Consider the following 52133-nt stretch of genomic DNA (forward strand, 5'->3'; position numbering starts at 1 on the left):
TTTTATGCCTACATTTTGCTGTTCACTTGAAAGTAAGTTGTAGCCATTGTGACAGATGACAGGTCACCCTGAGTCCAGCATGAGTCTTCTAAGATTAAGGACAATTTCTCATATAACTTCAGTACTATTATCAGACCTAACAGGACTAATCAGAGTTCCATTTTAGCATCTGCTATATTTTGGATCTGGAATGTCCTCAAAGGTCCGTCTGTATGTTAAAGGCTTGGACCCCAGCTGGACACTACTTGGAGGTGTCAAAACCTTCAAGAGGTGGGGACAATGGAAGATCTTTAGGTCACTGGGGGTAACCCCTTGAAGAGGATTATGGGACCCCAGTTCCTTTTTCTCTTTCTTTTGTTTCCTGGCTCTAACGCTAGCAGCTTTGTTCTACTATCCACCCCTGGCTCTGATGTTCTGCCTCACCCCAAGCCCAAAAGCAATAGCAACAACCAACCAACCATGAACTGAAACCTCCAAAATATGAGGCTAAATTAAAATGTTCCCTTTGTAAGTTGTTACAGGTATTTGTTACAGTAAGAGAGTTGATTAACATAGCATCTGTATACAATCCATATTAAGAATTTGTAAATGATTCAAAAAATGTCTTTTATAGCTTTGACTGTCTTGCTATTGTTTATTTTGTGGGTTTTGGTCCTTTCATTCTAGCAATACTTCCCACCCCTTATCTTCCTCTTCATGATCTTGATTTTTTTAAGGAAAGATAGTAATCTTGTGGAATGTTCCACAGTTTGGATTTGTCTAGATTTGTCTATGTGGTCTCTTGATATCATTTAACTTTTTTCTTTCTTTCCTCTGTACTTCCAGGAACCTGGAAGTTAAGTTTACAGCCTTGATTAAACTCAAGTTAAATATATTGTACAGGAAATAATTCGTGGATGACATGGTGTGTTTTTTTCTCTCACATGAAGATACACATACCATCAGGTTGTCTCACTATTTGAGTGGTTAATTTTGATCACTTGATTAAAGTGGTGACCACCAGATTTCTCTATTACAAAAGTAAATTTTCTCTTTGAAATTCATTATTAATAGGCAGATTATTCTTTGGCACCATAAAAGTATTGTGTCACTACAGCCTTTCACCTAATGGTTTTAGCATCCGTTAGTGATCCTTGACTTGAGTACATTATTGTAATTGAGTGATTATATATAACTGGTGATTTTAAGAAAATGACTTTAATATCAGAAAACAGGTAAGTTGAGATCTGAGAATTAGATTGAATAAAGAAAATTTGGCATATATATATATGTATATGTGTATACACACACACACACACACACACACACACACACACACACAATGGGATATCACTCAGTCATAAGAGGAAGGAAATTCTGTCATTTGCAACAAAATGGGTGGAAATGAAGGACATGATGTTAAGTGAAATAAGCCAGACACAGAAAGTCAAGTATCAGTGCAAAAAAAGGGAGGTTAAATGTAATCAGTGAATGCTTCATGCCTGTCTAGAAATATCACACTGAACCTCATTAATTTATACAACTAATATGTGTTGATTTAAGAATATTGCTAGTGATGGTTTAAAATGCAGATAATGCATGGTGCTTATATTTGACTATTCTATAATTGATATTCTCCTATAAAATTCAGATTATTTATCCACCATATCAGCACAGCCTTAGGTAAGCAGAAGAGCAAGCACAAGCACAGTTGTAAAATTTTTAGGAAATGATGCAGTATATTTGTATTAAAATGGGATAGATTCATATTTGGCTGTGTAGCTCAGTGGTAGAGTGCTTACCTAGCATGCACTAGGACCCTGGATTCAATCCCCAGTACCAGGGAGAAGAAGAAACATAAAAAACAAAAACAACAAAAATAATGAGTCTATGTTCTTTCATTTAGAGTAAAATTTTTATGAAAGTCTTCATGAGAATTTAATAATTAATAAAAATAGTCAACAAATCACTTGTCACCTTTCTTTCACCGCAATGAAAAATCTGTAATTCATAACATGCTTAATTTTATTGAAACTTATAGAGGAGATGAGACAGAACACAGTAAGTAAACTGATAAATCAAATTATAGCTTAATCTAAGCAACCAATTTATTTGGGGTGCTTTTGGGACCACCTGATTACTCTGAACTCACCCTTTTTCAAGAAAAATGAAAAGGTGTTTTATATATATATATATATATATATATATATCACATTTTCTTTAATTAGACTTTTCCAAGTCTAATTAAATTGTTTTAATATTTACCCAAACATTCACACTCAATAATTGATGTGAAAAACACTGGGATTCAGAAAAAGTACTATCAGAAAATAAAAATTAAGTAATTATAAAAATTAGCAAAAACTAAAAATTACATCTTTTGCATAAAAAGATACCAGAAGCTGGTGCAGTGGTGCACACCTATAATCCCGGCTACTCATAAGGCTGAGGCAGGAGGATCACAAATTTTAGGCCAACCTGGGCAACTTAGGGAGACCCTGTGTCAAAATCAATTTTTTTAAAAAGAGGCTGAGAATATAGCTCAGTGATAAAACACTTGCCCAGCATGCACAAAGCCCTGGGTTTGTGCTTCAGGGAGAAAAGAAGTTAATTAAAATTGTATACTCAATGTTTTATCATTTTAGAATCCCATAAAAATGAGCAACTCATGAACAATTAATAGGATGAAGTCATTTTTGTTACAAAATAGCAAGAGGGTTTATTTGTGGGAAGGAGATAACAACTCCACCAAGAAATTGTTATCTAAATGGAATTTAAGTTACACTTCAGCAATAATAACCTTAAGGTCATTTTATGATGTTTTTGGACTAAGGATTAAACTCAGAGCCTTGTGCAAGATATACACGTGCTTACCTCCAGTAATCTTTAAGCTATTTTAATAGAAAAAGAAGAAATGACTCTTTTGGAATCAGAAATATGTTTATTAATGAATAAAAACACCCAAACCTCTGGTGGGTGTAAGAGAAGGTATCAATGAAGTAGCTTAATTCCTATAATCAACCATCACTCTTTCATATATATATATATATATATATATATATATACACACACATATATATATTTAAGATGTCAATAGACCTTCATTTTATTCATTTTTATTTATATATGGTGCTGAGAAATGAACCTCACACATGCTAGGCAAGTGCTCTACCACTGAGCCCCAGTTGTAGCCCTCAACCATCACTCTTAACAACCTACTGGACTAATCTATTAGCTAATCCATATATTTGTAGAAGAAATAATATTTATATAAGCTAGAAATGAGCAAATCAGATTTCCCACCATGCTTTCATTCAAAGGAGAAGTGAGGACTGGGACTTTGATTTAGTGGAGGAGCGCTACCCTAGCATGCACAAGGCCTTGGTTTCCATCCTCAGCATCCCCTCCAAAAGAAGAAGGAGGAGGAGGGAGAGGGGGAAGAAGAAGAAGAAGAAGAAGAAGAAGAATGAAAGTCTATGAAAGGTGAGATGGGGATCAGATGGGAGGACTTTGACTTCTGAAGAATATCATATTCACAGCCGGGCACCACACACAAGCCTGTAATCACAGCAACTCAGGAGGCTGAGGTAGGAGGATCTCAAGTTTGAGACCAGCATCAGTAGTTAGCAAGTTCCCTAAGTAACTTAGGGAAAACCTGTCTCAAAAATAAATTTTTAAAAGGCAGGTAATGTAGCTCAGTTGTAGAGCACCCCAGGTTCAACCCCTGATATTAAAAAAAAAAAAAAAAAAAGAATTTCACATTCTTCCCTGAAAAGCAGAGGGTCAATGAATGCTTTGCAGCAAGGCAGCAATGTGAAGGCATTGCTGAACCTGATAGTCAGCAGCAACTCTCTTAGAGTTTGTCTTTCTCCTTCCTGCAGTACTAGAGATGGAACCAGAGCCTTGTGCTTGCTAGGCAAACGCTGTTCCACTAAACTGCAACCCCCCGCCCTCTCTTAGTTTTTTGTTTTTGTTGGTTTTGGTGGTGGTGGGTGGGTGGGTGGTTTGGGGTTTTTTTGTTGTTGCTTTGCTTTGCTTTGTTTTGGGTGGTGTTCAGGGGTTCTAACTTAGGGCCCAACACATGCTCATCAAGCAGTGTACCAGAGCTATACCCACAGCCCAGGAACAACTCTTTGAGAAACCGGAACTACTGAATTGTGAATATCCAATATGTGCCAGACACTGTGCAGGCCTAATGCTTGCTCTCTCTCATCCTCAGAGTCATTCTGCAAAGTGAAGATTGCTCCTGTTTTATGAATAAGGAATAGACTCAGAAAGCATGTCTTTCACCAAAAACCACACTATCAGTGAATCATGGGATTAAGATCCAAAGCAGGTGTGTTCCGCTTTGCACCTGGCCTTCTTTCATCCACCCAGGGCAGTGGCCAAGAAGAAAGCACCTGTTTCAAGCCTGGAAATGTAGTACCCCTATAGTGCCGCAAAGAAAAGTAGGGTTTGAGCCCGTGTGGTCTGGTGGTGGTACTAGGGTTTTATACTGTCTTTCCAGGGGCAGTGGCACAATTCAGGAATCCTCTGGGTCTATGTGTTCCTCTCTCCCACCTCCATTTTACTAGCTGTCCCTTTACCTTTACTCTAAATCTTGAAAGGCTAGGCAGAGGAATGAAGAAGTAGGGCATAGGGTACACATAGCCTGCGTAAGATGGGGATTCCAAAGGTGAGGTACTTGGCTCTCACCCTCAATGTGTCATTAAACATTTTTCTACTCTCACTTCCTTCTTACTTATTCAACTATCACTGCTACTGGAAAATCTACCTGTCCAACCATGACATTGCTGGTAAAAGCAGGAATGGGGGAGATACACTCAAGGGAGTTTGGACAGGGAGGAGATTTGTAGGTGCTAAAAATGTTGATAGCTGGGTTCAGAATATGCAAAGAATATCACTTTAAAAATTTTCTAAGGAATGGAACTGGGATTAGTGACCATTTTGGGGTAAAATCGCCAAATCACATCCCCAGTATTTCTCAAAATTTAACATATGTATGAATCACCTGAGGATCTTACTATAATAGAGAGTCAGATTTGTTAAGTCTGGGGGGGCCTGAGACTCTGCATTTTTTGTTTTGTTTTCCTCGGGTTTTGTTGGTTTGGTCTGGTGATGCTGGGGATGAACCCAGAGCCTCACACATGCAAAGGATGTGCTTTGCCACTGAGTCACATCCCCATCCCCAAGACTCTGCGTTTATTCCATTGTTGTTGTTGTTTTCTTTTTTCTTCATATTTTTGGAGGACCCCACTGGGGATTGAACCCAGGACAGCTTTACCACTGAGCTACATTCCCGGCCCTCTTTTATTTTGAAACAGGGTCTCACTTAGTTGCCCAGGCTAGGCTTCAACTTGCAATCTTCCTGCCTCAGCCTCCAGTGCTGCTAAGACTGCATTTCTAGCAAGCTCCCTTTTGATGCCAGCGCTGCTGGTCCAAGTCCTCCCTTTGCGTAGCAAGGAGTCAGATTTCCGAAAAGGACAAATCTCTGTAAAACAATTTCAGAAGGTCTTAATGTAGAGCGAATTCGAAGAACTAAATAAAAGACATTCATACAAACGATGTCCTTCAACATTAGTTGTTTAATTCAACAAATATTTATTGAGAACTTACCAAATGCCTGACATATGTGACAGAGGGAAAAGAGACCTGTCCCTGCAAATTTATGCCAATTTTCAGAGGGTAGAACTACAGAATCATAATGTTCTGAAACTAAGCAACCAAGTAAACTTGGCATGGGGAAGGGATGAGCCAGGGCTGACTCCTCAGCCGGAATCTCTGGAATTCTTCACATTTATGACCTCAGGCATAGAGTAGCCATTGCCTCTTCTCTGGGTTCCAGGTGAGTCTCAGCCAAGGTGGACGTAACAGAACAGATATTTTGCCATAAAGGCACTCCCTTCTTTCCCCAAGGGATCCAGGCTTCCCCTGGCACCCAGACAACATTGCGGTACCCATGGCCTAGGAGGGTCACCAGCCAACATCCTTCCTCCTGGAGATCCCCTCTCTGCACCTCCCAGGGTTCAACTTTCATTCTCCTAACCACAAAAAGCCCATCCATTGTCCAACCCTGGGAAGTCATAAGGTTCTCTAAACCCTTCCCTCTGGTATTGTCTGGCCACCGGGACAGAGCAAGGGGGAAGAAGGATCTGCAGGGCTTGAGCCTGAAAGGAGGCAGCAGTTTGGGGCAAGCAGGGTGTCTGGCCTAGGGTGGATTTGGGCTTGAGTCCTGATCTGCCAATTAGTGGAAGAAGTGAATTTTGAGTGAATGTTGTCATTACCAAGAGGGATTGATAATACCTCCCTCAGGGTATTTTGTGAGAATGAAAATGAGATCATTTATGTAGACCGTCTAGAAGAGTGACTGGAGCACAATGGCATCCACATTTATTCCTCTCCCTCCTTCCACCAGACCCTGCTTCCAGAGGATAAAGATGAAAGTCCTCAGAAAGGCTCAAAGGACCTCTCTGAGCTGGCCACTGCCTCCTTCTCTAGCCAGATCTGGCTCATCACTTAAACCCAGTACTTAGTCATGCTAGCTACCCAAACACCCACGTGATGCCATTCTGCAAGGTCTTTGCTCTGACACGTGCCTCCCTGTCCAATAATGCTGACCCTTCCTTCCCCCAGACCACCTGGGAAATTCATACTTCTCCAGTTCATCTCAATGCCTCTTCCATAAAACCCTTTCATCCTCAGTAAATGTGACCCTCCTCAGTAAATGTGACCCATCTCAAACATCATTACCCTATTACATGTATGATTACAGGAATGACGTGAATCTACATCATGTACAACCATAGAAATGAAAAATTGTACCCTGTTTGTGTACAATGAATAAAAATGCAGTCTGGAAAAATAAAAATAAATTTTAAAAAATGTGACCCATCCCTCCTCTGGGTCTTACCATACCCAGTGCTTACTTCTGTTCGGCATACCTAGATTCTAGTATAGGGATTGGCAAACTAGAGCCATGGACCAAGTTCAACTCATCACCCGATTGTGCAAAAACTTAATTGGAATGCAACTAAACTCATTTTTTTACATGTTGGCTAAGATTGCTTTCATGGTAATGGTATATTAGCTTTTTGTTGCTCTGACAAAACACCTGAGATAAACAACTTATAAAGAGAAAAAGGTTATTTTTTTCTTATGATTTCAGAGGTTTCAGTCCATGGTCACTTGGCCACATTGCTTTTGGGCCTGTGGTAGCATAGTACATCATGGTGGGAATGTGCAACAGAAGAGGCTGTTCAATCATAGCGATCAGGAAATAAATGAAGAGAGAGAGAGAGAGAGAGAAAGAGAGAGAGAGAGAGACGCCACTAGACGATGAGAGGCCAGGAGTGAGAGAGTGAGAGGAGAGGGACGAGAGGAGAGGGAGAGAGAGAGGAGAGAGAGAGGAGGAGAGAGGAGAGAGAGGAGAGAGAGAGAGGAGAAGAGAGAGAGAGAGGAGAGATGGGAGAGAGGAAGATAGAGAGAGAGAGGAGAGAGAGAGAGAGAGAGAGAGAGAGAGAGAGAGAGAGAGAGAGAGAGAGAGAGAGAAAGGGACCAGAGTCCCAACATCTCCTTCAGGAGCATGCTCCCAGTAACCTCACCTCACTTCCTCTTCTGGGGTCTACTTCCCAATAGTGCCTCATGCTAGTAACCAAGCCTGTAGTATATGGACCTTTTGGGGGACATTTCAGATCCACGCCCTAACAGATGGCAGAAGTATGTAGGTATGACAGACACTGTACAACCTGTAAAACCTGAACTATTTACCATCTGGCCCTTAACCAGAAAATCTGCCAACCACCTTCTCTAGTACATACTAATTTCCCCTCAAAAGATAGTTGGGTACTTGAGGGCAAGGAGTGAGGTGACTGGCCTCTGCTGCACACTGCCTGGCATGTAGCAAGAATCTAATGAACAAGGAGTTAAAGAATGCATAAGTAATTAAGAGCATACGTATTTTTTTCCCTAGCTGGAGTGAGGGCTCATGGGTGGCTTGAATTTAGAGATATAGGATCTATTTGAGATAAGGGTTTCTGGATCCCAGTAAGTATAACAGAATGAAATAGTGAAATAAAGCAGTTATCTGGGTATGAAAAGCCCAACTGCATACAAGAGATTCATCTTCCTGCAAAGCACTCCCAAGAGTGGTACCTAGGATAATCCAGAACTACAGAACCTGACAAAGTTGTGTGAACCTACTGCTGTCTGGAGAAGAGTCATATGGTCAGGTGTTGTAAAGAACAGATTTTGACAAATGACCAAATAAGTTTGTCATGGAATGATCATGACATCAAATTGGCTGAGGATTTTTTTATACTTATTTTTGTGGAGGGTCAATAACTGAAAGTTTCTTCAGACAGTGAAGATCTTTGACCCTGTAGTCGTAATGAACTTTGTCTGGTTTGATTTCCTTGAAGCAGTAATATTTGTTTCACACTGTTCTAGAGAGAGACTTAAAATCTAGTCCTAGTTCCAACACTGACTGGTTGAACTAGGGGTCCAGAGAAGTGAAAAGGTACATTAGTGAGCTGGACCAGGTGAAAGCTGAGGCATCTCCTAGCTCTACAATTTTGCAAATCTGAATTATTTTACTTTTGGCTCGGTAGTATGATGTTTCCTTCCTGCTCATGGGAATGATGTACAAGGATCACAGAGCAGAGAGAAACTGGTATGTTTTCCTGAGACAGCATTCTGTGCTCATTATTTATCTTCCTGGTATCCATCTTGCTTGAATTTTAAATATTCCCCAAAGGCCCATGTGCTAAAAATTTGGTCCCTGGTGGAAGGTGGTCAAACCTTTAATATGTGAGACCTACTGGGAGTTCTCTTAGGTTATTTGGGGCATGCCCTCAAAGGGAATTGGTGTTTCCTGCTCCCTTATGCTTTCTTCTTTGTTCCCCAGTTTGCGATATAAGCAGTTTTGTACACCATGCTTTCCTGCTCAGCCACAGGTCTAAAGGAATGGGTCCAACTAGCTGGAAGCACTAAAACTAAACCTTTTCTGTCTATAAGTTGATTCTCTCAGGTATTTTGTTATACTATTGGAAAACTGAGTAATATACCTCTCTTGTGTCGTCTGAGAATGGCTCCTGATCCTGAAATCATAGCAGTAGACACATGACCCAGGATGGGCTGATCCTCAGGATCTTTCAAGGAGCATGGGCTATAAAATTGGAGCCTGGAGCTATAACGTCTGTGTCCCCATGGCAGAACACCAGACTGAGAGAGCAGCTGTCATGCCATGAGAAGTGGAGTGATGAGGGAAGAAAAACCCAGGGTCTGCTACTCATTAGAACAGTTCACTGGTTTCTCATTCAGTCTACTCAAGGTAGCTCATGTTGCCTTCCATCCCAGGCTTTTCACAGCCCTTCAGGCAGCTGCCCAGCTACATCCGAGAGTACTGCCCTTTCCATCACCCTCTCAGTTCTCTCTGGGAGAGACTCAACTGCAAGCTCGGATCTGTACCAGGTAGTGTTGCATCAAGGTAACACAGGTTGTCTCTGGGGCCAGGCTAGATTAAAGCCTGGTTCCGTTTAGTAGTTGTATAACATTGGGTGAGTGATTTCCCTTCTCAGTACCTGTTTTCCCATCTGCAAAATGGGGATAATCAGAGCACCTATCTTATAGGAGTGAAGATATTTGAAGTGCCTGTGGGTAGAAAGTTCCTCATCAGAGGTGGCTATTAGTACTCTCCAAGATAGCCAGTCCTCCTTTTAATAAAACTATAAAAACCATGTTTTCATTCAGATTCAGGTCAAGGGAGCCAGCAGTGGCAAAATGTTTGAAACTCTGACAGCAGGAGTAGTAATGTCACTTTGTTAGTTGCAGCAAGAAGCAAGACCCCAGAGGCAGCCTTCCTACCCCATATCATCTTGTGGGAGTACAGCGGAGCCACGCAGGATCATAGAACTGTGTGTTTGCCAGGGGCAGCCACTCCCAGGAACACAGCCTCACCCAGGGACCCGACACTTCTGGGAAATAAAGGTGCAGTTTCTGGGTCCTCGAAATGTCCTCTCTTATGGGGCGTGCCAGTGCGTGCTGATAGGGGGAGTCACTGTCCTTTGACGTCTCCTTTTGTAATTGAGGAAGTTCGAACCATTGATTGAAACATGTTCTCCTTTCAGCATGGGAATGCAGCAACTTGAGCACATTAATAAACAATCGTGTCTGACTTTTTTGGCCAACTTCTAGCCGGATAGGACAACTTCAGATGTACCTTTGTTAATTGCTTTACCTTGAATCATTTATAGGAATTCAGTACTCAAGCCACCATTTCCTGTTTGGAGAGGCAGGAGTGCTTCAGGGAAATGGTGCAGAGTAGGCTTTTCAGGCCTTTGCTCCCTAGAAAGTCACCCCCTAGTACAGCTGGATGGCCTCAGAGTAACCCAAACAAATCCCATTAAGCTGGGTTGCCAGTGGAGTGTTCAGAGGTAGCTGAACTTCCTTCCCCAACTTTTCTGCTCCCTACCCTCATTTCTGGTCTGTTCTCTCAATAGAGAATGCTAATTATTGTTATTTTATTTGTTTATGTATTTTACAGTGCTAGGGATCGAACCCAGGGTCTTGTGCATGCTAGGCAAGGGCCACACGCCCAACTAGGGAATGATAATTTAATGTGTGCTTACATACCAGTGTTCCACGAATTATTATTTGATTCTTCAAAACCCCTCTGAAAGTAGATTGCATCTGGATTGCATTCTCATTTCACAGATGAAGCTCTGAGAAGTTAGGTGGCTTGCTCAGTGGCCCTCAGCAAATGACCTCGGGAATGGTTTGACTCCTGGATCACGTCTCTGTTAATACAGGAAGTCAGAGCCTTTGGGAAGCTGTGTTCCAGGTGTGGGCCTACTCAGCTCACCGGCCTCCTCCTGCCTGTCTCAACTGCACAGCAGCTTCCCCGCCTGGCCCTGCAGTAGCAGGCAGAACAGTTCTCCCAGTGGAGCACAGCTTCCTCCTTCTCTGACATCCTGACAGCCAAATGCCAGCCAGCAGGCCTCTCTATCACCACTGCAGGCATTTACAGGGACAATTTTCAAGACTAACCACAGATGGCTTTCGGCATTCTGGAGATAAAAAGAGTGATCTGTCCCAGGCCCAACAGGGTGAAGGCAGATGTGAAGTTAAGTGCCACTGCAGCTGCGGCCTCCCATCATCAGTGCTCTCCCCACTACAGGAGGATGTGGCCACTGAGGCCAATGGATCCTGTGGCTAGATGGAGGCTTCTGATTGGGGGGTGGGAGCAGAGAGGCCCAGGAGGAGATCAGGGCAGTCAGAGGACTCAAGGAAAGAGCCTTCTATTCCCATCAGTGAGTGAAATAAGCAAGAGGAAATACTATTCAAAGTCTCAGGAACTTTCTGCAGAGCCCACTAGCCTGCTCTGCCTTAAGGGCCGAGCGTGTGAACTTGTGGAGAGCATAGGGGTGGCGTGAGCTCCAGGAAACCACTTGGCGTGTGAATCTACCACAACAGAATCCCTTTAGGCCAACCCACCGTCAGTATTCCTAATGTAGTGTGGGCTCTGTGGGCAGCAAGACAGACACAACCATAACAAACTCAAATCTCATTTGAGTTGCCTCCTAGGAGAGGCTGATTCTGTCCATGTGCTCTCTGATGAGTGGACGGCAGAAATGGAGCTCCTCTGCAGTATGGTGTCCTGGCTGGGTTGCAGGTTTGATTTGGGTTGATCTTTTGGGGTTCTCTTATATTCTAGCAAGTATTTGGCCTCAAACAAGTCAGCTGACCACTCTGAGCCTCTGTTTCCTGTTCTGTGGATTGGGTATGACACTGTGAAAGATTGAATATTGAATTCTCCCCAAAGATGCATGTGTTAAAGGTTTGATCCCTGGATTGTGCTATTGGGATTCCTGCGGACCTGTAGGAGGTGGGACCTAGTGGAAAGTTCTTAGGTCACTGGGGGCATACCCTTAAAGGGGATTGTGGGACCTCACCCTACCTTCTTTGCTCTTTGCTTCCTGGGTCATGAGGTCAATGGTTTGCTCTGTCATGTACTGCTGTTATCACGTGCTGTTTTATCAGAGGCCCAAAGCCATGGAGCCACTTGATTTTGGACTGGAAACCTCCAAAACTGAGAGCTACAATAAACCATTTTTCTTTATAAGTTAGTTATCTCAGGTGCTATGATATAGTTACAGGAAGTTGACTAATACAGACATGTTCTCTGTACCTCTCACAGGATATGACATGTGAGGAACAGATGTGACAGTGCATGTGAAAGAGTTCTCTGAAAGACAAAACATTATACAGTCTAAAGTTTGTCATTAGCAACAACCACGTGGAATCTTAAAGCATTCAATGTGGGAAGTTTTTTGCTTCTCTTCGTTGGAAATCTCCTTCCTCTTTCTCTCTTTTTTCTCCAAATAGTAACTAAAACCAATCCCTTTATGGATGGGTCACAATCATCTGGGCATTTAATAAAAAGAAGACCTTACAATTGTAAATATGTATCTTTCACAGTTCAGATGCATCTCTTAAAGACCTGAGAGCCATTCTCAAAAGTGTAACTATCGAAAGAAAAAGAGATCTGTCTCCAAGACTCCCTGGGAGGACAGAAACCTCACTTTGATATTTACCAGCTCTCAAATGCAGCTGGCCCAGTCTCATTCACACTAGCCAGCACTTGGCACTTTTTACTTCTCTGACTTTGAGCCTCTGTGCTCCCCCTTAGTTACTTGCTTTTAGTTGATTTTAAACATCTCTAATTCTTGAAGTCACACAGCTTGGGCTACATATTATGAGTCTTCCACTAGCTTTACTGTAGATAACACTTCTGATGTGTAGGGTTATAATGATAACAGTTGCCTAGGTTACCTTTCATGAAGTTGAAGGCTGTTTTTGCCAAATGCACTGACTCCTCACTTGGACCTATGCAGGTGTCTGATGGGTGGCCTTTTGACATCAGGAGGCTGAAACTTCACTCTCAGTTCAGGCTGAGAATATGCATCCTAGGAAGAGCCATAAACCTTGATGATGCATGTACAGATCACTGATTACTTCACCTCCAATCACCTTTCCCCATGCCTTCAATTGCTCGCCTTCTTTACCCTATAGGTTTCCCCAAGCCCTATCCTTGTGGAGGCAGATTTGAGTCTTGGTCTTCCACCTCTAGGCTTGGCCACATTGCAAATATACTCTATCTTTTGCAAAAATTCAACATTTCAGTAAATCAGCCATGGGCCAGCAAAATGGGCTTGGTTCAGTAATATCACCATCGTAGCTGTGGTATAGTGACTTGTGGGCCCACAACATCAAGAATTAGGAATGATTTCCATCTTGTTTGATGAACCAAAATACCTTTCACATCCCCTAAGTTGCATCCCTTTCCATCTTCATGATGTCCATCAGCTGTCTTCCTGCTCCTGTTCCTTGAATCTCCATTGCTCTTCATAGTACCTCCCATCTACTGCCTGTCCTGAGGTCTTCTGCCCTCCACTAATGTTGACCCATTACCACAGGGCCCATGAACATGCTAGAAACCCTTGCCATCCTGCTTGGGGTGCTCTCCTGCTCCCTCGGGTTCAAATACTAATTCAGAGCAACCACTTTTCAAATCTTCAGCCACAACTTCTATGTTGTTAACCTATCAAGGTAGTGTGCATTTAAAAAAAACTGGCACTGGCATGGAAGTATTTTATAACTGACTTGTATCTTAGTTTTTTTTTTTTTTTTTTTTTTTTGCAGCACTGGGGATTTGAACCCAGGGCCTTGTGCTTGCAAGGGAAACACTCTACCAACTGAGCTACATTCCCAGCCCCTGATTTATATCTTCACATCACAAATTAGTTTCTCTATTAGCCCCTGTTGTAGTTTGGATCTCAAAAGTCTCCCAAAGCTCCCAAAGCTTCATGTGTTAAAGGTTTGGACCCCAGAGAGTAGACTATGGGCAGGTGGTGGAAACTTTGGGAGTTTGGCCTTATTAAGAAGAGGTGGGTCATGCGGGGGCATGTCCTGGAAGGATACATGTTGTCCCTGAACCCTTTCTCGCTCTTGCTGTATTTCTGGGCTTCCGTGAGCTGAGCAACTTTGTTCTACTATGCCCTTCTGCCATGATGTTTTTCCTCACCTCAGGCCCAAATCAATGAAGCCAACCAACCATGGACTGAAATCTCTGAAACTGTGAACCAAAATAAGTCTTTCCTCCTTCATGTTGCTTATTAGGGTTTGGATGTGAGGTGTCCCCCAAAAGCTTATGTGTGAGACAATGTAAGAAGATTCAGGGGAGAAATAATTAGGTTCTGAGAGTCTTAACATAATCAGTGAATTAATCTCTGATGGAATTAACTGAGTGGTAACTGGAGGCAGGTAGGTTGTGACTGGAGGAGGTGGGAATTGGGGTGTGGCTTTGGGGTATATACATATACCCCAAAGTGGAGTCTCTCTCTGCTTCCTGATCACCATGATATAAGCTGCTTCCCTCCACCACTGTCTCCCACCATGATGTTCAGCCTCACCTTGAGACTGAGGAATGGAGCCAGCCATCTATGGACTAAGACTTCTGAAACCCTGAGCCCTCAAAAGAAACCTTTCCTCCTTTACAGTTGTGCTGGTTGGGTCATTTATTCACGGCAGCAAAATAGCTGACTAAAACAGAAATTGGTACCCAGAAGTGGGGTCCTTGCTGTGACTAACCTGACCATGTGATTCAGAAGCTTTTGGAGCTTCCTGGAATTGGTAGGAGGATTTTTAAAAATTTTTTTCCATATTTTTATTGGTGCATTATGATTATATATATTGGTGGGATTAATAGTTACATATTTGGAGGGTTTGTTTCCTTTTTTATTTAAAAACTGTTTTTTCATACATGTATGAAAAAAAAGTCTTTCTCATTCTACTGTCCTTCTCATCCCCATCACCCCACCTCTCTCCTCACTCCCCTCTGCATAATCCAAAGTTCCTTCCTTCTTCCCTACCCACCCTGTGGGAGGAATTTTGAGATGCTTAGCAGTACAAATTGTAAATGTTTTTGGTAGTTGTAAGCCGAGATTAATGGCCAGTTCTGGTAGGAACTCAGAAGACCAGAATGGTGATAGGACCATGGTCAGTGAAGACTGGGCTCAAGAGGATTCAGAAAAGGAGGATTCTATTGCAAGTTGAAGTAGGGGCCATTTGTGTTATGTTTTGACCGAGAAGTTGTCTGCCTTTTGCCCATGTCCAGAGACTTTCTATCAGGCTGATTTTAGAAGCAATGGACTTCTGAATCTGGTGGAAGAAATGTCTAAGCAGCATAGCATTCAGAAAATGGCATGAATATTGCTGACGGCTTTTAGCCAAATTTATTGTGATAATCAGGAGCAGAAAGCAAAGCAAAAAGATTTTTGAAAGATGGACTTGAAAGACAGGAGTGAAACTAGGGCTGAGGAAGTCGCAGCTGTTAAAGACATTGCTGCCACTAAAGGAATGCTAAAGACTTTGCCTAGAGACAAAGAGAAAGAAGGCTTGAGGTCATTTCAGGAGCTGGCAAGACCACATCCATCTCAAGCTCAAGGGAGTTAAGGTGAAAATTCTTGTAGGAAGAGACCAGCAGGGCACCCTTCTTGCACAAGGGGGCCTAGGAAATTTTTTCAACTTGCTTAGCCACCCAGACCCTCAGAGGCTGCTGCAACAAAGGCCCTGGAGTCTTGGCTACTGTTCAAGATGGTGGCAGACTTTATCATCAACCACGTGGTGCTGGTTCTGCAGGATTGCAGGATGCTGGAGTTAGGGGGTCATGGAGGCTTCCACCAAGATTTCAAAGGAAGGTCTGAGAGGCCAGGCAAAGTGCAGCAGGATTGGAATCCCTGTGGGCACCCTCTGAGAAGTCAAAGCGTGGAGATTTGAGGAGGAAGCCAAAACCGCAGTGGAGACCCCCAAGATTGAGAAATGCCAGTAACGTGGGACATCATCTTAGGAAAGCTGCAGGAATCAAGCAGAGACAAATCAACAGAAAGGCCACTTGGGCTGCAACCAATGAGGCCACAGAGGGGGAGCTACACAAGCCCTTTAGAGAGAACATCAAGATGCCATGTGCCCCAGATGCCAGACATGGAGTTACAGGACTCGTTTGCCCAGCTGGATTTTGGTCTTGCTTTTGTCCTATCCCTTCTTTCTATGCCCCTATTTTTGTAAATGGAAATGTTTGCTCAGTACCCTTATATGTTGGATATTTGTAAATTTCTTTTAATTTTATAGGAGCTCTCATTGCCAGATTGCCTTAAGCATCAGAGAAGACTGTGGACTTGAACTTTGAGCAATCTCAGAACTATTGAGACTACAGGGACTCTTGAAAATGGACTAAGTATATTTTGCATTGTCAGATAAGTGTGAGATTTGGGGGGTTAGGGGTGGAATGTTGTGGTTTGGATGTGAGGTGTCCCCCACATGACAGTGTAAGACAGTGTGAGACAGTGTAAGAAGGTTCAGAGGAGAAATGATTGGGTTCTGAGAGTTTTAACATAATCAGTGAATTAATCCCTGATGAGATTAACCGAGTATAACTGGAGGCAAGTAGGGTTTGGCTGGAGGAGATGGGATCTTGGGCATGGCTTTGGGGTATATATATTTGTATCTGGCAAATGGAGTCTCTCTCTGCTTTCTGATCACCATGATGTAAGTTGCTTCCCTCCACCACCCTATCCCACCATGATGCTTAGCCTCACATTGAGTCCGGAGGACTGGAGCCTGCCTTCTATGGACTAAGATCTCTGAAACCCTGAGCCCTCAAATAAACCTTTCCTCCTTTACAGTTCTGCTGGTAGGGTCATTTAGTCACAGCAGCAAAATAGCTGACTAAAACATTGCTTTTCTCAGGTATTTTGTTGCAGTGATGAAAAGCTGACTAATACAGCCCTAACACTTTAGTATGAGTGGGTCTTGTGATGGTCATGCCAGATAAATGCTGACAAAGCATCTTTTTTACATTATAGGTTAGGTAAGACGATTCAGATTCACAAGAGTTCATTTAGCGTTCTGTGCTCTCGTGACTTCCTTAGTATTTCTTTTCTTTTTTTTTCAGTGCTGGGGCTCAAACCCAGGGCCTCACATGTTAGGCAAGCACTCTACAACTGAGTTACATGCCCAGCCTACTTTCCTTAATTCCTAATAAAAGCTGTAGACTGGGTCACTCCTGTGAGATAGGTTAAGGGACATTTGAGATGTCATCAATCCAATCTGGACTAAAATCAGACAGGAAGCCCTGTGGCCCACAGGAAGACTGGAAGGAAAAATGGAAAAAAATGACCTCAGGTTTATTTGGATTGGTGCAAATCCTTCATAGGGGAAAAAGTACAATTTAGCTAGAATGAGGTTAAAAAAAAAAAAAAAAAAAAAAAAAAAAAAAAAGCATCTCTACAAATCATGCATCACTTCCCTGAGGTGGAGGAAAAGGAAGCTATAGAAAGCCACACAAGCTGTATTCACAGGGCAAAAATGCTTGACTCAGGAAGAAAGAGCAGGGAGTTCTGTGATGCTGTGGAGGGAAGGCGCGTCCAGTGTAAACAGTAGTGTTCCTGTCACCCGGAACATGTGCAGTCCCCCAGCTGGTGACCAGAACTGATGCAAGAGCCGCCCCTGCATAAGTCACCACGGTCACTAGGACTCTGCCTTCCTCCGGAATGAGATGGGGATGATCTCATGGCTGAGGTGAGAAGGGCTTCAGCGGACCTCTCCATAATGCGCGTCCCAGATGCAATAGCCACCTGATACTTTAGGGTCACCTTGGAGTCATGTGTTTGGGCTATCTGTGTCCACTTTGGTTTTGGTCATTGTCAATATTTAAAAGAAAGAGAAAGAAAAAGAAAAGAAAGTAAGAATGAGAAGAAAAAAAGAGAAGGAAATAAAGAAAGAGAGAAAAAAGAGAAAAAGAGAAAGGAAGAAAGGAAAGGAAAGGAAAACCAGGAAGGAAACAAAGTATTCCATGTCTCTTTGTTAGGCTACAGGCTCTGGTGGCACTAGGCACAGTAGAACAAGGGCCTACGTAAGCAGAGGAGACCAGCATCTGACGGTGACTCAGGGTGGTCACTTCTCAGTGTCTTCAAGTTTAAAATATAAGGATCGGGGCCAGGAGTATAGCTTGGTATAGCTCAGTAGTAAAGTACTTGCCTACCATGCATGAAGCCCTGGGTTCTATCCCCAGTACCAAAACAAACCAAAATAAATAAATAAATAAATAAATAAATAAATAAATAAATAAATAACTTGGATTAGAATAGCTTGATTTTCCTAAACTTATTGACCACAGACATCTTTAAAATTATAAGGTAATGATAGAAAACCTATAAATATTCATTGTATACAATATGCTTGGAAATAAGTAGATGGCAGTGAATGGTCCCACTGACCATTTAATCTCTGCAAAATAATTAAATTCTATATATAATACGCATATATAAATATAATACTATAGATATAAATTCCTAATATCAGAAATGGTAGTAGTGTGCATTTTCAAGTAAATTTTTTAAATTAATAGACATTTTTTAATAGAGCAGTTTTAAGTTTACAAAACCTTAAGAAGAAAGTAGAGTTCCCATGTACCCTGCTCTTGCCCTCCACACTCATTACCTTGTATTGAGTGAGGTAATATCATTTGGGGGGGTGTTAAAATATTTGTTCACACAATAACTTTACTATTTATTTTTTTACGTGTTGCTGAGGATTGAACCCAGTGCCTCACATGCTTTAGGCAAGTGCTCTGAGCCACAACCCCAGTCCCAGTAATACTGCTTTTAAAAGAAAAAAAAATTATTAGTCTTGAATTTTTTTTTCACATGTGACACTAATAATGCTTAAAAGATAGTTGGAAGTAATCTGAGAGGCAGAAGCTCTTTAAACTCTCTGTCAGCATCTTTGAGAAATAAGTAAGAGGCTTTCCCTTGCAAAGGGCTTTCCACCTGAGGATAGATATAGGAAAGGGACAAAGGTACAAAAAAAAAAATCTCTTTTTTTCTTTTTTTTCAGCACTGGGGATGAAACTCAGGGTCTCATGTATTCTAGGCAAGCACACTACTTCTGAGCTATACCTCCAGTCCTAAGAATGTTTATAAGACAACTTATTAAATAAGTGATAGTATGCATTTATCTCAAAACATTATCTTTCCCATGGTATCCTATTTGAGTCAAATAGCAATCCTATGAGTGTATTTCTCTGATCTGAAACACAAGGAAGTGAAAGTTAAGCACAAGGCAAGCAGACTTTCCCATAGTCATGTAATTAATGGCAGAGAAAAAAGAGCAAACTTCCTGATATGCAGCCCCAGTCTCTTTGCACTGGATCTCACAGGTCCACAGGGGTGTTGTGTCCAGGTAGAAAAGTGCTTATTTACAGAGTCTTAGAAGATTGAAACCAGCTCAAATGAGATAGCTTTAGGACTATGGATAGGAAGTTCTGTTCTAGAGATTCAGGAAAACAACCTAAGAAACTTAATTCCCTCTACCAAGGAATTGATGGAAGAAGTGATGTGTTCAAGAAGAGTCTGATTAAATTCATGGATAAATCCATAATAAGTTATTAAGGAAAATCCCTATTCTGGTAAGCTCTCAGAGCCAACTGTGCCATTCTAGTGCTTGTGTCGGAGAAGACTGCTGGACTGGACCCTTCAGGACTTGCCTAGATCCAGAATGGAATCTATAAGTCTCTTTATCAGGAAAGCAATGGAAAAGTATCACTAAAAGAATTGAAAAAATTCACCAATAATTACAGCAGTCCAACACTTAATTTTTCTCTTTAAATCTTTACCCATACATCCATACAGGTCTTACATTATTTATATCACAATTTGTACACAAACTTGTTTTCTACTTCTTGTGGGCAAGATAATTTTGTGATGGATTTTGATGTCTATATAATTATGTTATTAATCTTCATCATGGTTACACAATATTGCACTATACTAATGTGTCATTTTGTACTATTGCTCTATTTTGGGACGTTGAAATTATTTTTGGTTTTCAGATCATCAAAACAATGTTTGGGACCTATCATTATCTTATATGGGAATTTTTAAAACAGTATTTCACTGAGCTAAATATTCAAAAGAGTTACAGGTCCAAGAGGATAACCCAGTTTTCAATATTTCAGAATAATTTTTTCAAATTGTTGGCATAATTTCAAACTTCCCAGAGAGTTACAAGAATAGTGCTAAGACCTTCCATATGGCCTGGGGAACAATTTTTTGGGAGTGTGCTAGGGATTGAACCCAGGGCCTCTCACATGCTAGACCAGCCCTCTGCACCAGTGAGCCACATCCTCAGCCCCATGGTGAGTGCATCTTAATAGGAATAACTATTCCAAAGTGCTCCTTCCATGTCCTTGGCTTGTCCTATTTGTTATACAACAGTGTGTGTGTGTAGAATCCACACAACCGTTCCAGCAATGTGTGTCTGGTCTAGATGAAAGCTACAACTGATGTCAAATCCATTGTCACATTTATTCCACTCCTTGAAAATCTAGATGGCTTCCAAAAATCAAAAACTCAGTTTAAGCAGAATTTCCATCTTCTGGTTCAGAACCACATTGTTGTAAGCTTCCTGTCCACTTCTCTTTTTCTCTGTTTCCACAGACGTCACATCATTTCTTACTCAGCTTTTTGGGGTCTCAGCATGGTCTTTGTTCTGGTGCCCCATCCTGCCGCCCACTGCTGTGATAAGGGGTCCAAGAAGCCCCTGTTCTCGGCCCCCGCAAGTGACGCACACATTCTGCGGGGGTGGTGCCCCACTGGCCAAGTCGTGCCTGCCTGGGAAAGGCTCTGTAGGAATTCTTCCTTCCAGTTTCTCTGTGCCACTTTGTCTCCGTGTTATCTGGGCCTGGATTTTATTTCTTTTTCTTGAAAGCAAAGGGCTTTGATGCAAGTTTCCCAGGATGTGATGTCACTAAGATTTATTTTCATTTTTCTCTCCTCACTCCCTGCAGCGATTCCATGATTAAAATCAAAGTCCCCATTGTCACCATATCAGCCTCCTCATACCCACCTCCTCACTCTCAGGCTTCCCTGGAGCCTGCCAGAAAGAAAACAATCTCATTTATAGTGGGAACACAAAAGCCCCAGTTTCTAGGTCCGCAGGTATTATTAGCTGGTCTGAATCATTGGAGTGTTTTTCAGCGAAGCATAGGGGTCACTCTGACCCACAAACTCTCATCTCAGCTACACGTCAATCAAGAATAAGAGACACCACCTCTTGTGCCCCTCTCATGTATTTAATATGCATGTTGTCCACTTCTAATCCTCATGTGACCTCCTGATGAGAATGTTCCAACTCAGCACCATTGAAAAGCCTGACTGAGATTATATCCCTAATTACTGGTGCAGCCAGGTTCAAAGCAAAGACTTTCTCCTGTACTAGGCTACATTTCTTTGTCAGTCATCTGAAAAGTTCAAACCCTTAAACAGGTTGTCTTTTTTTCCAGGAGAATTTCCATTTGATTGCAAATTCTAGAACACTGAAAGTCTTTTTTCAGCAGCCCAAGGGATGGATAGCTCCTAATGAAATTTCAAACTTGGTTGCAAAGAAGGTTTTAGGCAGAGCACCTGCTCAAAGCCCTGCCTTTATTCTATAGCCCTACCCAGGGAATGCTGGAGCTGAAAACACTTCTGAGAGCACCTAATCCTGGTCCTTTACTTTACAGAGAAGTGAAATAATTCTCCAGGAAATTCTAGAGCTGGGGAGTGGCAGGGCAGAAACTCAAACCCAGGGACATAAGGAAGCCAGATTCCGGGCTGGGTCACTTTCCACTACAGGTAAATGGAAGGGGGCTGCCCTGCTTTTTACTTTTATTGTACACTCCCCCTCCCAGCCCCCGCCCCAAGTTTCCCACCCTGGCACTTCCTATGACTGTCCCTGAAATGGCAGTTATTGCTTGGATTCCAGAAGACACCCCCACTCTTAGCCCCCTGCCAGTGTGTTTGTTTAGAATTGCAAACTCTTCTTGTCCGTGATCTTGAGAGTTCCTTTTAGGTATTTGAAACCAGAATTCTAAAGGAAGATGATTCTTAAGGTCCTGTCCAACTCCCAAATTCCTGTGATTCGATGACATCAGGACTGTGAATAATCAGGCTGGCGCCAAGCCAGGACTGACTATGCTGCTTCCACAGCGAACTTCCTCCCCTGCCTTATAAACACAGGCCCGCCCGGTTTGGCTCCCTCACAGCTCTGTCCACTGGGCTCCTCCAACACCAAGAAATCCACCCACCCAGGCCACTGACCCCACCCCCTGCCCTGAACCTTAAAGGAGGCTGGAGCTGTTCATCCAGATTGGAGAAGAGATCCTGCAAGAGCCCAGAGCCAAAAAAAAAAAAGAAGGCCGGTGAAGGAGGGAAGACGCCAAGAAGTGGCCGTAAGTTGAACTGCTGTGCCCGGCTCCTCCTCTTCTGTCTTTCTAAAGTCTTTCAGGCAAACTGAGCCAGTGAAGGCATGCTTCATTGAAGGGGCTGACTTCTAATTCAGGCATAAAGAGAATCAGTTAGCATCCACTCCAAAGGGAAACCTTCTTCCTGCAGCTGCAATTGCTCCGGAAAGGCTGGAGTGATTTGGAGGGAGGTGAGAGTCAGAGGAAGGGAGAGAATAGGCAGGATGCATTTCTTGCAGAAGTGTCCGCTTGCACAGTAAAGGCGAAAATGAAAAGAATCCCATAGAAATGCTCAGAATAGACAACAGGCTCACCACATGACTAATGGGCAGTAAAAGTAAAATCAGCTGCGCTCAGGACACGTGGCTGGGAGAGCCGGGAGGGCCTGGAAAGTCCGGGAGTGTTGTCTGTCTGCCTCCCTCCCTCAATGAGCCCATGAAGAAACTGAGGTTGGGTTGCAGCAGAGGGTGACGGATCTCCAAACTCCTCAGCATGATTATTAGGTAAGAAGTGCTGGGAAAGAGAAGCAGGTGACTTCTAGGGATCTATGATGTTTTCACTTGGGAGTAAGGGTAGAAAAAAAGCCCCTGATCTCCTTATCTTCACCCCCACTATAATCTCCACCAGGCAGTTTTGTCCCCCAGTTTTTTTCCTAGTGTGCATTAATCAAATGTGCAGTCCTCTTAAAGGACCTTTCAACTACGGGGGAAAAATAAAATAAAAGCAGCGAACTTCCTAACTTCCTAACTTCCTGCTTTTATTCCTAACAGCACTGCTCCACAGGAAGCATAGTAAGGCTCTCTAGGTTCTTGCTGTTATTATCTTTATTTTCTTAACCCTGCAGCTGAGGGAAGGAGGGTGGGAAGGAGGGAAGTGGGAAAACATGCAGAGCTCCCAGGTAACGAACAGCAAACTCAAAGAAACACCAAGAAGTGTAGTAGCAATGACTTATTTGGTGGTCAGCAGGAAATAATATTGTGGTCTCCTTCAGCTGATTGATGACAGGGGCTGGTGGGGTGGTGGGGTATGTGTGTGCAGTCCTGTGAAGAAATTCTGCAAATATGACTGTAAGTGGAATTCCCTGAAAGGTAATTTCCTAGCAATTCTGGGTGTGGGTAGGAAGGCTCAGAGTGGGATGTAGACCCTGGCTTGTCCAGAATCAATATATGCTGACCAGCAAGAATGCAGGGTGCATTCCTCTCATCAGGATGGAGGAGTCAGACTCTGGGCACTAGCAGGGGTGCCGTAAACATTGGAACATAAATAACTCCATCCTACCCATCAATTTAATCTGCCTAAAACATTCTCAGAGACGCCAGCCTCAAAACTCTGAGTCTTGTCAGGATCAATGATAGCTGGCCCTTTCCCCAGAGGACTCACTCTCTGCCCAGACTCCCTGAATCATCGCGGTTTATTTTATGATGCCACCTATCAGATTCTCCCAGTGTCTGCACTGTTCTTTGCTGTTTCATCAAACCCCCTCCTGGAGGGGGGTGCGCTGTGGAGAGCAATGACCCTGCCATTCATCTGAAAGCTGATTAAGGCAGGGCTCTGGTTTTTGTTTTCCCAGGGCCTAATGAGTTGACAAGCAGAGCTGGAAAGCCAGTGAATTTCCAACTCTTAGAATAAGCATCCCAGGCACATTTTGATGCTATAACTTGAAGTGATCATAGCCATCTAACAATTTTTGGGGTGAATGAGTAGGAAGACCACAGTACATTTGGGAAAGTTTACTGTTCAGGGGAGGCCTGTTATTCATCTGCCGCAGGAATCTTTTCAGTCATGGGATTTTATAGCAGCTTACAGAGGTCTTGGCTGGGTTCATCATTTTGGAAAGACTAATGCTGGTTTTAGGACTTCTAAAGCTTCCAGAGTGTGTGCAGGTTTGTTTTCATTTTGACAGCTGAGGTAACAAGGGTCATAGGCAATGGTAGCAGACTTAGCTTCATTCAAAATACAAAATCCACATGCTTTTCTGAAATACTGAGTATCTGGTAGTAAGGAAGATTTTGAATCTTTCATCAAACTGTTCAGTTGTCATTTGAATATTTGGCACTGCACATCTTCAGTCTTAGAATAAAAGGTTTTCTGGGAGTGATTTTCAGTTCTGTTTGGATAAGATGATTAAGATGGGTGATGAGGAACTGGAATATTCTGTTTATTTTGTTTTGGGGTCATTTGCTTTGTATATACAGGAGAATATTTCTATCCATAGTTTCAGGCTATAAGTCTCAGCCCAGTCGAACAGCTCACAAAACCATATAGCGGGTCTCAAACCAAACCTGGTATTTTAGTCAGCTTTTTTGCTGCTGTGACTAAAAGACCTGACAAGAATAATTTTAAAGAGGAAAAGTTTATTTGGGGACTAACAGTTTCAGAGGTTTCAGTCCACAGACAGCAGGCTTCCTTCCTCTGAGCTCAGTTGAGGCTGAACACCATGTCACAGACAGCAGGTTCCTTCCTCTGAACTCAGTTGAGGCTGAACACCATGTCACAGACAGCAGGTTCCTTCCTCTGAACTCAGTTGAGGCTGAACACCATGGCAGAAGAGTGTGGTGAAGGGAAGCAGCTCACATGATGATCATGAAGTAGAGAAAGACTAAGCTCAGCTCACCAAATACATACCCCAAAGGAACCCCCTCAGTGACCCACCTCTTCTAGCCACAGCCTACCACCTTCAGTTACTACTCAATTAATCCCTATCAGCGGATTAATTCACTGATCAAGTTAAGGCTCTCATAACCCAATCATTTCACCTCTGAATGTTCTTGTGCTGTTTCATATATGAGCTTTTGGGGGACACCTCACATCCAAACCATAACACTTCACCTCTGGCTCCCCAAAACTCATGACCATCTCACAAAGCAAAATACATTTAGCTCATTTTCAAGAGTTATCATAGTCTCAACCGTTCAAGATCGACCAAAAGTTTAAGTCCAAAGTCTCCTTTGAGACTCAGGGCACATTGTAAGCTCCTGTAAAATACAAAAGCCATTTACAAGTATCTAATACATAGAGGTACAGAGTAAACATTTCCATTCAGAAAAATAGGGATATAGAAAGAAGGGATGGGACCAAAGCAAGACCAAAATCCAGCTGGGCAAACAAGTCCTGTAGTTCTGTGTCTGGCATCTGGAGCACTTGGCATTATATATTCTCTCCAAAGGGTTTGTATAGCTCCGCCTCTGTGGCCTTGTTGGTTGCAGCTCAAGTAGCCTTTCTGTCGGTTTGTCTCTGCTCGATTCCTGCAGCTTTCCTCAGCAGATGTTCCACAGTACTGGCATTTCTTAATCTTGGGGGTCTCCTCTGTAGCTTCAGCTTCTCCCTCACATATCCATGTATGGCCCTCTCAGGGGCTCCCTGCAGGGGTCCTTCCCTGGGGCACTTTGTCTGGCCTCCAGGTCTTCCTTTAAAATCTTGGTGGAAGCCTCCATGACCTCCTTACTCCAGCATCCTGCAATCCTGTAGAACCAGCACCATGTGGTTGATGCCAAGGTCTGCCCCCATCTTGAGAAGGAACCAAGCCTCCAGGGACCCTGGCTGCAGCAGCCTATGAGTGCCTAGGTAGCTGAGCATGTTGAAAAACTTTCTAGGCCCCCTGCGTAAGAAGTGTGCCCCACTGGTCTCTTCTCAAAGGAGTTTTTACTTTTACTCCCTTGAGCCTGGGATGGGTGTGGTTTTATCATCTCCTGAGAAGTCATCTTTCTTTTTGTCTCTGAGCAAATTCTTTAGCATTTTCTTAGTACTAATAATGTCTTTAACAACTATATCTTCCTTAAGCCCAATTTTACTCCCATGCTTTAAGTCCAGGTTTTTTAGATCTTTCTGCTCTGCTTTCTGCCCCTGATTATAACAATAAATTTGTTGAAAAGCTGCTAGCTATATCCATGCCACCACCTGTCTACCATGTTGCCTAGAAATTTATTTTACCAGATTAAGAAGTCTATTGCTTTTATATATTTATATATGGGTGTGGGTACTGGGGATTGAACTCAGGGGCACACAACCAGCCCTATTTTGTATTTTATTTAGAGACAGGGCCTCACTGAGTTGCTTAGAACCTGGCTTTTGCTGAGGCTGGCTCTGAACTCATGATCTTCAGCCTCCCAAGATGCTGGGATTATAGGTGTATGTCACCACACCTGGCTAAAAGTTCATTGTTTTAAACATTAGCCTCTCAGAAAGTCTCAGGACATGGGCAAAATGCAGCCAGACTATAACACAAATGGCCTCTAGTCCAATTTCCAATAGAGTTCTCCTTCTCTGAACCCTCTGCAGTCGTCTTCACTATCCACTGTCCTGTTGACATTCTGGTATTCTGAACTTCCACCAGAATTGCCCATTAAACTCTGCTTACAACAATCTAAAACATTTTCAGCTTGCCCTGGTAAATATCTCAAAATTCCTCTCACCAATTCCAAAAAGCTCCAAAGCTTATGAACCACATGGTCAGGCTAATTACAGCAACAACCCCACTTCTCAGTACCAATTTCTATTTTAGTCAGCTTTTTTGCTGCTGTGACTAAAAGACCTGACAAGAACAATTTTAAGGAGGGAAAGTTTATTTGGGGGCAAATGGTTTCAGAAGTTTCACTCCATAGACAGCAGGTTCCCTTCCTCTGGGTTCAGGTGAGGCTGAACATCATGGCAGAAAGTGTGGTGGAGGGAAGCAACTCACATGATGATTAGGAAATATATATATATATATGTGTGTGTGTGTGTGTGTGTGTGTGTGGAGAGAGAGAGAGAGAGAGAGAGAGGGAGGGAGAGAGAGAGGGAGAGGCAGGGAGGGAGGGAGGGAGGGAGGGAGACAGAGACAGAGACTAAGCTCAGTTCACCAAATATATACCCCAAAGGCATATCCTCAATGATCCACCTCTTCCAGCCATATCCTATAACCTTCAGTTACTACTCAGTTAATCCCTATGAAGAAATTATTTCACTGATTATTTCACTCTCATAACCCAACCATTTCACCTCTGAATATTCTTGCATTGTTTCACATATGAGCTTTTGGGGGACACCTCACATCCAAACCTGGTAAGAGGAGGACTTAGATTAATAGAAAATCAGATCTAGAGAGAGTTGAGAGATCATCTACCCTGATCCAACCCCAGTGATAACCGCATGGTCTTCTGATATCATTTCTTGTCTGAGAAACAGACTTCAGTAGAAAGGTGCAGAAGGAAAGTGAAACTCAATTTTTGATTACCCAGAATGGTTTCTGGGGCAGAAGGGAAAATGAAATCAGTGCTGGGCATATGGCATGCATTTCACAAACACGTCTGAAGGAACAGCTCAGGAGAGCTCTGGTGCTGATCATGACTGCCCAGGAAATGCTAGCCAGTTGCACATCTCCTTCATGGTTGGAGCTCAATGGATATTTGATGGTGAATATATATTGAGAGTAAATCATCACCTGTGAATGCCAGGGAAGTGGAGTCTTGTCTGAGCTAGGGCTTGAGATCTCAGTGGATGGTGAGGGGTCTTATAGGCACTGGGAAGCTGAGACCCTGGGAAGTTCTCAGGCCTCTTTGTTCCAGCTCTTTAATAGCAATTTGATATCAGCTGGGTTTCTTGAAGGCTGAGGACTGAGGGTTGGGTGAGGAAGCTAAACCCAATAACCCAGTGCACATAATCTGAAAGAAAGACTACCAGTCAACTCCATCTCCTCTGGCTATTCACATTGTGTTATGTTCACAGCAAAGAGAAACTTATTTTATTCTGCCTAGTTATAGCAAAGCCAGTGTATACCACAGGGGCTGTGAAGAGAAAGAAGGGTGTGTATGTTTCTGGCAAAAGCTCCAGTGTGCTTATTTTTTCTCACAGAATACATCTGGCTTTCAGACATTTATACCCTCTGCATGAGACAGGAATTATCAATAGAGACACCTGATATCCCATATGTCTCAGTTATTAATTCCAGCTTCCTCCAAGAGTCCACAGAGACCCAGACATGTGTGATGTAAATGGGCTTGGGAAAGACAAATAAAAAAACAGACTAAAAATAGGATGTAAGACGCCACCCTGTATTCAGGAAATAATGGCTTTCGTTCATACCTTTCTGTGAGCATAAAAGAAAAGCATGAAATTTTATTTCAATTGCAGAGAATTCAATCATGGATTATCATGAGGTATCCAGATGAGCTAAGAAACAGGATTTGGTATTAACACTTGAGGACCCCTAGAGCTTGGTATCTCTTCTACCTCTCTAGTTTCAAGCAGTTGTTCCAGGGAGACCCTGTTGATGTGGGCGCTCCCATGGCTGAAGGGAGTACAGCTCATGATATTAAATACAGCTAACACCTGTGCATCAGGCATTACTCAGGGCCTTCACCTGCTGCTTCTTTAGTTATCAGAAAAATTGAGCAAAATGAAAATGAGGTACCTATTAGGAAACCCAGGAAGTTTAGGCTCAGAGGGTCTGTAAATGGCAGTTGGGGTTCCAGGTTGAAAGTCAGAGTCCTGCTCCTATACCTGATAATGTGCTGCTGTAATGTCAACTTTGAACCGGTTAAGAATGTCACAAGATGTCAGTATAACTTAGTGGTAGAGCCCTTGCCTAGCATGATCAAGGTCCTGTGTTCAAATTCCTAGCACCTCCAAAACAGGAAAAAAAGAAAAAGAAAAAAATTCACAAGCAAAAGTGGGAGGAGTGTGGCTCGGTAGTAGAGCACGTGATTAGCATGCACAAGATCCTGAGTTTGATTCCCACCATCAAAAAGAAAGACTGTCACAAGCAAGTGTCATTTAGACAAGCAGAAAGTGTCAGGTTTGAACTAGAGGAACTCAGTATCCTGGGTTTGAGAGTCGATGCCACCTCTCATAGGGTGTGTCATCATAGGGCAAGTCTCTTATGCCTTTTTTGAAGTTCAGTTCTCTTATTTGTAGAAATGAGATGATATTGCCGTAAATGATTTAGTAGATGTAAAGAAGCTTTGAAAACACAATGCCAGGTAAGTGAAAGGTGCTCAAATATTGCTGAGCATTAATCCACACACATTTCTCAAATACTGTAATGTTACTTTCACAGAATTCCAGTAAAATTCAGAAAAATTGGTGTAATGACACAATGAAAGCTTCTGGTCATTATATTCTGATTTGAGTCTGATAAAATATGGAGATAGGTTAAAGAATTACCAAATTACTGTATCTCTAATTATCATTAGAAAGCAGAAGAAACATGAGGAAGCACTATTATTGCTTACTTAGCAATATATTCTTTTAGATTAACATTGAATTTCAGGTTTGTTTAGATTCAGATTTGGGGGTTAATATTTTATTGCACAGACTAACTGAGTTAGCTTTTGTCAGTTGAATCATGTCTTTTTCTCCAGAGGGATCTAAGTTTATTAAGGAAGTATTTCTTTTGTTCTTATCACGGGAAGAGGCAAGGAAAGACTTCTATTTTCCTAGACCCACAACCTACACTTTCTTAGCTCCTGCAAATAATCAGATTACTTGAAGGTGGAGTGTGGAGGAGATGACAACATGCTTGGTGTAGATTTTTCTGAGGTTACTTTCATGTAGCTTAAGCATAGGTGTTCCTATATTTGAAGATGCTTTGGAGAGAATTCTTCCCTGATGGGTCAGGGTGGGAGATGCCAGGAGAGAATTCTACTGTACTCATCCCATTAGAATCGATCAAATTATATTTAGAAACAAACTCTTCTCTTCTCCCTTCTTGTAAAAGAGCTTTTGTTCAAGAAGAGAGAAAACCAACATTTGGCCTATGAAAAATTACCTTTTTGAAAAGTTAAGAATTGCTTATGTGGTGGTAGTTTCTGAAAATAGTTTATATTTTGAGAGCACGGCCTCTATAATGAACAGGACTTGTAGAGGTGGAACTAGAACTGCCAGGTTAATGGCCCCTGTCCTGGGGGCTGACTCTGCTCAGACAAAGATGAGCTATTGTGAGAAACATCTACCATTTCCAAGGCCTAGTTCTTCCTCCCAGGCTCTCACCATACCTCTCGTTTTATTCTAGAAACATGCCTTTGCTGTTGCAAGGAATTCCTACCGTTTCTTTTTTTAATTTGTCAGCACCTGCTCTGGGCTGTGGTGTTTGGGGTGGCGGGAGAGTGTGTGTTGTTTCAAAGCCCCAAATCATTTTAGGGTACTGGTATTCTTGAAGACTGACTCCCTCTTATGCAGACTTTCAGAGAAAACTTTTGCAAAGTGATAATAACCTAAGGTTCTCCTTCACCGAAGAAAAATAGAGCTAATGTTGCACACGTTGCAAAATTTGATAGCAGTATGCATTCACTTTTATCTTTCCCTAGCTATTTCCAGCCTCCTCTAGCTTGCACATGTTTCTGCTTTCTCTTGCTGGCAAGAGTACAAACTAGAAGTCTTCCAGTTCATTACCATCTGTGGAAACTGTAGTGTTTACACCTACACTTTGACTGGTTGACTGCAGTTGTATAGTTCCTTTTATTACAAATAATTTTCTTATATAATTACAGACTGCGGTTGAGTGTTTAAATAAAAGTACTTATGCCTGTTTATAAGAGCTTCACTATTTACACAGTATGTGAACGCTCTCTTGCCTTACAATGGCAGAAACCACAGAATATTAGCTCTGGAGGAACACTTGGAGTGTCCAGCCTGCTTGGTTTTATATTGCTGGGAGCACATTTTATGTTTCAAATTATAAAATCTTCTTGAAGGGGCAGTGCATTAACTTTTGTTCAGTAATTTCTACCTTATGTGAGTCTATCAGTTCCTTTCCTGAGAGGAGATTTTTATGGAGGGAAGATGGAGAAGTAAGAGGAAAATAGAAGGAGGGACAGGCAATGCAAAGTCACTAAGGCCAACACTTGGCCTACTTCTTCTCAGGTCCCTCTGTTAGTCCTTACTGCCATTCGGTGGTGAGCAAGCTATGCCATTAACATAGACCAAACACATTTGTGTTTTTCTACAATGTCAGAATTTATTGAATAACAATAAATTTGCAGGCTACACTACTGTCATCGATGGCAGTCTCTGAATACTTGTGGGTCACCTGATAGTCACAGGCTGAGAAAACACAAGTTCTTTTATTCTAATCTTAATTTCTAATATCTATAACACTCATGTAACACATCACACTTGACACACTTTTGTGTATGTGTGTGTGTGTATTATAGAAAGGCTAAGGAAGGGTTAAAGCAGCCACAGGAGATCAGAGGGCTGAAATGAGAGCAAAAGCAGAAAGCACATACAATGCAAGGGTCACTATAGATGGTTCGATAAGATCAAGAACCAGTTGAAGGGAGCAGAACTGTCATAGCCCAGGAACTTGTTCTAGGCCAAAGTCCAGACAGACAGCAGTTTCAGTGTCATCCTGGAGTGGGTCATGAGTACATGATAAGTAAGGGCATGATAAACTGCACTCTGCTGAGCCTGAGGACAGAGATTCTGAAGTTCATCACCGTGGTGCTTTTCTTGGGCAAAGCTGGTGACAAGGAGTGACCAGGTGATGGGTTCAGGGTGTCGCTGTGTCCAGTCTTAGGGTGCTCTTTCTTTTATGAGCCTCGAGTGGGGGGTAGCTTCATTTGGTGGTCTGGTGTGTTCCATAAGCTCATGGGCCTGGTTTTCCCAATAAGTTTGATACACCCATACATCCACGTGCTTCTAATTAATTTTTATCAAATAAATGATCATATAGGAGATCATTTTTATTAGGATGATTAATTTATTTATTAATTTGTGTTACAGTTGTGCCCAGCAGATGGTGGCTATTTACTTGTTCAAGGAAGGTGTAGAGTTATTCCACCACAGCACTTAAAGTCAAAATGGAGTAACTTATGGCAAACTACTGCTTACAGAATGAAGTAACTCAGGTTTATGGAGTAACTCTGATCAGGGCATGGCCTCCTCTCCATATATTTCAATGACTTTGCCCAATCCAGAATCAAACAACTATTAACTGGTGCCCATCAATCATTATTCTGCCATATTACTACTGCACAAATGAATATGTTTCTGGCATTTCTCAAAATGGCACACATCCTTGGCCCTGGGAAATAGCACCTCTCCCAGGAGAATGAGCATATAGCACGGCTCCCTGTCCCTGGTTCCCAGACCATCATTACCTTTCCCCTAGAGTGGTCATCATTCACAAGTTACTCAGATGGTCAAGTGAACAGAGTCAACTGTTGCTGCAGCCAAGAGGATATCACAGTTTCCAGGCAGGAAGGTCGGAGTTGGCCAGGGGACACACATGCATGTGAGCAGCAGACAAGGCCAATGCAGATGTGCGGATTGTATACCATACACGTGTTTCTACCCACACATCCATGAAATCCAGGCTGTGGTCTATTTGCTGTACCATGTGCCCCACGTTTTCTAATTTACAAAGTGTTAACTTGCCAAACCCTGAGTCTGCTTAACTCCTCCCACTACAGAGGGTGCCTTGCAAATGTGTAAAAACCAACTTTGTGTGAAGGATGGGCCTGCCAGTTGCAGACTTGGAGACCACAGGACTTCTGGTCTTCTACCACTTCTCTCACGCAGTACTCAGGGATTCCAGATTGACTAAAGTCAGGCATCTTCCTGGTTGGCCGGCCTGCCTCCCTCTCTTTCTATCCTTTCCTCCTTTCCTGCAGTCTTCCTTCCTTCCTTCCTGTTACCTGCTTGCTTGCCTCTTTTTTTAATATAAAAATTTTTTTTTATTTTTCAGTTCTTTAATGATCCTGGGAAACTCTTAAATACAGCAAAAGGGAAAGAACAGAAAAAATTACAATTCTTTGAACTTATAAAACGAGTTTCTGAAGGACTTAGACTGTTCCTCATCTCACATTCTGGCCTCCCCAGGAGCACTTGTGAATCTCCCTTTGGTGGGAGCCTCTGTTCTGCAGAGTCAGAGTCTGGCCTGGTCTGACCTGGTCCCACAGGTCCTGAGTCTCAATCCACGTTTCTGGTATTCACTTTGTTCTTTGTCCAGGCACTGCCCCTCAGACCTCTACACCCACTTCTGCACCAGAGGAAAAATAAGGACACGTTTTTCTTCCCTCTCTCTTTTCTCCCTAGTCTTCAGACTGCACTTTTTTCTGATGGCAGGATGACTAATTCCTTTGTCATCTTCTTAACCCATGCAGCCCATCCAGCTGCTCTGATTGCCTCCGTGTAACTGCTGTGTTGCTTACATGAGATAACTACACAGAGCTTAAGGCCCAGGAAAGTCAAATGCAGCCAAGGAAGAGAAAAAACAAGACTAATTTTCCTGAGAGTACAAGACACAAACATTCTCCTGTCCCCCTACGTTAATTCTCTAGTTGTGAAAGAGTTTAACATGATGCAGCTGTTGGAGTCTTCACACCCAGCGGGGTCATGCTTCTTCTCCCCACTTGGTATCCCGACCCACCCCAACTTGTCCAGGAAGAGAACCAGATTCCTTGAAGAAGGGCAGAAAGTACAAATGTATCATCACTCCACTTTTGGCTTTGCAATTATTCAACATCTAGAATTGGGTTCCATTTAGAAGGACCTTGAATTCTTTAAATGAAACAGTACCTTGGCTGGCATCCAGAAAAAATAGAGTCAGCCAATCCCCCAAGCTTAATTGAATAAGTGAATTGAAATGGCTGGTTACTTTGATCTACAAGATATAGAAGAGAGGTTTCTTCTGTTGGTCGTTCATTTACTCAGTCATCTAATTCTGGACTTCATTTAGGATTCCTTCAAAAAGTTCTGAGTGTGTAGAGCTATCCCTATCCTCCAGGCTAGCATAGCATCATAAAAGATAGGACAACCCATAGAGGATCATCTGGAAGAAAGAAAGGGAATCAGTTTAGGAAGATCTGTTTTCCAAAGCCTACAAGTAATGGGATAAAAATTAAGAAACAAAATTTAAGTGAAGTTTTGGAAAAGTTTGAGAAAGTGGAAATTCAAGGAAAGCTGAGAAAGAAAATCTTGAAAAAGTCAAGATTTCACCATGTTTTCCTATTTAGGATGGCCTCAACTGCCTGGTGTCTTTCTTCTGGAACTGTCTGAAACCAATGAGTAAGAACAGGGCCTCCAGAGTGCTCAGTCCACCTTGCCTGGAAGGAGGCCTTGGGTGTGCCAAAGGATAACAAACAAAGGCCCAGAGAGAGCCCTTCTGTTCCTTCACATTGGGGTAGGGGCAGGGGAAGGGATGCCAGAGAGTGGTGTGTCCCATGGACAAGATTCCTTGGGAGCCTACATTTTCTCATTGGAACCATTATAGCTCAGCTCTTCCTGCCCAGCTCTCTCACCCTCTCTTAAAGCTCTGCCTCCCTCCTCTGCCTATCACCAGCAGCCCAAGAAAAATCAGTCAGGCGTGAAGAGTCTCCCACCTCACCCTCCCTTTCTATTTTCATCCTGGCTCCATAGGGAACTTGTGGTCATGTGAGGAGACTGGATGGCACTTTCAGAGAGGAGTTCTTTTCAAAGAAATAAAGAGCCAGAGCCAGAGCCAGAGCCAGGCAAGATGTAAATCCTGGAAGCCTCTGAATCAATAGACCTTGGGGTCCTGAGGATGGGGGGAGGGGTGGGAACAAAAGTTGTTGTGACTGAAGGGAAATGAGTCAGGGGAAGAAAACTCGGTTTTAATTCTTGTGGATGAAGGAGTGAGAGGGCTTGCCAGACCACAAAATAACACCCGACCAACTAACCTACTTTCAGTCACTGAGGGAAAGATCAGTGGGGAAAGGCACATGGAAACTGGGAATTCGGGGTACAGGAAGATCTGAGTGTAATGACCATAATCCAGATGTCTCCTCTATTTTTGCAAATTTGCACTTCACCAGATCTGTCATAGTCTATAAAAAAGGAGACAAACATTCCAATGGAGTGGTGGGAAGCCAGGCTGGAATGGAGGGAGCCTTCTCTTTAGTGAGCTAGACCATGGAACATGGAAGTAGGTAGTTCTGTCCATTTTAAGTACAAGAGCTAAGGCAATCTGAGATGTGTCAGCAATAAAATCCCTACAGCTTCCTCTGGAAAAATCAGAGAGGAGGGCTGGGATATGGATGAATTGTTAGAGTGCTTGCCCAGCATTGTTTAAAACCCTGGGTTCAATCACTAGCACCACACACACACACAAAAAAAAAAATCAGAGAGGACATTACTGTGGTTCCATTTAGTCAAACCCAGGGCAGGAATTCCCATCCATGAAACCAAGTAGGGCACTGGAATCCCCTGGAGTCCACTGGCTAGAAATAAGTGCCCAGAGATAGTTTTGCCCTTCAGCCCTCAGAAATCTCTAGGCAAAATCATCTTCCAGAAACTTTGAAGTGTCCATCAAAGATGAACAGATAAATAAAGAATGGTGTATCCAATGATAGAACATTATTTGGCCCTAAAAAGAAAGGAAATTCTGACAGATACTACAACATGGATGAACATTTGGGACATTGTGCTAAATGAAATAAGTCGGTCACAAAAGGATAAATATTGTATAATTCCATTTTTGTTTGATTTTTTAAAATGCTTTCTAGTTGTCAATGGATTTTTTATTTTATTTATTTATATGTGGTGCTGAGTACCGAACCCAGGGCCTCAACTTGCCAGGCAAGGGCTCTACCACTGAGCCACAACTCCAGTCCTATAATTCCATTTTTGTGATATGTGCAAAGTAGTCAGATTCATAGAGATAGAATATATATATTATATATAATCATTTATATAAAATTTTATATATGTGTTTTATATATATATATATATACATATATAAAATCATCTTCCAGAAACTTGTCCATGGGAGCTGAAGCTGGAAGAATCCAGCTACAATACTCAGGTTCTTGAACTTTGCTATACTTTGCCCTCCTGTATCACATGCTTAAGATCTTTTTCCTCTTTTTCCAGAATTTTTGGGATACTCTGAAGAAATGATGAATACAATGGAGAAAGTGCTTCTGTGTGTTCTGCTGCTTTGTGGAATAGTCTTCACTTTGCCCAGTCAGGTGGGTGTCTAATCCATCTCTGCATGCCCCTCCTGAAGGCTGCCATACTTGTAGATGCTCCTCATTACAATCAGGAATCTACATCCTTTCAAGGATCCCAGGGGCGAGAAAAGTCCCAAGAGTAGAAAAGCCAAGGGACAAAGTGTCAGTATAGCCACAGAACATGCATGTTCTCCTTTCGGATCAGATACTTGGGATTTGAGTCTCTGAAGTGGAACGTAGGTATTTAATCTGACTTGAGTCAACAGTTCTAAATTTCACTCTTTTGCCTCTGACTGCCTTCTTTGGAGATGTGTTTGAATTAATCCACAAAGTATTTATAAAAGACAATACAAGGGCTGTGAGCCATAGAAGCAGGTAAGCTAACCTCATGCTGCTTGTTATCTGATCAGCACTAAACACACTCTCTTTGAAAATGACTATAAGGCCTAGTGAGCAATACTCTGCAGAAGGATTTCAGAGAAGAGAGTGCCCCAGATGGCTACTTGGAGGACACCAGGAGCTATGACTCCACTTTCCAGTACTAACTACATGGAGCTTTTTACATTTAAAATTAATTAAAATTAAATAAAATAGAAAAATTCAGTTTATGAATAATTTCAAGTTCTCAGTGGCCACATGGGCTTAGTGGCTACCATCTTGGATCACACAAATAGGAAATATTTCCATTGTACAGAAAGTTCTTTTGGCTAGTGCTAGGGTAGAAGGAGAGGAAGAATTAGACAAGGTGACTGGAAATAGACATTTCACTTGGGCCAGTTAACTGGAGGGAGAGCTTCTGAGTGGATGGCTTCTAATTGGCAGACGCGCGTGATCTTCTCTCAGCTCGTACTGATCTTTCTCCACCCCTGGTCTCTTTGCAGGAAATCTACATCCGATTCAGAAGAGGAGCTAGATCCTACAGAGGTAAGAGGGAGCTGAGATAGAAGTGGGTCAATAAAGGCAGGAGACAGGGTCAGGGCTTGGTAATAGGACATTAGGGTATTTTAGACTTGCTGGGAGATCCACCTATACCCATGACCTGCATCCTATGTCAGCGATTCTAAAAGATGCTGCTAATTCACCCTTCTCCCATTCAGCTGATGCCAGCTGGACAGGTTCTGACAGGAACAAGGTCAGGCTGTCTGGGAATAACAAAGCTGGTGGGAGCCTACCAGCTCAAAGTCCTTGTTATACAGATGAGAGAATATAGCCCCAGAGAGATTGAGTGTCTTTTCTAAGGCCACCCAACTGCTAGCAGCAGAACCAGGACAGCCATAACTGTCCAGGCCCTTTGGGGTCTTTCCTGGGCTATGAAGCTCCCAGAGTCCACTTCGCACCTTCGTTAAAATCTCTGTGTTTCTGTTTCTTCCTGCTGGTCAGATCGGAATAACTAACCAAGGCTATCTCACAGAGGGAGTGAGGAAAGAATTTCTCTTCATAAGTCCATGTCTAGAGTTGACTCTAGAAAGCAGAGAAACACTTCCATCAGGATTCCAAAAAGAAGAAAAACTGCTAAATTAATTTTAAATGTAAAATTTGTCTTTGATTTGAAGAACTCCAGACCCCATTTCAGGTCCAAAACTACCAACATGGAGTCCTCATCTTTCCTCTTTCATGACCTGGTCCCTTTAGGTGTAGAAGACTTTTCAACATTTCCTTTTAAAGTGGAAGTCTTCTCAGACCAAATCACATTTAACTCTTAATCACTTTATTGTTGGATAGCAGAGTTTCCCACAAGGATATTCTAGCCTTAACAGAACTTTGAAAGAAGCAAGAGCATTCATTATCTTCAATGAGCATATGTTACTTCTATAATTAATTAAAAATAAAATAGGGATTTTGTTGCTTTTTTGTTTGTTTGTTTGTTTGCTTTTGTGGTGCTGGGAATGAAACTCAGTGCCTTGCACATGCTAGGCAAGTGCTCTGCCACTCGGCTGTACCCCAGCCCAGTGTTTCTTCTTTTTTTATTTCTTTCTTTAAGTTGGCATTCTGGTTTGAAAACAGAAAGATGGAAAGGAAACATTAGTGGGAGTACTTCAACTATTCTCATTATATCAAAAATACTAATGGAGCCAGGTGTGATGGAGCACACCTGTAATCCCAGCTCTAGATGCTGATGCAGGAGGATCACAAGTTTAAGCCAGCCTGGGAAACTTAGTGAGACCCTGCCTCAAAATAAAATAAAATAAAAAGTGCTGGGAGTGTAGCTCAGTGTTAGAGCTACTTTTCTAGCAGCACATTTTCTGCGCAGACTAAAATACCAATTTTCTTTGTGTTCATCCATAAGTGCATAGTTTTCTATATGGCAGTACTCACATGATCATAAACTCTAGGCAGTTTTACACATATGTATATTTTTGATGAATTAAAATGAAAAATTAATAAGTGTATTTTTATAGATAAATTATTTCAAAACAAGGACTCATCAGAGAAAAAATAATGAGGAATGTTTAGTATTTGTATTTGTCTTCCACTTGTATTCCTAAGGAATTCACAATAGATTTTAGTTGTCCCTCCGTATCTGAGGGGCATTGATTGGCTCATGGACCTCCCTGAGGATACCAAAATCTACAGATGCTCACATCCCTTATATAAAATGGCATATTTACCTAGAATCTATGTACATCTTTAAATATATACTTAGATAATCTCAGGATTCCCTTTTATATGTAACATAGCATTAACTATATATTACCTAACATTAACGTAAATACGTGTTATATTGTATTGTTTAGGAAATAACAAGAAAGAAAGATCTGTATGTGTTCAATATAGACACAAGCTATGTAGGCCCAACTGTATTTTCTACCCACAGTCAGTGAATCAGTGGATATAGAACCAGCAGATCTACAGGGCTGGTATTTCTCAGTAGGTCCATAGGTGATGAATCATTTTTTTGTTTTTATTTGAATCTTATTCAAGAAGCCAGCCTCTCTTTTCTTACAGTGACATGCAGGGATGAAAAAACACAGATGATTTACCAGCAACATGAGTCGTGGCTGCGCCCCATGCTCAGGAACAACCGTGTGGAATACTGCTGGTGCAATGGCGGCAGGCCGCAGTGCCACTCGGTGCCCATCAAAAGTACGTATGCACTTCATGCTGAGGCTTCAAGTTCAGGGGTCCGGTCTCATGGGCCCAAACCCTCTCTTTCGTAGTTCCATCATGTTTGAATCTTCAAAAGGAGATCTTAGGTCATTTTGTGTTAGGAAAGGTAAAGATACACAACAAAAGAGAGCAACACTCTTACTTTAGGCAATGCCTTCACTTACTGATCCTTAGTTTCCTCATATGTAAATTGGGGAGAATAACAATATATACTTCATGGTTGAGAGGTTTAGATTTTGCAAATCATGGGGAACAGTGGCTGGCACTCAGAAACACTCTGGAATTTTGAATTCATGTTGTTCTTGGAGCTGAAGGTAATTAGGGGTTTCCTTGTTTACACTTGACAGGTTGCAATGAGCCGAGGTGCTTCAATGGGGGGACGTGTTGGCAGGCTCTGTATTTCTCAGATTTTGTCTGCCAGTGCCCTGAAGGATTTACTGGAAAACGCTGTGAAATAGGTGAGTGTGTGTGTGTGTGTGTGTGTGTGTGTGTGTGTAAGAGAGAGAGTCACAGAAATCCCAACCTCCCAAATCAACTAGAAAAGAAAAGGTGGATGGACGAAGGTGGGACCCAGGCCAGGGAAGGATCAGCTGAGGGTGGGTGAGGAAACCAAAGTGTTAGGTCGAATGGGCAGAGCCTCAAGTATGAATCTGAAATCCAGTTCAGCCACCACCTGCTGGATAACCTAGCTGCACAGCTTGCTCCAGCAATTCCAGCAGTAAGCTGCCCCATTGGTCAAGGTGACTGCAGAAGCCCATGGGAGAGTCCTTTGAACAAAGGGAAATTCACATATGAAGGATCACATATCCTGCTCTCAATCAGATACCAGTGCCACATGCTACAAGGACCAAGGCATCACCTACCGGGGCATGTGGAGCACCGTGGAAAGTGGGGCTGAGTGTGTCAACTGGAACAGCAGCGTGCTGGCCCTGAAGCCCTACAATGGGCGGAGACCAGATGCCATCAAGCTGGGTCTTGGGAATCACAACTATTGCAGGTGAGAGGGCCATCTTCCTGAGTAGGGTTTTCTCTGATGAAAAGAGCTACAGTTGGGGAAAAGAGCTTTCCATAGGCCCTAGTACCACCTATACAGAGAGAGAAATAAATTGATTTTAGGGAATTGGCTCACATTACTGGGGGGGCTGGTGAGTCAAGTCTGAAGGCAACACAGCAGGCTGGAAACTTTTAAGAGTTGATGTTGTAGTCCTGAGGTCAAATTTCTTCTCACGTTTTGTTCTTGAGGCCTTCAACTGATTGGATGAGGCCTACCCACATCACCTAGAATAAGGTACTTAAGATCAAATGATGGCAAATGCTAATGACTGTGATAAAATATCTTCACAGCAATGCTAAGATTAATGTTTGATTAAATACCTGGGGACTATAACCTAGCTGTGTTGTCATAAGACTAACAATTATTGTCCACCCCTTGTCCACATAGCATCTGTATATATTTCCTTAAACCATACTTAATTCCCAAATAAAGACAATATAATCAAGTCATGTTTCTGCCTAACACAATACAACTGTCCAGTATTCAACTATCCAAAAATGCACTTACCCCTTCCCCAGAAGAGTATGCAAGTCTTTGACTCTGAAAGGAAAGGCTTCACTTTCAAACTTCCCTGGTCCTCCTTGGCTGATTTTTCAGGAACCCGGATCGAGACTCAAAGCCCTGGTGCTATGTCTTTAAGGCAGGGAAGTACACCTCAGAGTTCTGCAGCACACCAGCCTGCTCCAAAGGTAAGTGACAGTCACCACACCTTCCCCTGAAGTGTCACTAGGGGAGAAGTATTTGAAAGAACAGGGTTGACCGTTCTACAACTGAGGAGAGAAAGGAGTGTGTTGGGAGTTAGTCATGGCCACAGAGTCCTGCCCAGGCATGTTCTCTCTACCTGTTTGACTGTGAGCTGACTTCTCCCCTCTGCCTGGCTGTTTCCTCATCTATGGAGGAGAGAATAGGGCTGAATCAGTGGTTTCTAGTCCTTTTTGAGCATGAATGGAAATTCTCCTTTTTGAATCAATGGTCTCTCTCTCTCTCAAAACTTTTAATGTAAAATAATTCACCAGGGGTTGGGGAGATAGCTCAGTCAGTAGAGTGCTTGTCTTGCAAGCGTGAGGCCCTGGGTTTGATCCCCAGCACCGCCAAAAATAATAATAATAATAATAATAATAATAATAATTCACCAGACTTAAAAAACATAAATAAAAAGACTATTATAAAAAGGCACTATGAGGGCTGGGGTTGTGGCTCAGTGGTAGAGCACTTGCCTAGCAAGTATGAGGCACTGGGTTTGATCTTCAGCACCTCATAAAAATAAACAAATAAAATAAAGGTATTGTGTCTATTTACAACTAAAAATATTTTTTAAAAAAAGGCGCTATGAATTCAGTGTGCTTTCACAAATAATTATATTAGTTATCACAATAGTGAGAAGGATATTTTTAAAGTTCTAAATATATACATGCAAAAATAATGAGCATTTGGTTCACAGGTAATACTGGTATACCTGTGAATGTGGAGACTCCTTTTACAATAATTCTGAAATGTTCTCTCTATCCCCAAGGATTTGGTCTAAATTAGAATTCACAAATATAAATAATCATACAGATACCTTCTAATTACAGTATTTATGTGGAGAGGTATACTTCATCAGTTTCAAATGGGGAAAAAAGAGGGTTGGGTGGAACAAAAAGAAGAAAATAGGCAGCACTCTTGGGCTCATATGTTCTCTTCCAAGCCCTGCAAACCCCTCAAAACACTGGCAGACAAAGTAAGGCCTGCCAACACAGCCCCCTGTTGAAGCACATTGGTTCACTGCAAACATCAAGTATGAACAAGGAAACTCCTAATTACTTTCAAAACAGTTCCAAGAATAACCACCACTAAGGGAACATAGCATCCTTTCTAACTAAACCTCAGAATCAGCCTCCACACAGCAATCTAGGAGATCACATCCAGTTGATGAAAGTAGTACATGAGATGAAATCTGTGTTAGTTCCACATGACTTAACAAATATCTGAGCAAATCAACTTATAGAGAAAAAGATCCATTGTGGTTCACAGTTTTAGAGATTTCAGTCTGTTGGTCCTGTGACTTTGGGCCTGTGGTGTCACATCATGGTGAGAGCATGTGGTGGAGCAAGACTGTTCACCTCGTGGCCAGGAAGTGAAAGACAAAGGAAGAGACTGGGTTCTCCCAATTCCCTTGGAGGTCATGCTCCCAATGACCAGAAGACCTCTCGCTAGACCCCACTTCTTAAAGATTTCACACCTCCAATAGTGTCGTACTGTGGACTAAACTTTTAGCATACGGGCTTTGGGGAGACATTCCCAACCCAAACTATAGTGAAATCCACTTGCCATTTCTATGTAAAAGGCCTTAAAGAAAAAAAGGGAAAGTTGGAGATACCACACTCTTCTCCATGCTAGACTGGCTTGTACCTTCATTTCAAATGCCTGCCTCACCATTTAATTGGTTTTATTTCAGCTCATGAGATTTTTTTTGTTGTTGTTGTTCTAGGGAAAAATGAGGACTGCTACTTTGGAAAAGGGTTAGCATACCGTGGCACCCACAGTCTCACCACATCTGGTGCCTCCTGCCTTCCGTGGAATTCCATGATTCTGATAGGCAAGAGTTACACAGCGTGGAAGACCAACTCCCAGACTCTTGGCCTGGGAAAACATAATTATTGCCGGTAAGTAGATCGGAGCCCAAGGGATTCAGGTTCTGGCAGAGAAGAGTCAGGGTGTGGGATGGGAGAAGAATTAATGCTGAAAGTTATATGAAAGATCCAGAAGGTGGGAAGGAACCCTGGATGTAGTCTGACTCATTCACTGACTAGCACAATGCTTATTTTTGAAACTCAAGGTCCAACAGTTTTCCAACCCAAATCTCAAGTTAGGGAGCCTATCCCCTCAACATTCAAGCCTCATTAATTCTATTCTCATGACACTTTTATTACAATACTTTGTAAGAGTTTCTTCTCAAAACACCTCCCAGTTCCTTCCAACATCCCTGAGAGGTTAGAACATTATAGTACTGATAGTAATACAAAGTTAAAGGGAAAATTTTCCCCTATGGCTGGAGCCTGCCACCTAGTCAAGTTGAACTTGGGATCTTCCTTCCCAGGTCAGTGTTTTTATCTCTGATTTACTAAGCCTCTTTCTACTCTTATGTGGCCTTTGGTGTAATTGAAAATGTGACTTAAAACCTCAAACTCCTTTATCGTTTAGGAATCCAGACGGAGATGCCAAGCCCTGGTGCCATGTGCTGAAGGACCGCAAGTTGACGTGGGAATACTGTGACATGCCCCAGTGCTGTAAGGGCTGGCCCTCCACCACCTCCCTTTCCTCACTCTCAATTCCCCACTATTTCCTCTGCTTCCTTCTGTGTCCTCATAGCTGCTGATTCAGTCTTCCAGGGGGCCCAGGCCTTGGTGGGCAGGAGGCTTCTGTGACTGAAGCAATGGTGGGTGGTAACACTCTTGGCAGGTGTGCACCCCCACCTCATGGGGGTAATGGGGAGGAGCCAAAGGAAAGCAAAGATCATCCAGTTTTTCTTAGAATTCAGTGAGCTCTAGACTTTTCTCTCTGGATGCCTCTATCAATGGTGGTGATGATGGTAGTGGTAAGTATGAGGAGGAAGATGGGATCTCACATTTGTGACTCCTTAGAAAGCAAGATGCTTCCACTGAATTCTCCCAACTCTGCTGAGATGGAGTCTTCTCTCTCTATTTACTAAGGAGGAAATACTCTCAGAAGCCCTGTGGCCTGCCTGGACTCCCAGTGGTAAAACTGGGGCCTGCTTCCATGTCCTCTGACTCTAAGGCTTGTACCGTGAACTCTTCCACGTTTCCCACAGAAGGGTGGGGAAACTGTGTTAATATTAAGGGGAGAGAGACAGAGAAAATTTAAATTGGCACATGTTGCTAAGAAAACAAAACTTTAGTTTGGAAATTGTCTGAGAATAGATTACTACTCAGTTCCTGTGTATACACAGATGTATCAGAATGTTCTTCAAGTATCATAGAGTCTAACTGGGAAGGTAAGACATAAAGTCTCAGTTAACTCACAACTAAGGGCATTTATGGTGGGTCCTCTGTTAGCCACCAAGCTTTGTCAGCTAGGGTGTTGACAAGAGCTCTGAGAGATCAACTTTCATTTACCTGGAAGGATGGGTATGGTTGAATAAGGAAAAGAAATGAGTAGACATTCCTCAGAAGGAAGCTTACATTATTTTTTTTTTTTTTTTTTTTTGCTCGGGGGTGCTGGGGATTGAGTTCAGGGGCACTCAACCACTGAGTCACATCCCCAGCACTCTTTTGTTTTTTATTTAGAGACAGGGCCTCATTGAGTCGCTTAGCACCTCACTTTTGTTGAGGCTGGCTTTGAACTTTAAATCCTCCTGTCTCAGCCTCCTGAGCTGTTAGGATTACAGGCATGAGCCACCATGCCCCACCAATATATTATTTCTTAAGCCAGGAAATGGCTGCAGGATAAAATTAGAAGGAATGAAGCATAGAAGAAACATCCCCAGTTTTGGAGTCAAACAAATCTGGGTTCTAATATAGATACCATTGTGACCTTGGGCCAATATTTCTCAACCTCCCTGAAAATCAACTAGGGATAAAGATAGTATACACACAATATGTAGCATGTTGGTGCTGAACTGTGGAAAAAGTTACATCGCCCTCTACCCACCTGTTGAAGAGCAATAAGCCTGTAGGAATTCAAGGATCCAAGAGAAGAAACCTAGATGGGTGTTCCTGGGCCTCACCCCAGCACCACAGGTCTGATCTCCCTTCTCTTTCCTTTCATCTCCCAGCCACCTGTGGCCTGAGACAATACAAGCAGCCTCAGTTTCGCATTAAAGGAGGACTCTTCACAGACATCACTTCTCATCCTTGGCAGGCTGCCATCTTTGCCAAGAATAGGAGGTCACCAGGAGAGAGGTTTTTGTGTGGAGGAGTGTTGATCAGTTCCTGCTGGGTCCTGTCTGCTGCCCACTGCTTCCTGGAGAGGTAGGGGCTTGGAAAACCAGTAGGTTTTTCTACCAAGGTCTTAAAACCAGGGTCAATGGAGTAAATTTTACAATAAAATAGCATTCTAAAGCTGTTTCTCCATTAGGTTTCCTCCCCACCACCTTAAAGTGGTCTTGGGCAGAACATACCGGGTGGTCCCTGGTGAAGAGGAACAGAAATTTGAAGTAGAAAAATACATCATCCATAAGGAATTTGATGATGACACTTATGACAATGATATTGGTAAGATGTCCTTATTCTCTGCTCCAGTCCCCACTCTGGAACACACAGCACATTCCTGCACACATACACTCACACAGATGTGTTAACAGACACACACTTCCTCCTTCCAAAGACTGGCCCCCTCCCGCTAGTCCTCCCCTAAAACTGGGAGAGGCTCTCCTTCACACAGGTCTTATTCTCTCCTTGCTCTCCCTTTCAGCATTGCTGCAGCTGAAATCAGACTCAGTACAGTGTGCCCAGGACAGCAACTCTGTCCGCACCATCTGCCTCCCTGACGCCAACCTGCAGCTGGCTGACTGGACAGAATGTGAGCTGTCTGGCTATGGCAAGCATGAGGCATGTAAGTGGAAGGAAGTCTCGGCCCCATCCTGTCTGTCTGCAGGATAGCAGGGAATGTGGAAGTTGAGCAAATGGAGGAAAAGTGGTCAGGAGAGCAGGGTCTAACCCCGTTCTGGCACTACCACTGAGTACATGTGGGTGAGGGCCCTGCCTCCCTGTCTAGTGAGACCCATCATCCGATTTCCCTACCTTATGGGGTCACTGTGCAGGTGAGGGAAAGTCTGGAAAGTGCAATACTTTGAAGAGCTTGTTTCTAAGAAGGTGCTATGTAGGAAGTCAATGAAGGAGGTGGGTTCTTAGATGCCGGAGTGTGTAGGTCTGAGTTACATTTCTGGGCCTGTGATAAGCAGCACTTTGTGGTGGGAGCTCACAGCAGAGCAGGCTGCTTACCTCATGGCCAGGAAACAAAGGATAAAGAGAAACCAGGGTCCCAATATCCCCTTCTAGGGCATGCACCCAATGGCCTAAGTTGCCACACTAGGTCCTACCTCTTAAATGTTCTACATCTCAATAGCACCACTGAGGACCAAGCTATGGGCCTTTGGGTGACAATCAAGATCTAAACTATACGGGACATAGGTTTTTTGTTTTGTGTTGAGATGGGTTTTACTAAGTGCCCAACCTGGCTTTGAACTCACAATAATCCTCCCTCCACCTCCCAAGTAGCTGGGATTATAGGCTTGTGCCACTACGTCTGGCTACTCCAAACCTGTTTCCTCACTGCTAAAGTAGACATAGACTTAATTCTCTAATTGGATTAAAAGGATTAAATATTATTCAGTCAATCTTGATGGTTCCCAACTGCAGTGGTTCAGCCACCCGGGAAACATTTTGCCAAGTTTGGAGACATTTCAGGGTCTCAGGCTGAAGGTTGAAAGTGGCAGTTAGAAAGTAGAAACAGGGATGCTGCTAAATATCTGTAGTGCACCACAGACCCCCCACCCGCAGCAGATCTCATCCAAAATGTTAATAGGGTCACTATCAAGAAATCCTAGATCAAATCCTATAGAATTGCTGCTTTTGTAAGTCAAAATAATAAGATGCTGGCAACATTATAAAATTCAACCTAACATGTATAAATACTTGATAATTAGTTATTGGAAAATTTGGCTTTTGGTAAAGAGATTTACAAATGTTTCCTCCCTCTCTTTCAGCCTCTCCTTTCTATTCTGAACGACTGAAGGAGGCTCATGTCAGATTGTACCCCTCCAGCCGCTGTACATCACAACATATGTTTAATAAAACCATCACAAACAACATGCTGTGTGCTGGAGACACTCGCAGTGGAGGGGACCAAGCAAACCTGCATGATGCTTGCCAGGTAAACCTGAAACTCGCTCTGCACTTGAGGCCCCCCAAAGGACAAGAGTGCTCCTGAGCCAACAAGTTCTTAACCAAGGGGAAAAGTTATAACCAGAATGGAGTGGTTTCATCTTGGTGAGGCCTTGGGGATTCTAGATGGGGGGCCTCCAAAAATAAAGCAATTGGAGAAAGATCAAAGTTGCCTAAACTTAAGAAATCTAAAACTGCAGGAAATTTCCCCAGTGTCTGCACAGGAAACTCCACCTGGTACAGGATTTCCTGTAAGCCAAAGCAATTAATTGACTATTGAAGTGATGGGTAAAGCAACATAAATGAGAAATTCTTAACTTTTATAGGTGCTAGAGACCCAGAATCTGTTTTATAGAAGGGCAAGGAGGAAAGGCAACTTATTAGGAAGTAGGATATAGGTTAGTTGTGAGAAATGAGTTTTTAAAAACTCACATTCAGCCCTAATACCCTGGAAAGCAAACTTATTTAGATTCTATGTTGAAATCCTTATCAGAATACTTATATTTCATGATTAACAAGATACTGGGGCACGGTGGACAGATAAATCTGCTGGTGTTGACTGAAATATAGCGAAAGAATTGTTATTGCTCAGACATTTCAGTGCCTACAGTATGCCAGGCTTTCTATTAGGGGATGGGAGTTAGCAAGGACACAGAGAAGTCAAATGAGGTTCTTGTGTTGAAGACTTTGCAGACTTTGTTCTCGTAATCATATAAGCAGTTTCCATCACCTTGGTTCCTTGAATGGTCTCTTTCTGAAGGGTTTCTTCAGAAAGCTCAACTGTACCAGCTAGTCACAGTCAAAATAAGGGTGTATACAAAGTGAAACCATGATCTATCCATATGCTTAAGATTAAAAAAACATTTATTTTGATTCAATATGATAATAATTAAATTACTGAGTTTTACTAAATGTCATACATTGCTCTTAGCTGCTTTTTGTGTATCTTCCCAATTTCCATAACAATCTCATGACATAAGTAGCATTATCTTTCTAATTTACAGTTAAGAAAACTAGAGCACTTAGCCTGAAGGAACAAAGTTAGTAAGTGGTAGAGTTCAAACCAAGGTTTTTGGAGGCCTGAAATGGCTAAGCAATTATCTGTATGTGTGCGCGTGTATGGTACTAGGGATGGAGACCAGGGCTTTGTGCATGATGCAGGGCAAGTGCTATACCACTGAGCTCCCTGAAGCCCTAAGCAATTGACTCAATTTCACTTTATCAGAATAGACACAACCCAATCCTCTAGAGGAGCAAGATAATTGAGATTAAACTTGTCTTCTCTAAACTAAGTACTTTAAAGAATACAATCTTAATATTATAAATAGTAATTCTAATTTTCTCTCAGAAATTCTACCATGTTTGCAAACAACTCGCTCTGTCTTTTGCAGGGTGACTCAGGAGGCCCTTTGGTGTGTGTGAAGGACAAACGTATGACTTTGGTTGGCATCATCAGTTGGGGTCTTGGTTGTGGGCAGAAGGACATTCCCGGTGTATATACCAAGGTCACTAATTACCTAGACTGGATTCAAGATAATATGAGACCATGACCAAGAAAACTCAGCTCCTTGAAATCAAAGATGATCCTGACTTCTTCCTTCAGAAGACACACTACAAAGTCCAAGTGCTTCTCTATGCTGGTTTCTCCATGAGTCACCACATGCTGGCAGGGGAGGAGAATCATCAGGAGAGGACAATGTATATATTTTAGTGGGTACTTCACATTTTGGACATTTTCAGGGGTTAAAGGCTGATTTCAGAGTGTGTTTTGTCGGATGAGAAGACAGCTAAATAAATGTCAACCCCTCCTGGAATCCCACTGTCTAGAGAAGAGAGGTAGAACAAAAGTCCAGACTCCTAATCATTGGTTGTAAGAAAATTTGGAAATGGAGCCACAAAGATAAAAGCATGTCTCAATAGTAAACAAAACTAGATCCTGACGGAGAAAAGGATTGCATTAGAAATAGAATGTGTATTTATAGTCACAAGAGCCCAACAGGGCCTCCAAATAAGGGTTGGGCTGGCTGGCCAGATTGTTTTCCACAAAACCATCCTTTAAATCAAGTATTCTTCTTTTGCCTTTTCACTCCACAGCTCTTGGGAAATATTCCTTTTGTGTATAGTGTAAATCTTTTTCTTTATAAACTTTATAGTTAAGTGAGAGATTGTATCATTTTAATAATACATGAACTAGGATTTAGTCTATTTATATCAATCCATTGTAATTTTCACTTTCTGTTGCCACAACCCTGTATTATACTGTCCTTAAATAATAAATTCAGATATATTTTTCACATTTTTCTCCAGAGTACAATGGTTTTGTTACATATGAAGTACCCACAACTTACTCAATCATGTTATTCATGTTCACAGTTTTTGAATAATTTGAAATATTTCCTTTTCATTCATTCAACATACACAGAATATCCAGTGCCCACAAATAAATGTGCTAGGTGCTGTGGACAATAAAAAGGAGGAAGAAACAACAGTTTCTTATGACAGGAACAGAAAATAGCTAGAAATAAATAGAATGGGTCACAGAAGGTCAGAAACTTTGACTGGAATTCAGTTGCAGGAGGGATTAGGGAAACTGAAGGAAAAAATGGAATTAGGGAGGGTTTTCTCAAATTGTGTGAGTTCTACAGACAGGTGCAATAAAGGTAATCTTGAGATGAAAAAAGTCAATACATGAAAATATGAAGATCTGGAAGCCAAAGAGACAGTGGAGTGTAAAAAGGAATGAGCAGTAGTTTGTCTGAAGTGAACTTTTTTGAAGGTGACTGTAAATTGGAATTCACATTATGCAGGTTCTGAATGCCAAACTGAGTTTGGATTGAATTCAACAAGGAGCTATTGAGTATTTTGCTCAGGGAAGTGGCGGAATATGCCAGGAGAGTTAACTATGTGGTAACTGGAGAGTAAGCAGACAGGTAGTGAGGTACTCTTTTGACAGTAACTACAGTTACGTAAAAAAACGAATGAACCTACTAATAACTTTGCTAACATAGCAACATCTCAATTGTTGGTTCAGACCAGAAGGTAGAATCTGGACCATTTTTTCCCCTTTCCATTTTGCTTTTCTGCTCGTCAGGATTAACTTTGGACCAGTTCCACAAAGTATGTTATTTAAGTACTGCTACTTTCTGCTTCTCAGACTATTATTGTACCATTCTTGAGTTGAGACCCATGTTCTTAGCTGCTGCCTCACAGTTTTTATCACTGATACCCTAGTTTCAAGAATAAATCCAATGATGCTTGCTCTTGGGCATCTGCTGACAGTTTCTTAAGGGAGGAGAAAGATCTGTATCTCTTGAGGGGTTGTTCAAATTGCCCAATTTGAGGTTCTTGGAAGAAAATTAGTTTAAACTCACAAAAGAAATTATCTCCAGTCTAAGAACTTGACTGGTGGTGGGGGTCAGTGCAGAGATGGAGGTCTCCCCTGAAACACTAATGCCCCTAGGCAAGTTAAATTAATGCAAGCTGTGGAGACTTAAGTTGCAGATTTTGTGACTCACAATTTTTTTATAAGTTCTAAGATTTTATTTCAGACAGACGTGCATCTATTTGTGGACAGCAATAAGCAAGAATCCCTGGCTTCTGCATCTCTGGCTGCAATACAGTGGTTCCATCCCCTCCCCCTTGCATGACAAACTTTTCTTTAGACAGTGGGATTAATGAAATGAAATGAAGCAGTATGGCCTCCTGGGATGGAAATACAAAGTCAAAAGGCTCCAGCATTCCTCTGAGTGGAGTCTTGGAAACCACAGACCAAATAAAGATAATTGCTTAGAAGAGGCCACTGAGTTACAGGGTAGAGACCCAGCCCAGCAATACAGACTCATTTGAATTATACTAAAATATCAAAGAGCAACACATCATTACCCAGGATGGTTTAGGAAATTCAGGAATAAAAGAACCGAATCTTATCAGATGAAGGAAATGGGTACAAAAGTAATGTCAATATTATTTTCTCAATATCCCTGGATGATTAATAAAACAAACAGATTCTAACAGACCCAAAAAACAAGAAAGATTCCCAGGTAATCATGCAATTAGTTTTAGTGGGTAGAGACCTAGAGGAACTCAGATGGTTAAAACTACTGTCTTCCCAGAGTTCCATGCATGCCTATTGAAACGTTATCATCGACTTCTGGTTTAACATTTAAATTCAAAATCCAAAGGTTCATACAATCCCCAGTACTTAGGATCTTGGAGGAAGTTTGAGTTTAAAATTAAATGCCCTTTAAAAAAAAAAAAAAAAAATCTAATAATTACAAGTAATAGTATTGATGGCACTAAGTCACCACCTGCCGGCCACAGAGGAAAGTACAAGTATATAACAAAATTTCACATCACAATGCTACCAAAACATCCTAAAGGAAGATATGTGTCCCCTAATCCATGGAAGATACCCAGTGGGTGCTTGAAACTGCACAGTATAGAACCTTATATATAGTTTTTCCTATACATTAAGTGCCTGTGATAAAGTTTAATTTATAAATTAGGCACAGAGATGAACAATAACCAATGATAATATACAATTACCTCTAAATGAAATACAAAAAAGGGCTGGGGATGTCGCTCAGTGGTTATGTGCACCTAGGCTCAATCCCCACTACCAAAATACAATGTAATGCTGTATAAAAGCTATGTGAATGTAGTCTCTTTCCCTCTCTCACCCTTTTCTTGCAATAAATGGCTTGATGCCACCTGATACAGGGGCTCCCTTGTTGAAGTCTCCACATAGGCTCAATGCTTTTTGTTGTAACACACAATCAGCAATTGGAACATGTTTTCTGTTCATGTCTTATGCCCATGAATTTGATGCCTCTTCCATCTTAACTAAGGTGACAGTAACTTTGTGGTGCTACAGCAAAATTAGT

General features: G+C 42.2%; 1 protein-coding gene across 2 annotated transcripts; it reads left to right on the forward strand.

Annotated features, from left to right (window-relative positions):
* Positions 1-22284: 22284 nt before the first annotated feature.
* On the forward strand, positions 22285-49546 carry PLAT (plasminogen activator, tissue type). Of its 2 annotated transcripts, none has more exons than XM_079142131.1 (14): positions 22285-22303; positions 36125-36222; positions 37086-37128; positions 39151-39288; positions 39660-39770; positions 40135-40309; positions 40964-41055; positions 42837-43011; positions 43550-43635; positions 45141-45336; positions 45443-45579; positions 45779-45919; positions 47073-47239; positions 48642-49546. In XM_079142131.1, exons 2-14 carry the CDS (start codon positions 36148-36150, stop codon positions 48798-48800), a joined length of 1695 nt encoding a protein of 564 aa, XP_078998257.1. In that variant the 5' UTR covers positions 22285-22303; positions 36125-36147; the 3' UTR covers positions 48801-49546. The 2 variants fall into 2 exon arrangements, with proteins under 2 accessions (XP_078998257.1, XP_078998258.1); XM_079142132.1 differs by lacking the exon at positions 22285-22303 and adding an exon at positions 22674-22818.
* The last annotated feature ends 2587 nt before the right edge of the window (positions 49547-52133 follow it).

The sequence above is a fragment of the Sciurus vulgaris genome (assembly GCF_902686455.1).
Source record: "Sciurus vulgaris genome assembly, chromosome: 5".
NCBI lineage: Eukaryota > Metazoa > Chordata > Mammalia > Rodentia > Sciuridae > Sciurus > Sciurus vulgaris.

Excerpts from the sequence above, each read along its gene's own strand:
- PLAT (XM_079142131.1), top strand. The coding sequence starts at position 36,148 with ATGATGAATACAATGGAGAAAGTGCTTCTGTGTGTTCTGCTGCTTTGT. Across the intron at positions 43,636-45,140 it reads CTGTGACATGCCCCAGTGCT|CCACCTGTGGCCTGAGACAA; the intron begins GTAAGGGCTGGC and ends TTCATCTCCCAG. Across the intron at positions 45,920-47,072 it reads CTATGGCAAGCATGAGGCAT|CCTCTCCTTTCTATTCTGAA; the intron begins GTAAGTGGAAGG and ends CCTCTCTTTCAG.